The sequence below is a fragment of the Dermacentor variabilis genome, chromosome 2 (genome assembly GCF_050947875.1).
Source record: "Dermacentor variabilis isolate Ectoservices chromosome 2, ASM5094787v1, whole genome shotgun sequence".
NCBI classification, from domain to species: domain Eukaryota; kingdom Metazoa; phylum Arthropoda; class Arachnida; order Ixodida; family Ixodidae; genus Dermacentor; species Dermacentor variabilis.
The window spans coordinates 150,127,582-150,199,670 of NC_134569.1; positions in this window are offsets into that span (position 1 = coordinate 150,127,582).

Sequence of the window (72,089 nt, forward strand, 5' to 3'; positions counted from 1 at the left end):
CTCAGCCACAACACTACAACTTGGACTGCTGTGTAAGTGCCCCTAGCTATGCACACGAAAAGACAACTTGGGTGACTGGGTATTTAGATTTAGGCACGTGCAGTAGGGTACGCCAGCGGGCAAGGAAGTTGGCCACTCATCGTGCACAACTGAGGGAACAAATTGCGTTTACAGCCACCGTTTCTAGGTACTCTTTCACCAAAGAGCCATGGCACACGCCCTAGATTCTTCTATTTACTTGGCTTTGCGTGCCTGGCTGTGCCTGGGCGCGCACTCTGCTCGGCCCTACCCACATTCGCAGAGCTTAGGCGGTGTAAGTATAGCCTTAATTTTAAACGCGTAAGCATTTGAGACTCTTGAGTGCTTACCCAACGCGAAAACCGCTCTGGAGATCCTGCCCGCAGCAGCGAGCGAATTTGCCTTTGCGCTACTTCCCGCTTCAACGCCAACGAATCGGCGAGAGCACAGCTAGCGCGAGAAGCTATGACCATTCGGCACTCGTTGTGAGCATCGCAGATCGCTTTCAAGGTGTGGCCTGCGCGGCGGTGCCATATGAAGCCGCCGCCTTGAGTACGTTCACGATTCATAATGGTTCCACGGGCATCCACTGCCATGCCGCGTAGTAATCTGCAGTTTTCAGTAATTTTCACCAACATGCGCAGCTTTCTAGCAAAGCGTGAACACGTATCAAACCTTATGTCATCCTCTGCCCGTAAGTTACTGATGCTAACAGAAACGTGGCTTACAAAAGAAATCCGTAACGCAGAAGTCCTGGCCGATCTTCCCAACCTCGACGTTTATCGGCGCGATCGGAGAGACGTACGTGGCGGAGGTGTTCTAATTTCCGTGAACCAACAATTGCCATGCACACGAGTTAACGTGGACATCCACTTGGAAACACTGTGGTTAAAATGTCAATATTCCCCACAAACAATACCTTTGGTTGTTTGTTACAGACCCCCTTAGTATGAACCGGACTTTTCTAATCTCTTAAACAGGATATTAAATGAAATTACTTCAAAGCACCCCAATGCTATTATTCTCCTTTTGGGGACTTTAATTTTCCCGGCATTAACTGGTACAATGGCACTGCTTTACTAACAAATCGAACTGAGGCGAGCGCCTTTATAGCAGTGTGCTTAAATTACAATTTCACGCAGCTACTAATGGAGCCAACCCACGTGTCGGGGACCTCTGCCAATATCTTAGATCTTATACTAACAAGTCATCCTGAAAGCTTAACATGCCTTGCATATTTTTGTGAGATAACTGATCAGAACCTTATTCACGGTGCTTTCACTTTCCCTCCCCCACCACGCGACATGCACTAGAAGACAATTTGTTTATATGACAAAGGCAACTATGAGGCCATAAATACTGAATTAGACGCATTCTTTTCTGCCTTTGCAGATGAATTTTATAACCATTCGATTTATTAGTATTGGTTATTGTTTAAAAACAACCTACGTAAACTAAAGAAACAATTTATTCTCAGTATAACCATCCCCTCCAATCGACAAAACATATGGTTTACGACATGCTTAAAACGACTAGAAAATAGAAAAATGGCCTTCCTCATCGAATCGCTGCCATCACCTGCTCTTCACAATTTGTTCAACATGTAACAACTTTTTTTATTTATAGAATTGAACGCATTATAACACTGGTTTGTATATGTTGTATCCCCACCCCTTATGTAATACCCCTACTACGGGGGTCTTTAAAGAAATGTAATGAAATGGATAAGGCGCTAAAGAGCGATGAAGACTTATAGTGATGGGAACGTCATCAGCGCACCTGGCGCCTCCGCCTGCACAACATTCCTTGCGTCATCAATGATCCTTGCCCCGCCGTCAGCACCATTTCGTGTTGCCACTACGCTATTGTTAGTGCCGGCCTAATGCAGTTACATAACATTGGTAATGACACCGGGCTGCGTGGAGATGAGCAAGTGGCACAATGCTTACGCTGCTTACGCATACTTAGTCTAGCTCCCAGAGGAGTTTCAGTGTGATTTTTATTTTCTTGTTTGTTCCTGGACGTCGCGCGATAGTTTGTTTAGTGCGCGTCGTGTGTGGCTCCTGCGCCTTGCTACTGTTTCGGTTGAAAGAGAGACAGCGACGTAAAGAAGGAAAGTACTTTTCATTGCAGCGATGATACAGCTCGCGGCGCGAGAAAACATCCATGCCCTACGAATATCCCAACTTAAATTTGTAGATCGAAGCGCCTCGCATACCAAGACCAACTTCTTATCACGTCCAGACCTTATCTAGACTGAAGAAAAATCGTCCAGTGTTACTTCAGCTTCCGCACACAACTTTTATTTCGAAATAGCCTAGGCGGCGTGTTTTGAAAAACATATTTTCTCTTAGCACCAGCTGGCTGTGCACATCATGCGCCCAAGTATAACATCTCCCTAGTCCCAGCAAGGCCTAGGAGGATCTAGGCCGCTCACCGTGGCACTTCAGGAAAAACGTACCTAGAAACGTAGTACACGCGAGCGGCGCATGACAGCGCAACGGTCGAGCACTGGATAAAGCTTTAGCACTGGGTTGGTCGTAAATAGAAACGCGCGACCCGGCTAGTCTTGGCCGTGACGTCATGCGAGCGGCCTTCGCAGCGTCTCTAGCCGCGCTAGTGAGGAAGTTGCTGACGTGTGTTGGCCTTTTCCAGGATGTTTACATCCTTCTCCACCTAGTCCTTTTACTGAGTCCTGCATTGCATGTTGTTCTCTATTGCCCCGTTTTGTCCGTGCTTCCTTCAATACCTCTTTTCGAGTCGTCATGTGCACCCGCTAGTGACAGACAGACAGACAGAAAGACAGACAGACAGACATACAGACAGACAGACAGAGAGACAGACAGACAGACAGACAGACAGACAGACAGACAGACAGACAGATAGATAGATAGATAGATAGATAGATAGATAGATAGATAGATAGATAGATAGATAGATAGATAGATAGATAGATAGATAGATAGATAGATAGATAGATAGATAGATAGATAGATAGATATTAACGTGATAGTGTTAAAGGCCAACTGCAACGAAATTTTCGACCGCCTAAAAAGCCTAGTTGCAGATGATAACTTAGATGCAGTAGCCTCCGTGCAAAATCATACGCTTGAAATGCAGCTCAATCCGTCAAAAAGAGCTCGCAAAAATCGATGTTTTTCATACCGAAACTGAAAAAAAAAACGAAGCCATTATCGCCCCGGCGAAACTCACGTACAGTGAACAATGTGGAGAACCAGTCCCCGTGCTGTCAACAAGCACATCAAAATTGGATTTAACCACTCATTCTACGCACGCGTGAGGAGCAGTGGTTGCGAGAAGGAAATGTGGGGACTTTCGATCTTTGAGATTTGTTTTCACCTAGGTACCACGAGCGAGAATGTTGTTAGCTCCGTTCGTCCCCAGCCGAGCACAGAATGGACAGAATGCGTGCCTGGCGCGGCGAGGAGGCCGTGTCCGAGGCGAGTTCGTTCCATTTTGTTGCGAAGGTAGCATATTAATTTCTTAGAGTTGCAGCGGAATACGTTTGGAAGTGAGGTGTCTTCTCGGACAAATTTAATGGCACAGCATACAACGTGCCGGTGCGAGCGAGAGAGAGAGAGAGAGAGAGAGAGAGAGAGAGAGAGAGAGAGATGAATATAGGAAGGCAGGGATGTTAAGGAGTCAGAGCTCTGGTTGGCTACCCTACGCTGGTGGAAGGGAGATGGGGAATGGAGAGAAGGGGAAGAGAGAGAAGGAAGAGAGAAGGTGTAAATACGTGTACGGACAGTACTTAAGTTAAAGGTGCCCTCGCAAACCAGACGTTCTGAGAAGGCACAAAAGTGCATTGTTCATTGTGTCGTTCCGCTGACCGCATGCTTCAGAAGATTTACGCGAGAAAGGAAACAGCTTATGAGTTGAACTGTTTGTTTGTGACACTAAGGAAACTGAACGTCGCTAAGCACCTTAATAGCCGTAGATCATCGTGTCGACTGTGTAGCAGCACTGGCAAAGCATTAAGTACCGCCGACTATTCGTGGAATTGGAACACATTTCGTATCTGTATGTTTAAATGCAAAAAAAAATGTACTGCGCCATGCGACGTTTGATACCCGTATATAGAGCCTCGCCAAAGCTGTACAGACTACATGGCACAGATTCATAGTTAGGTTGAGGCGCGTGCTTGCTTGTATATCATTAAGGAGCACGTACCGAATTCCCGTTACTATATTGTGTACACAGTGCGCTACGCTGGCGAAACAAGCGCTCCTATCACCACAGCAACGTTCGAAATATCTGTGAAAGTCTGCCAGTATATTTGTTAGCCGCCTCTGTGTTTTTACTGTGACAGAGGACGTGACGGCGGGCGCCGCGTGTATCGCACTATCTAATGACAATGGCCCGTTTACACTATTCACCTTGACCTTACACATTACACACTTCACCGCAATACATGAGGTATGCTTGAGCGCGTAACGCCGATGCGCTGCGACGAAGGGAAACGGCATTATGCAGGGCTCGAGCCTTCTAAGTGTCTGCGGATAGAAAACACAAACACGTTTAATAGCTTTTCGTCGATCTTTACACCTCTTTATTAAATGAATGGCATAACGTGCGCCTCCTGTGTCCGTGAGTTAAAAGATTGATAAAAACTGGGCACTTGTAGTGTATAAAAAATGGGAAACATTATTTATGCAGACGTCGATGCCCCTGTAAGAAACTGCCGGAGCTCGCCCTAGGGAAACACATACGGCTCATGAGTCACGAATTAGGAGCCGAACAATACACTCTTATACAGATATATACACCTCTTTATTAGCTAGCCAGTGACAAAGGCATTGCACTAAGCATTGAGACTATGTCTTAGTACATAGCGTTTATGCGGCGAATAGGAGAGCAAAAGGTAAGACCGATATATTGAGATGAGGCGGCACTGCCTTCATCTGTGTAGTGCAATCGTGTTTATTACTCATGTATAACGTCAGAGCACGCAGTTTCTTAAGTCTAACGTTTATTGCAGCTTACAGCTTTTTTTCAGTGCAGGTGCCTCTTTACTGGGAGCAACCTTAGCTTCATCAAATAAAGTTGCTATTTGATAGGTTTACAAGCTTTCCTCTGGTTTTATAAATCTGGAATATCTGGCAGAATGCATATGTGTCAGAATTTCTCCTCCATCAGACCTAATGGTCAATTTCACCTAGAGCTAGCCAACACACTTCCAGAACCGCAAGATAATACACGTGGTCCAGTGCAGGGGAGGACTCCGAATTAAAACATTTTTATGAGACACTTAACTCCTCCTTCTGCTCACCCTTGCTGCACAGTGAAGTTGTATATATCGTGAAATACCCATCTGGCTGTCAATACATGGGTTTATATACGGAAGGGAAATGGAACACGCCCATGTTTGCATCTAGAATAAAACTCAAGTCGTTCCAAATTTCATTCAGCTTTACACCTTACAACCTATTTAACCACGCTATATTTCGTGAATGATTGCATGGACGTTACATCATTGTCTTTATATTAGCGCATGAAAACTCTTTGGTCTGCAAGATTTCCTGTGAGGATTTAGTTCGTTCATGTTGCCCTTTCTTTAGACATTATATACCAGCATCACAAATGTCAACGAGAGCCTCGATTCACACATATTGCCAGATACGAATGGTATCGGCAAATACATTTTCTTTATTTCCCAATGCACCGCACCGTCGAGCTTATTTATTGATCGCATTACTATGCCTTGCTTCCCGCTTCAGGCATCGTACCAACGTAAATTATATAAGGTAGCCGAAACCCTACACTTACACCCTTCGGGGTAGCGCAGTGGCTTGGGGGTTACGCGACTGTGCTGCAGTGGGACGGGTTCGAAGCCCGGCCCCGAAGGCTGCGTATAAATGGAGGATATACGCGAAAACCCTCTTGTACACACCCTGCAGACCTCCACTGTAGGGCTGTATATATTGTATATAGTGTTGATCCGTTGATAAAGTGTGTTGTTATTGTGTGTTGTTAAGTTTCTGTTTGAGGGTAGAGGTTGGGTCGGGACAGACAGACAGACAGACACAGACAACGAACTTTAATTAATCCTGAGGAGCTACTCTCAGGACCTCCTAACGGGAGGTCATTGTAGCTGCTGAATTTTTTTTTCTTTCTGAGCTTTTATCCTTCTTTTACGGACTTTCCCAATGCAGCTGTCCCTGGATGCTCTCTCGGACTCCACGTTACAACTTGCACTATACTGTGTAAGTGCCACTAGCTGTGTACACGAACAGACAACTTGGGTGACTGGGTATTCAGATTTAGGCACGTGCAGTAGAATACGCCGGCGGGCAAGGAAGTTGGGCCACTCATCGCGCACAGTTGTGGGAACAAATTGCGTCCACAGGCACCGTTTCGGGTACTTTTTCACCGAATTGCCACAGCACACGCCCTAAATTTTTCTAGGTGTTTGGCTTTGCGCGCCTGGCTGTACCTGGGCGCGCAAACTGCTCGGCCAGCCCACATTCGAAGAGTTTAGGCGCTGCAGATAATATTAATTTTAAATGGGCAGGCATTTGTATGCATATCTAACGCGAAAACCACTCTGCAGATCGAGCCCGCAGCAGCGAGCAAATTTGCCCTTGCGCTGCCTCTCGCTTCAACGCCAACGAAGCGGCGAGAACACAGTTAGCGCGCGAAGCTATCAGCAGGTGCGGCCTGCGCGACGGTGCCATACGAAGCCGCCGCCTGAGTACGTTCACGGTTTATATTTTTTTCCACACGGATGGATTAGGTGCAAAACAGCGATGAAGGCTTATAGTGATCCGAACGTCATCAGCGCACCTATGGCGCCTCGACTTGCACTACATTGCTTGCGTCATCTATGCCCCTCGCCCCACCGTCGGCAACAGTTCGTGTCGCCAGTGCGCTGTCTCTAGTGCTGGCCTAACATTGGTAATGACACCGGGCTGCGCGAAGATGAGCAAGTGGCACAATGCTTACGCATACTTAGTCTAACTTCCAGAGTAGTTTCTACGTGGTCTTTCCGTTTTTGTTGTTGTTCTCGGACGCAGCGCGAAAGTTTGTTTAATATGCGTCATGTGTGGCGCCTGTGGCTTGCTACTGCTTCGGCTGGAAGAGAGATAGTGATGTCAAGAAGGCAAGGATGCTTGATTGCAGCGATGATATGGCTCGCTGTGCGAGAAAACCTCCGTGCCCCACGAATATCCCAGCTTAAATTTGTAGATCGAAGCGCCTCGCACACCACGACAAACTTCTTATCACGTCCCTTTATATCCTTATCCAAACTAAAAAAAATCGTCCACTGTTATTTACAAGCACAGGGACGCAATGTTGCCCACCTAAAAACTAGAGCCGAAGCCATGTAAAATATGTACAGGATACAACAAGGATGAAGGCAAAAGCCTGCGCGCTCGCGACACATTCATTAAATTATTTGACACTTGCATTCGAATACGTCGTTACTTCCTGTTACGTGTGTGCGACTCTCCCACCAAAGGTAGCTACGGTTGCGTCTTGCGTGGCGCGAATAACAGCGTAATCTGCGCACGCGGCACATGTATGGTCGAGTAATCGCCTCTTTCCTCTCCACAACGATGCCAGATTAACGCGCTCATGTGGCATGATTGCAAATATATAAGCGCTAATTCTATAACATGTTTTCGTTACGTTGGTTTCAGCAAGCGACTCCCATTCAGACCTTTTCAAAGACGGTTCACCTGATAAAAAAAAGGCCTTATATTCCTGACACGAGACCGAATATAACGTCAGGCACGTTATGAGGACGCTAAGTTTAGAAAAAAACTGCGCGTTGTATTCGTGCAAATACGTTATTGCGCATTCTTCTCTTTGCGTTGCAGGGCTATCTGGCCTTTATAGGTTTGTGCAGCTATAACTGTTTCTTCGATTACGGGGCCCAGTAAATCCATAAAAATGATAGCATTGAATGCAACCGATACGCTTGTTATACGGGGTGTCCCAGCTAACTTTAGCCAGAGTTCAAAAATATGCGAATGCCACGTAGCTGGACAGAACCGAGACAATGTTGTTCTCGATTATGATAATGTTGTTGGGAGACGCTCAGATTATTTTACTTATTCTGCCAAGTTACATAATAAGTACTAACAAATTAATAAACTTCTCAAATATTATAAGTATAGAAAAGTGCCAATGAAAAAAATTGTAGAGCCACACGAAAAACTGCCGATATTCAGCTTGCTGTTGCTCAGTACGTTCTTCATAAAAGTGTTTTTCCGTGCATGAAAGAATCCCGCGAGTACACGCAAAGTCCCACGAACGGCCAGTCACGGGATATTTTACGTGCATTTGAATGCATTTGCATGCAATTTGCGTGCAATTTTCCCCTGCTGAGTGACCAAATGCAGAAAAAGTAAGCGATGAATTGAGCAATCGCAGGATGCGCAAATTGCTTGCGAAGTGCGTTAGATTTCAAATACTGGTTCAAAAGAAATTCTGCATGAAGCAAGTTCTCCCCCACCAGTCTGTCTCCCTTCCCCTCGGCCGCTATTACATTTTATATGACAGCAGATTAAAGAACCATCATCGCAGTACAAGTACTGTGATGTGAAAGTACTGCTCCGCGTGGTCTGACATTACCTTAAATCAGGGGAGAGTGAATTTCATTTTATTTCCAACAACAGCTTAAAGTGAGCCTTCCTTTGCGATCCCTCTCAGGATTGGCAGACCGCGGCTGCTGCTACTTTCTTGGCTACTAGCTTAAACATAGCAAATAAAAGAACTGCGGCTTCGATGGTAGGATCGAAGATAGTTGTCTAAGTAGAATTAATAATCCGATGCTCTGACCATTAGGCCAGAACTTTATTTATTTTTTTCTTTATTGCCGGGAAATTTACAACTCAATAGACATAACTATAGACGCAAGTAGAATCATCAAATGAAGTTCCACGAACTTCAAATACCAGCCCAACGCTGGGTCACTTTCTTTTATTTAAAAATCATGTATCACAGTGTGTGTACACGTGGCACAAGCTCTGGAAAACGCACTTCTTACGCATTTCCTGAAAGAATATTATAGCCCCGCTCGCAGACAGGGCTTTGCATCAACATCATTCTAGAAAATAGCCTTCCGAGATCTCCACATGCTGTATTTAACACCAGCAGGACTAACACGTCAAATGGTGCACCACCCTCATTTTTCTATTGCAAAGAAATGTGCAGGAACCATGGACGATGATTGTCAATGTGTGAGAATAGCTGAAAGCTTCTAGAGACCGCTTCGCATTTTTCAAGAAATGACGTGGCGCAACTTTTGAGTATTTAGGCGGGGAGAGGTTAGTATGTGTAGCACACACTAAAGCTTGCTTGCAAGGAACACTGATAGATAACAGCCCCTCCAATTTATTATATACATGGTGTCCCAACTATGCTGCACCTCTTAAACGGCGTCGTGACTTTGCGAAGCGATCATTTGTAAGAAATTACCGAGTTATAAATAATTAAAAGAGCATTATAAAAAAATGGCCAGGCTGCAGGATTCCAACGTACATCTCTAGCGCAGAATCCCGACATCGGAACCCTTACGCTATTGACACATTTTTTTTCTTTATTGCGTCGCTTGACACAGAGTTTATGAGCTCAAAGAACAGAATAACAAGATCATAGTACCGAGAACCGTTAGCTGTTTGCTGACTACAACTCATCAGTATTTCGGCCTGTGCAACAACATTTCCAATCTTGGATCCCACTCTGGTACATTGTCCGCACCGTCTGCACATTGACAAAATGGGACAGAGATTTGCACAACTGTTCGCGAACTGGTCCAGCGTCGATATACGCATTGTGTACAGCAGTCCAACTTCGCCATATTCTGTGCAGGCCCAGGAGCATAACCAGATCAATAGACAGACCATCATCGTTTTCGACCGTGAGATAGCGGATTCCATGCGGACTTAACGGCAGCTCTTTTTTGAAGGTTCTCTATAAGATGTCCCAGAAAAACATTCCACCCCAGCAATCTAAAAACACATGCTTAATTGTCTCTGGCTTTTTGCTTAACAAACAATGAGTATCCCACGGAACAAATAAACCCTTTTCTTCTAACCATGTTTTAACGGGTAAGGTTCCTGTGAGCAGCCTAAAAAAAGGTTTTAACCCATGGTGCAATGAGAATTCTTTAACGTGTTTCAAATCATCTTTTCCTTTGCCTGCGCAGTATATTTCACGGTACAATGGCACACGACATAACACATCCACAAGGTCTTTGTGCACTTTGTTACGTGACGCACGCATCAGGCAAATATTGCAAAGAAAAACGCACCGATAAAAAGCGGAAAGATGACACCATGGACTTCTTTTAGATATCGCCGTACTGGTCCTTGCTGACTCACCAAAAACACAACAAACTCCGGTAGCATTTCACCCAGCCTCAGTTGAATCATAGTTCTGAGAAAGGTATCATCTACTTATCTGAGAAAAACAAATCTACTGACGAGTTGTCTCACATACCGATGCACTAGACCAAGCCCTCCATCACTCCCTCCTTTAAACAGATTTGTTCGGCTCGTTTTTTCCCACAGAGAGGTCCAAATAAAGACCGCGAACACTCTGTGCATTTTTTCTACATTTAACCTGCTGCAATGCAAAACTTGCATTACATACCATAGCTTGCTTACGAGAAATAAGTTGCACGTCGGGGACCGTGCGAAAATCGACTTATACCAGCCTTTCCACTTTTGTTCATTTTCACGTAACACCTCTATTTGTTTTTTCCAATAAGGCTCGTTGTCAGAGTAGTACTGCAGGGGCACTCCTAAGTATTTTGTCGGTGTTTCTTGCCATTTATTGTTCAAAAACATCCTTGCTGCGACGTCCCATTCCCCATGCCAAAACCCATGGCACTTGTTCCGGTTTACTGCACTAGCACTTGCTTGACAAAAACTTTTTACAGCATTGAATGTATGCATTATACTTTCATAATCAACACAGAAAACTGCAACGTCATCAGCGTAAGCAAGAAGCCTTACCTCGGCTTGATGTTAGTGAAATCCCCTCCTATCGCGTTGTTCCTAATTACGCTTAGGGGTCATTCCATGCCAAACGTCCCGACCCCAAAAGTGACCATCGCTGAAGTTCCTGAAAAAATTTGGGCTAGATGACTGTTGTGTGAATAAGCATTCGCCAAAGCATTTTCGTCTAAAAAAATTTTTTGATCACGTGATCGCTCTTTGAAATTTCCGGGAAGAAGCAAAAGTTGGTTGAAGGTAATTTTTTTTATTCAAGCCTGAAAGTAGGTACAATAATAAAGTTTATTTTAGAACACTGTAATGGCATCCTTCTTTCATATTACGTTATAATTGAATGAATTTTAGAATTTTCCGAATTTATTTGGCTCAGTAAAAAAGCAAAAAAAGTTGCGTTTTCAGACGTTGCTTGCATAAAATGCGTTGACTTTTGAGCTGCAATAAGTTTTCTGACTTTTTGCCTGTTGCTATATTGTATGTTAAAAATAAGTCCCACTTATTAAGAAATATATTTTTTGAAAAAAATACCTCCAAAGTTGGAAAAAAATGACTTTTTGGCGAGATTCAGGCCACATTTAAGCATTAAGGCCCTCCAGATAAAAATATGTCAGATAGGTCAATATACGCACCGGCCTCTTAGCTTGTGATATAGAAAGTTTCATTCGAGTAAATTTTGTTTGAAGCGAAAAAAAAATTTTTAAAGTCAGCAATCCATGTCATTAGTAGACACTGCTGAGCTCGGTCTCACTGCACGATGCGTATGAGCCACGAGAGAGTTTTTGGGCTCACATATGCACTCCGGCTCTTTGGCGAGCGAACGTTGTCTGTGTCGGCTATGTCGCTTCACGTCAGTCTAAACACATCGTAAATGGCCTGTTTTTGTCAGTTCACCTCTTGTCATTTTTGTGGCTCGGGGAAGTCAGGTTGGCGAACACGGCATCGATGTGGATGTCTTGCAAGAATAGTTAATGGCTAACTTTGCCTCCTGCAGAGCGGGAGGCAACACGGCCGCTTCTTTTCTGCTGTTCCGCACCAGAATGAAGACGGCTGTTGACCGGGCCACCGACGCTCACAGCTGGAGATTAGAGCCTCATTCAACTTGTCGGTTGCTTTCAGTTTTTTCGTTCACTCATGTTCAACTCTTCACACATGAACCTTTACAGGCAAATGAAAGACTCCACAGTATTCATGCCCGCTTCTTTACTTCAACTTCTTCGGTATTTGAGTATGAGGTGATACCAACCCGAAGAGTTGAAACCGTCACTGGTTTGAAGTGGTGGAATAATCGCGTTCCTTTAACACCGGTTGCTGTGCTGAATCTCAAACCAAGCTCTGTTATTTTTCCTTGTATTTTGCAATTAGGTACCCACATTACTGTAATTCCCTTGATATTAGTTTTGGCCCAGTCAAACAGATCCTCTGGAGATTGAATCTGGCTGTGATATGGCCGCTGCAAGCTTGCTCTTGCTGCCAGACGTTTGAGTGTGCCGCCGACACCATCGCATGCACTTTTGCCATGTGAAGTGGCGAAGAAATTCCATTCTGCCGATAGATTAAAGTCCTGTTCATGGTAGCAAAGATTCAAAAAGTTCTTTTTGTTCTTATATTGTGATGAAGCTCCATCAGAGAAATAATGATTTTTTTTTACTTCAGGCAGATATTGTTTTACTACCTCGAGCACTGCACTCTGAAATGTGTGTACTGCGACTGTATCATGCTCTAGGCAGTCAGAAACAATAGCGAAACACAACGCAGAAACCTCTCCAGGGTCGCTTTGCGCCTTCCGAAAATAGACAACTACGGGATGTATTGTAGCTTGGGTGTTAACCCAGTGGTACGACTGTGGTGCGTCCTGAAGTATAAAACTGTAATTTTCCGCGAAATCCAACACCATTACGACCTCGTGTTGGCTTAGGTTAAACTTCAGTTCTCGAAAGTAGCGAGCTTGCTGCTTACTGATAAAATGGTGGATCTTAAGTTGGTTCAACATGTCTGTGAACTTTTCGGAAAACTCTTCCGATGTCAAAACCATGGTTTCGAGTCTACAGCGGACTCCACTTATCCATTGCCGGACAAGGATGTTGTCTCTGCTCTCTGCGACATGGGCAAGACTTTGTCGAAGCAGATTCTCAGCGTGCTTTATGCCAGGGCAGGATGCGCATTTGCCGAAAATGCAATCTTGGTTATCAAGTCGACATGCAAGTGTAGCCAGGAGCTCTTCAGTTGTCTCCTTGAGCCCACTAGAATGAAGCATTAGTTTAAAGTTCTGATGGCTCATGCAGACACACACTGTGTGTGTGCCACTTCCACCAGCCAAAACACAGTGGGGAGGACGCAAAGCGGCGAACGTTGAAAAGCCACACTTTAAATTGTAAGTCTTCTTCCATTCTTCATACATTTCCTTCAGGTTCATCAACAATAGTCGCTTTTGATGGCCTTTCAGAGTGTCCTTTTTTCCTGGTAGGCAATAAGATACAGAGTCATCCTCGTAGAAAGCTCTGACCGATGACTTCACTTCCTCACTAATTGGACGACCACGTCTTGTTTGCGGCCTGCCTAGAATCCCACTGTTAGACTTGACTTTCATTGCCTCGCGAACTTGTCGTTCCGATGCACCAAAGAACTCCATCATTTTTTCACGAGACCAAGATTGGGGGGCTAAAGTGAGGTACTGTATTTTTTTTTCTCGGCTATGTTCTTGGGAAAACTTGTTTTTCAAGTCTTGCATCAAGCAGAAATAATCATTCAGGAGGAGCTCACCTCCCTCGCGTTTGTCAAGGGCCAATGGTTGGCACATTTCCGTGGACGTAGCCGTTATTCCCTTCGCGTTTTCTCGCATTGTTTCCACTTTCTTTTTAGCGTGCGTCTGTCTTCCGCGCTGCAGTTTCCTTTTTACGCTGCTGCCAACATCTCTTTCTAAGGCCTCCTTTTCTGTTCCTGTACCACTTGATTCAGGCTCACTTTCACTACCTCCGACCAGAACGTCAAGTTCCTCTTCCGGCAACACCAAATTTGCCATTCTTTTAGTACTATACAAGTGCCGCTTGCAAGCTTCACAGATTCGATTACCTGGAACCAGGCCTAGAGAAGGGTGGGCATCAACGATGGCCAGTGTGATGACGGTCGACCCCCGGCAATGCTTCGCATGTCTGAAGAATGGGTCTGAGCACAACTTCGAAGCGACTTTAGAAGTGTATCGATGAAGGTAAAGTTGTTTGTGGTGCATACAAATGGTCGCATCGTCACCCAGGCTTCTTCTTGAGCGCAGCGCAAGAAGACGCCGATCTATGTCAGTCAAACTAACTACAGTTGTCAGCCGCTGCTCGCCGCAGTAACTTGTTTTGTGGCAGTTCTTTGGGCCGAAAGAGCATGGCGGAAGTTCGCTTCCTGAAAAATAGTGCCAAGCGTACCAGTAAGCCTCCAGAAATAAGCTCGTTTTAGCTGCACTGCATTCTGTTGGTCTCATTGTCTAAGATTTTGGCTTTTTTGACATACCTCAAAACATGCCGCACTGTAAATGGGCTGATTAGATAACCTCAGTCTGTTCACGAAAATATCGCGCAATTGATATAGCAAGCATCGTTTTAGATGATGCCTTGAATTATTATTCTCGTGGAAAAGTCTGATTTAGTTCAGGCGCTCTAGGTGAACTGCGCAAAGATTTCAAATCGCAAGTCAATGCTCGAGACATTTTCTTACCTTTTGCATTGCAAGAAATTGATGCTGGAAGGCATGATACTGAAGTTTGGATTTCGCATCCATTCTGAACGTGTTGGACCGAGTTATGTGCCATATTCTTCCCGATGTTCTTTTGTTGTGACAACGTTTGTACGCATTCCCTTAAGATTCGCTCACACGAAGCCTCGTCTGCCGCCTTGTGCGTCTGTTAGCTGATCACACCATTTTTATCGGAGAAACACATGAATACAGAGGTAAGGGTAAACAAACATCCCCAGAAGGATGTAAAGCCGTTTTCCTTGTGTTTTCTTAAGCACCGAAAGAGCAAAAACCAAAATAACGTCAAAAATTTTAATCTGCAGTAACTATATATACTAGCCGCCGTCTGCTGGGCGGCAGACAAGGAGGAGAAAGCAGACGACGATACGGAGACAAGGAGAGCGGCGGCACGTATGCAGTGTCTACTAATGACATGGATTGCTGACTTTAAAAATTTTTTTTTCGCTTCAAACAAAATTTACTCGAATGAAACTTTCTATATCACAAGCTAAGAGGCCGGTGCGTATATTGACCTATCTGACATATTTTTATCTGGAGGGCCTTAATGCTTAAATGTGGCCTGAATCTCGCCAAAAAGTCATTTTTTTCCAAATTTGGAGGTATTTTTTTCAAAAAATATATTTCTTAATAAGTGGGACTTATTTTTAACATGCAATATAGCAAAAGGCAAAAAGTCAGAAAAATTATTGCAGCTCAAAAGTCAACGCAGTTTATGCAAAAAACGTCTGAAAACGCAACTTTTTTTGCTTTTTTACTGAGCCAAATAAATTCGGAAAATTCTAAAATTCATTCAGTTATAACGTAATATGAAAGAAGGATGCCAGTACAGTGTTCTAAAGTAAACTTTATTATTGTACCTACTTTCAGGCTTGAATAAAAAAAAATTACCTTCAACCAACTTTTGCTTCTTCCCGGAAATTTCAAAGAGCGATCACGTGATCACAAATTTTTTTTCGACGAAAATATTTTGGCGAATGCTTATTCACACAAAAGTAATCTATCCCAAATTTTTTCAGGAACTTCAGCGATGGTCACTTTTGGGGTTGGGACGTTTGGCATGGAATGACCCTTAGACAAAATAGTTCAATATATATGCAAAAAAGAAGTGGTGATAACGGGCACCCTTCTGTGACTGAGCGCTGTACTGGTGTGTACTCACCAACTGATTTGTTTATTATCAACCTCGTCGTACATCAGGCGTAAGCCATCAGCACACCTTCGCTTATCACATTGCCTTCATTGACATGTTCAAGTATAAGTAGAAGCAGATCGTGCGGCACGCGGTCGAATGCCTTCTCAAAGTCAACCTGCAGCATGGCGACACTGGGTTGCATTGCGTGACAGCATTCAAGGAATGATCGTGTTATGTGTATATTTGTCATAATTGTCCTTCCTTTTATTCCGCACGTTTGATGTGGACCGACTAAATCTTTCATTACTGTCTGCTACCTGTAGGGCAATACTTTCACTAATACTTTATAGTCTATGTTTGTCAGACTAATCATTCTTTACGATGTGACAATACGTAATTTGATTGGGTCTTCAGTTTTTGTTATTAGGACCATGTGTGCTGACAAAAAGGACGGCGGTAGATATTTGTTCGCGTAAGCCTCGTTGTATAATTTGTGGGGTTCTTGCCCGTGCTCTTGGGACAAAGAAACGACAGCACAGTAGTGCAAACAATCACAAGGGCATTTATTGCACCTTTCATAGACTAATGCCTGCTGGCCGAGTTGCTATCCATAAAACATGCCGATGGGTGCGCGACAAATCGCGGAAGTCCGACTCACCGCGACCGGATAGCGAGCGAATATGTTCGACCCATGCTGGTCACCAACGCCTGGTCGTTCGAGCGTACGGTCACGTAAACGCTGGCGCGTTCAAACGAGGCTTCGTGAGACGGTCTCACAGAAGCATAGATCGGCGCACGCGCGGAACATCCGTGCAGCTTGCCGAAACCGAACTAAAGAGGAAGCTTGGCCTTCTCCCGCCCGCGCCCAAATAACCCCGCCGTTAGGTGGCGTTAGCAGCGCAACACTCGCGCCATCTCTCGCACTGCGCTTCAACCAGAGCGACTGCCGCGGGCATCATGCCACGCGGCAAAGCCGGATTACAGGAGACGGGAGCTATGCGGGAAAACAACATATTAGGGGACGCGTGGGAGTCGCGCATCCCTAAATCCCCCAACCTTAAATCACTACATATACGGGCGAAACATGTCACACGGTCTAACATCAACGTGTGCTTCGCGAACAAGGTAGTACATGCAACAGTGGCGGCGCCGAGGAAATGTCCACACGCTGTCCATAACATGCGAGCCGACATTGTCCCTGGGGTACACCGCTAACGTCCACTGGACACAGCAGCAGCTCTGCAGACTCGACGGCATGATTCCAGGCCAAGACTCCGGAAACGGCGACGCAGTAGTAGGTACGAGCAAGCGTCGCTCGCGCCGACGCACCCTGCTGGCGAGAGTCGCAGTAGCTGTTGGTTCCCGCCGGCTCTTTTCTCCGCCGCCGAGGGTTGCGAGCTGGATACAGACGGCCGCCGAAGTCGCCGCACCGAACTGGCCACAGTATCAGTATTGCCCGGGGTGGCTCGATCGTAGTCCGGGGCAGCAGCGCAGACGATGTGCAGGTGACAGCAAACCAGGGGCGACTCCACTCACGCTGCGTGCACTCAACGCACTCGGCAAACACTAAAGTAGTGCAAGGGAGAGGAATTCTGCATGCGCAGCATCGCCCACGTCGTACGATGTTCAACTCGGCTGACAAAAAATCGGGCGGCTACTCAGATGCTAAGTTCACGTGAAAGAAGCTCGCTTCCTTGAGTCGAACGAGTAACCTCAATTCGTGCGAGGCTAATTAGAATGAGGGAAGCAAAGTGCAACACCTCAACGCCACCGTCCACCAGGCTGTGTCCTTCCACGTGCGACAGGCAGGTTCGTAAAGCGTTAGGCCTAAAGCGTCGCTACCCGGACAACAATCGGCATCCATAAAGAGAACACTCAAAACAGGCGCAGAACAGGCAGCCGTGAGGAGACGTCAGCTCTGTTAGGTGGTCCTACCCCGCTCGGTGAACACAGCAACCGAGTTGACGGCGCCCACCATCCCAGACGGCGTCGGAGCACCTGGTGCCAGGCCGCAATATCAGTCAGCCCGTAGCGGCACCCGTGGCCCACGGCCACCCGGCTCTCAGAGCCACGACTTCATCAGAGTCAAAGAGATAGAACCTATTTACATAAGAAATTCGGACCACCCACTAGGTTTCCGTACTCACTCGCTTCAGGCTTGCCAATGCTCCGCGGGCGCTAAGCCTCACTCTCGCAGGATGTAGACCACGTGGCTCTCGTACCGACAAATGCGATCTAAAAAAAAGCACTTGCGAAAACGCTTAGCATGCTGACAAGTTCAAACGCACTACAGCCACCGTCGCCTCCCTCAAGAAAGGACGCCGCCAACGCTAGCGATCAAAATCCACGCTAGCCCTACGCTTCGGTTCAAACGTCTCGAACGAAGCAAAACTTTTAAAATATCGTCCTATGACCCAAGAGGTCCACGTTGGGCAGCCAGATGTGGGGTTCTTGCGCGTGCTCTTGGGACAAAGGTACGACAACACAGTAGTGCAAACAATCACAAGAGCATTTATTGCACCATTCATAGACTAATGCCTGCTAGCCGAGTTGCTATCTACAAAACATGCCGATGGGCTCGCGACAAATCGCGCAAGTCCGACTCACCGCGACCGGATAGCTAGCGAATATGTTCGCGCCATGCTGGACACCAACGCCTAGTCGTTCGCGCGTACGGTCACGCGAAGGCTGGCGCGTTCGAACGAGGCCTCGTCAGACGGTCTCACAGAAGCATGGATCGGCGCACGCGCGGAACGTCCGCGCAGCTACCCGAACCCGAACCAAAGAGGGAGCGCCTTCTTCCCACGCCCAAATAACCTCGCCGTTAGGTGGCGTTAGCAGCGAAACACTCGCGCCATCTCTCGCACTGCGCTTCAACCAGACCGACTGCCGCGGACATCCGGCCACGCGGCGAAGCCGGATTACAGGAAACGGCAGCTATGCGGGAAAACAACATATCAGGGGACGCGTGAGAGTCGCGCATCCTCACAACTTCAGTCAAAAGAGGCGCGATAACACCCTTAAACGCCTTGTACAATGCAGCGCCTAAGTCGTCCGGTCCCGGGGATTTGCCATTATTTAAATGATCGATGGTATCCTTAACTTTCTCCATTGTTATGGGCTGCTTGCTGCTGTCAAGCCTGAAGTGCCGGCTAATGTTACAGCGAAGCTGTCTATTGCTACACTCCGGAAAAAGTCTTGGTGGCCAACAGAAAACGCCTTGCGGCAAAGCCAACTTTCTCGCGATTGCTCTGTCGATCTCAATCTAATGCAGATACCTTGCAAGATAAGTCATACTGAAATTGGCCCCCATGACGACTACGTCATTACGCCGAGTTTCATTTACTTGTGATAATTGGTTAGTTCACAGTGAACTTTTAAGCGTTACAAAATTCCCGTCTGTTGTCAATACATGGGCATCTACGGAGGGTGTATGGCTACAGAAAACGGCTGTAACTGTTGTTTTATCGAAAGTGAACCAAAAGAAACTATATGTAATAATAGCCACTAAAATGACTCTAACATTACGTCGAACTTCGTTTCTTACTTCTAATTACGTAATTCACGTGAAGCTTTAAATGTTGTGAAATTTCCGTCTGCCGTCAATACATGGGCTTATCTATGGAAGGGAAATGGACACACCCATGTTTGTCCGGTAGAGTAAAACCCTAGTCCTTCCAAGTTTCATTCAGATTTATACCTTTCCAACTTATTTAACCACGCTAGTTTTCGTGAATGATTACAAGGACGTTGCATTTATTATCTTTATATTAGCGCATCCAAACTATTCGGTCTGCATGACTTCATGCTAAGATATCGCTAGTTCAGGTTGCGTTTCCTTTAGAAATTATATACCAGCATCACAAATGTCGCCCAGAGCCTCGATTAACACTTATTGCCACATACGAACGGTATCGGCAAATACCTTTTCTTCATTTACCAATGCACCGCACCGTCGAGCTTATTTATAGACCACACCACTCTGCCTTGCTTCCCGCTTCGGCCATCACACCAACGCAAATCATATAAGGTAGCTCAGACCCTACACTTACACCCTTCGGGGTAGCGCAGTGGCTTGGGGGTTGCGCGACTGTGCTGCAGTGGGACGGGTTCGAAGCCCGGCCCCGAAGGCTGCGTGTAAATGGAGGATATACGCGAAAACCCTCTTGTACACACCCGGCAGACCTCCACTGCAGGGCTGTATATATTGTATATAGTGTTGATCCGTTGATATAGTGTGTTGTTATTGTGTGTTGTTAAGTTTCTGTTTGAGGGAAGAGGTTGGGTCGGGATTTTTTTTTTCTGAGCATTTATCCTTCTTTTACGGACTATCCCAATGCAGCTGTCACTGGATGCTCTCTCAGCCACAACACTACAACTTGGACTGCTGTGTAAGTGCCCCTAGCTATGCACACGAAAAGACAACTTGGGTGACTGGGTATTTAGATTTAGGCACGTGCAGTAGGGTACGCCAGCGGGCAAGGAAGTTGGCCACTCATCGTGCACAACTGAGGGAACAAATTGCATTTACAGCCACCGTTTCTAGGTACTCTTTCACCAAAGAGCCATGGCACACGCCCTAGATTCTTCTATTTACTTGGCTTTGCGTGCCTGGCTGTGCCTGGGCGCGCACTCTGCTCGGCCCTACCCACATTCGCAGAGTTTAGGCGGTGTAAGTATAGCCTTAATTTTAAACGCGTAAGCATTTGAGACTCTTGAGTGCTTACCCAACGCGAAAACCGCTCTGGAGATCGTGCCCGCAGCAGCGAGCGAATTTGCCTTTGCGCTACTTCCCGCTTCAACGCCAACGAATCGGCGAGAGCACAGCTAGCGCGCGAAGCTATGACCATTCGGCACTCGTTGTGAGCATCGCAGATCGCTTTCAAGGTGTGGCCTGCGCGGCGGTGCCATATGAAGCCGCCGCCTTGAGTACGTTCACGATTCATAATGGTTCCACGGCCATCCACTGCCATGCCGCGTAGTAATCTGCAGTTTTCAGTAATTTTCACCAACATGCGCAGCTTTCTAGCAAAGCGTGAACACGTATCAAACCTTATGTCATCCTCTGCCCGTAAGTTACTGATGCTAACAGAAACGTGGCTTACAAAAGAAATCCGTAACGCAGAAGTCCTGGCCGATCTTCCCAACCTCGACGTTTATCGGCGCGATCGGAGAGACGTACGTGGCGGAGGTGTTCTAATTTCCGTGAACCAACAATTGCCATGCACACGAGTTAACGTGGACATCCACTTGGAAACACTGTGGTTAAAATGTCAATATTCCCCACAAACAATACCTTTGGTTGTTTGTTACAGACCCCCTTAGTATGAACCGGACTTTTCTAATCTCTTAAACGGGATATTAAATGAAATTACTTCTAAGCACCCCAATGCTATTATTCTTCTTTTGGGGACTTTAATTTTCCCCGCATTAACTGGTACAATGGCACTGCTTTACTAACAAATCGAACTGAGGCGAGCGCCTTTATAGCAGTGTGCTTAAATTACAATTTCACGCAGCTACTACTGGAGCCAACCCACGTGTCGGGGACCTCTGCCAATATCTTAGATCTTATACTAACAAGTCATCCTGAAAGCTTAACATGCCTTGCATATTTTTGTGAGATAACTGATCAGAACCTTATTCACGGTGCTTTCACTTTCCCTCCCCCACCACGCAACATGCACTAGAAGACAATTTGTTTATATGACAAAGGCAACTATGACGCCATAAATACTGAATTAGACGCATTCTTTTCTGCCTTTGCAGATGAATTTCATAACCATTCGATTTATTATAATTGGCTATTGTTTAAAAACAACCTACGTAAATTAAAGAAACAATTTATTCTCAGTATAACCATCCCCTCCAATCGACAAAACATATGGTTTACGACATGCTTAAAACGACTAGAAAATAGAAAATTGGCCTTCCTCATCGAATCGCTGCCATCACCTGCTCTTCACAATTTGTTCAACATGTAACAACTTTTTTTATTTATAGAATTGAACGCATTATAACACTGGTTTGTATGTGTTGTATCCCCACCCCTTATGTAATACCCCTACTACGGGGGTCTTTAAAGAAATGTAATGAAATGGATAAGGCGCTAAAGAGCGATGAAGACTTATAGTGATGGGAACGTCATCAGCGCACCTGGCGCCTCCGCCTGCACAACATTCCTTGCGTCATCAATGATCCTTGCCCCGCCGTCAGCACCATTTCGTGTTGCCACTACGCTATTGTTAGTGCCGGCCTAATGCAGTTACATAACATTGGTAATGACACCGGGCTGCGTGGAGATGAGCAAGTGGCACAATGCTTACGCTGCTTACGCATACTTAGTCTAGCTCCCAGAGGAGTTTCAGTGTGATTTTTATTTTCTTGTTTGTTCCTGGACGTCGCGCGATAGTTTGTTTAGTGCGCGTCGTGTGTGGCGCCTGCGCCTTGCTACTGTTTCGGTTGAAAGAGAGACAGCGACGTAAAGAAGGAAAGTACTTTTCATTGCAGCGATGATACAGCTCGCGGCGCGAGAAAACATCCATGCCCTACGAATATCCCAACTTAAATTTGTAGATCGAAGCGCCTCGCATACCAAGACCAACTTCTTATCACGTCCAGACCTTATCTAGACTGAAGAAAATTCGTCCAGTGTTACTTCAGCTTCCGCACACGACTTTTATTTCGAAATAGCCTAGGCGGCGTGTTTTGAAAAACATATTTTCTCTTAGCACCAGCTGGCTGTGCACATCATGCGCCCAAGTATAACATCTCCCTAGTCCCAGCAAGGCCTAGGAGGATCTAGGCCGCTCACCGTGGCACTTCAGGAAAAACGTACCTAGAAACGTAGTACACGCGAGCGGCGCCTGACAGCGCAACGGTCGAGCACTGGATAAAGCTTTAGCACTGGGTTGGTCGTAAATAGAAACGCGCGACCCGGCTAGTCTTGGCCGTGACGTCATGCGAGCGGCCTTCGCAGCGTCTCTAGCCGCGCTAGTGAGGAAGTTGCTGACGTGTGTTGGCCTTTTCCAGGATGTTTACATCCTTCCCCACCTAGTCCTTTTACTGAGTCCTGCATTGCATGTTGTTCTCTATTTCCCCGTTTTGTCCGTGCTTCCTTCAATACCTCTTTTCGAGTCGTCATGTGCACCCGCTAGTAACAGACAGACAGACAGACAGACAGACAGACAGACAGACAGACAGACAGACAGACAGACAGACAGACAGACAGACAGACAGACAGACAGACAGACAGACAGACAGACAGATAGATAGACAGACAGATAGATAGATAGATAGATAGATAGATAGATAGATAGATAGATAGATAGATAGATAGATAGATAGATAGATAGATAGATAGATAGATAGATAGATAGATAGATAGATAGATAGATAGATAGATAGATAGATATTAACGTGATAGTGTTAAAGGCCAACTGCAACGAAATTTTTGACCGCCTAAAAAGCCTAGTTGCAGATGATAACTTAGATGCAGTAGCCTCCGTGCAAAATCTTACGCTTGAAATGCAGCTCAATCCGTCAAAAAGAGCTCGCAAAAATCGATGTTTTTCATACCGAAACTGAAAAAAAAAAACGAAGCCATTATCGCCCGGCGAAAGTTCCACATTGTTCACTGTACGTGACAGTGAACAATGTGGAGAACCAGTCCCCGTGCTGTCAACAAGCACATCAAAATTGGATTTAACCACTCATTCTACACACGCGTGAGGAGCAGTGGTTGCGAGAAGGAAATGTGGGGACTTTCGATCTTTGAGATTTGTTTTCACCTAGGTACCACGAGCGAGAATGTTGTTAGCTCCGTTCGTCCCTAGCCGAGCACAGAATGGACAGAATGCGTGCCTGGCGCGGCGAGGAGGCCGTGTCCGAGGCGAGTTCGTTGCATTTTTTTGCGAAGGTAGCATATTAATTTCTTAGAGTTGCAGCGGAATACGTTAGGAAGTCAGGTGTCTTCTCGGACAAATTTAATGGCACAGCATACAACGTGCCGGTGCGAGCGAGCGAGAGAGAGAGAGAGATGAATATAGGAAGGCAGGGATGTTAAGGAGTCAGAGGTCTGGTTGGCTACCCTGCGCTGGTGGAAGGGAGATGGGGAATGGAGAGAAGGGTAAGAGAGAGAAGGAAGAGAGAAGGTGTAAATACGTGTACGGACAGTACTTAAGTTAAAGGCGCCCTCGCAAACCAGACGTTCTGAGAAGGCACAAAAGTGCATTGTTCATTGTGTAGTTGCGCGTACCGCATGCTTCAGAAGATTTACGCGAGAAAGGAAACAGCTTATGAGTTGAACTGTTTGTTTGTGAAAGTAAGGAAACTGAACGTCGCTAAGGACCTTAATAGCTGTAGATCATCGTGTCGACTGTGTAGCAGCACTGGCAAAGCATTAAGTACCGCCGACTATTCGTGGAATTGGAACACATTTCGAATCTGTATGTTTAAATGCAAAAAAAATGTACTGTGCCATGCGACGTTTGATACCCGTATATAGAGCCTCGCCAAAGCTGTACAGACTACATGGCACAGATTCATAGTTAGGTTGAGGCGCGTGCTTGCTTGTATATCATTACGGAGCGCGTACCGAATTCCCGTTACTATATTGTGTACACAGTGCGCTACGCTGGCGAAACAAGCGCTCCTATCACCACAGCAACGTTCGAAATATCTGTGAAAGTCTGCCAGTATATTTGTTAGCCGCCTCTGTGTTTTTACTGTGACAGAGGACGTGACGGCGGGCGCCGCGTGTATCGCACTATCTAATGACAATGGCCCGTTTACACTATTCACCTTGACCTTACACATTACACACTTCACCGCAATACATGAGGTATGCTTGAGCGCGTAACGCGGATGCGCTGCGACGAAGGGAAACGGCATTATGCAGGGCTCGAGCCTTCTAAGTGTCTGCGGATAGAAAACAAAAACTCGTTTAATAGCTTTTCGTCGATCTTTACACCTCTTTATTAAATGAATGGCATAACGTGCGCCTCCTGTGTCCGTGAGTTAAAAGATTGATAAAAACTGGGCACTTGCAGTGTATAAAAAATGGGAAACATTATTTATGCAGACGTCGATGCTCCTGTAAGAAACTGCCGGAGCTCGCCCTAGGGAAACACATACGGCTCATGAGTCACGAATTAGGAGCCGAACAATACACTCTTATGCAGATATATACACCTCTTCATTAGCTAGCCAGTGACAAAGGCATTGCACTAAGCATTGAGACTATGTCTTAATACATAGCGTTTATGCGGCGAATAGGAGAGCAAAAGGTAAGACCGATATATTGAGATGAGGTAGCACTGCCTTCATCTGTGTAGTGCAATCGTGTTTATTACACCTGTATAACGTCAGATCACGCAGTTTCTTAAGTCTAACGTTTATTGCAGCTTACAGCTTTTTTCATTGCAGGTGCCTCTTTACTGGGAGCAACCTTAGCTTCATCAAATAAAGTTGCTATTTGATAGGTTTACAAGCTTTCCTCTGGTTTTATAAATCTGGAATATCTGGCAGAATGCATATGTGTCAGAATTTCTCCTCCATCAGACCTAATGGTCAATTTCACCTAGAGCTAGCCAACACACTTCCAGAACCGCAAGATAATACACGTGGTCCAGTGCAGGGGAGGACTCCGAATTAAAACATTTTTATGAGACACTTAACTCCTCCTTCTGCTCACCCTTGCTGCACAGTGAAGTTGTATATATCGTGAAATACCCATCTGGCTGTCAATACATGGGTTTATATACGGAAGGGAAATGGAACACGCCCATGTTTGCATCTAGAATAAAACTCAAGTCGTTCCAAATTTCATTCAGCTTTACACCTTACAACCTATTTAACCACGCTATATTTCGTGAATGATTGCATGGACGTTACATCATTGTCTTTATATTAGCGCATGAAAACTCTTTGGTCTGCAAGATTTCCTGTGAGGATTTAGTTCGTTCATGTTGCCCTTTCTTTAGACATTATATACCAGCATCACAAATGTCAACGAGAGCCTCGATTCACACATATTGCCAGATACGAATGGTATCGGCAAATACATTTTCTTTATTTCCCAATGCACCGCACCGTCGAGCTTATTTATTGATCGCATTACTATGCCTTGCTTCCCGCTTCAGGCATCGTACCAACGTAAATTATATAAGGTAGCCGAAACCCTACACTTACACCCTTCGGGGTAGCGCAGTGGCTTGGGGGTTACGCGACTGTGCTGCAGTGGGACGGGTTCGAAGCCCGGCCCCGAAGGCTGCGTATAAATGGAGGATATACGCGAAAACCCTCTTGTACACACCCTGCAGACCTCCACTGTAGGGCTGTATATATTGTATATAGTGTTGATCCGTTGATAAAGTGTGTTGTTATTGTGTGTTGTTAAGTTTCTGTTTGAGGGTAGAGGTTGGGTCGGGACAGACAGACAGACAGACACAGACAACGAACTTTAATTAATCCTGAGGAGCTACTCTCAGGACCTCCTAACGGGAGGTCATTGTAGCTGCTGAATTTTTTTTTCTTTCTGAGCTTTTATCCTTCTTTTACGGACTTTCCCAATGCAGCTGTCCCTGGATGCTCTCTCGGACTCCACGTTACAACTTGCACTATACTGTGTAAGTGCCACTAGCTGTGTACACGAACAGACAACTTGGGTGACTGGGTATTCAGATTTAGGCACGTGCAGTAGAATACGCCGGCGGGCAAGGAAGTTGGGCCACTCATCGCGCACAGTTGTGGGAACAAATTGCGTCCACAGGCACCGTTTCGGGTACTTTTTCACCGAATTGCCACAGCACACGCCCTAAATTTTTCTAGGTGTTTGGCTTTGCGCGCCTGGCTGTACCTGGGCGCGCAAACTGCTCGGCCAGCCCACATTCGAAGAGTTTAGGCGCTGCAGATAATATTAATTTTAAATGGGCAGGCATTTGTATGCATATCTAACGCGAAAACCACTCTGCAGATCGAGCCCGCAGCAGCGAGCAAATTTGCCCTTGCGCTGCCTCTCGCTTCAACGCCAACGAAGCGGCGAGAACACAGTTAGCGCGCGAAGCTATCAGCAGGTGCGGCCTGCGCGACGGTGCCATACGAAGCCGCCGCCTGAGTACGTTCACGGTTTATATTTTTTTCCACACGGATGGATTAGGTGCAAAACAGCGATGAAGGCTTATAGTGATCCGAACGTCATCAGCGCACCTATGGCGCCTCGACTTGCACTACATTGCTTGCGTCATCTATGCCCCTCGCCCCACCGTCGGCAACAGTTCGTGTCGCCAGTGCGCTGTCTCTAGTGCTGGCCTAACATTGGTAATGACACCGGGCTGCGCGAAGATGAGCAAGTGGCACAATGCTTACGCATACTTAGTCTAACTTCCAGAGTAGTTTCTACGTGGTCTTTCCGTTTTTGTTGTTGTTCTCGGACGCAGCGCGAAAGTTTGTTTAATATGCGTCATGTGTGGCGCCTGTGGCTTGCTACTGCTTCGGCTGGAAGAGAGATAGTGATGTCAAGAAGGCAAGGATGCTTGATTGCAGCGATGATATGGCTCGCTGTGCGAGAAAACCTCCGTGCCCCACGAATATCCCAGCTTAAATTTGTAGATCGAAGCGCCTCGCACACCACGACAAACTTCTTATCACGTCCCTTTATATCCTTATCCAAACTAAAAAAAAATCGTCCACTGTTATTTACAAGCACAGGGACGCAATGTTGCCCACCTAAAAACTAGAGCCGAAGCCATGTAAAATATGTACAGGATACAACAAGGATGAAGGCAAAAGCCTGCGCGCTCGCGACACATTCATTAAATTATTTGACACTTGCATTCGAATACGTCGTTACTTCCTGTTACGTGTGTGCGACTCTCCCACCAAAGGTAGCTACGGTTGCGTCTTGCGTGGCGCGAATAACAGCGTAATCTGCGCACGCGGCACATGTATGGTCGAGTAATCGCCTCTTTCCTCTCCACAACGATGCCAGATTAACGCGCTCATGTGGCATGATTGCAAATATATAAGCGCTAATTCTATAACATGTTTTCGTTACGTTGGTTTCAGCAAGCGACTCCCATTCAGACCTTTTCAAAGACGGTTCACCTGATAAAAAAAAGGCCTTATATTCCTGACACGAGACCGAATATAACGTCAGGCACGTTATGAGGACGCTAAGTTTAGAAAAAAACTGCGCGTTGTATTCGTGCAAATACGTTATTGCGCATTCTTCTCTTTGCGTTGCAGGGCTATCTGGCCTTTATAGGTTTGTGCAGCTATAACTGTTTCTTCGATTACGGGGCCCAGTAAATCCATAAAAATGATAGCATTGAATGCAACCGATACGCTTGTTATACGGGGTGTCCCAGCTAACTTTAGCCAGAGTTCAAAAATATGCGAATGCCACGTAGCTGGACAGAACCGAGAAAATGTTGTTCTCGATTATGATAATGTTGTTGGGAGACGCTCAGATTATTTTATTTATTCTGCCAAGTTACATAATAAGTACTAACAAATTAATAAACTTCTCAAATATTATAAGTATAGAAAAGTGCCAATGAAAAAAATTGTAGAGCCACACGAAAAACTGCCGATATTCAGCTTGCTGTTGCTCAGTACGTTCTTCATAAAAGTGTTTTTCCGTGCATGAAAGAATCCCGCAAGTACACGCAAAGTCCCACGAACGGCCAGTCACGGGATATTTTACGTGCATTTGAATGCATTTGCATGCAATTTGCGTGCAATTTTCCCCTGCTGAGTGACCAAATGCAGAAAAAGTAAGCGATGAATTGAGCAATCGCAGGATGCGCAAATTGCTTGCGAAGTGCGTTAGATTTCAAATACTGGTTCAAAAGAAATTCTGCATGAAGCAAGTTCTCCCCCACCAGTCTGTCTCCCTTCCCCTCGGCCGCTATTACATTTTATATGACAGCAGATTAAAGAACCATCATCGCAGTACAAGTACTGTGATGTGAAAGTACTGCTCCGCGTGGTCTGACATTACCTTAAATCAGAGGAGAGTGAATTTCATTTTATTTCCAACAACAGCTTAAAGTGAGCCTTCCTTTGCGATCCCTCTCAGGATTGGCAGACCGCGGCTGCTGCTACTTTCTTGGCTACTAGCTTAAACATAGCAAATAAAAGAACTGCGGCTTCGATGGTAGGATCGAAGATAGTTGTCTAAGTAGAATTAATAATCCGATGCTCTGACCATTAGGCCAGAACTTTATTTATTTTTTTCTTTATTGCCGGGAAATTTACAACTCAATAGACATAACTATAGACGCAAGTAGAATCATCAAATGAAGTTCCACGAACTTCAAATACCAGCCCAACGCTGGGTCACTTTCTTTTATTTAAAAATCATGTATCACAGTGTATGTACACGTGGCACAAACTCTGGAAAACGCACTTCTTACGCATTTCCTGAAAGAATATTACAGCCCCGCTCGCAGACAGGGCTTTGCATCAACATCATTCTAGAAAATACCCTACCTAGACCTCCACATGCTGTATTTAACACCAGTAGGACTAACACGTCAAATGGTGCACCACCCTCATTTTTCTATTGCAAGGAAATGTGCAGGAACCAATGACGATGATTGTCAATGTGTGAGAATAGCTGAAAGCTTCTAGAGACCGCTTCGCATTTTTCAAGAAATGACGTGGCGCAACTTTTGAGTATTTAGGCGGGGAGAGGTTAGTATGTGTAGCACACACTAAAGCTTGCTTGCAAGGAACACTGATAGATAACAGCCCCTCCAATTTATTATATACATGGTGTCCCAACTATGCTGCACCTCTTAAACGGCGTCGTGACTTTGCGAAGCGATCATTTGTAAGAAATTACCGAGTTATAAATAATTAAAAGAGCATTATAAAAAAATGGCCAGGCTGCAGGATTCCAACGTACATCTCTAGCGCAGAATCCCGATATCGGAACCCTTACGCTATTGACACATTTTTTTTCTTTATTGCGTCGCTTGACACAGAGTTTATGAGCTCAAAGAACAGAATAACAAGATCATAGTACCGAGAACCGTTAGCTGTTTGCTGACTACAACTCATCAGTATTTCGGCCTGTGCAACAAGATTTCCAATCTTGGATCCCACTCTGGTACATTGTCCGCACCGTCTGCACATTGACAAAATGGGACAGAGATTTGCACAACTGTTCGCGAACTGGTCCAGCGTCGATATACGCATTGTGTACAGCAGTCCAACTTCGCCATATTCTGTGCAGGCCCAGGAGCATAACCAGATCAATAGACAGACCATCATCGTTTTCGACCGTGAGATAGCGGATTCCATGCGGACTTAACGGCAGCTCTTTTTTGAAGGTTCTCTATAAGATGTCCCAGAAAAACATTCCACCCCAGCAATCTAAAAACACATGCTTAATTGTCTCTGGCTTTTTGCTTAACAAACAATGAGTATCCCACGGAACAAATAAACCCTTTTCTTCTAACCATGTTTTAACGGGTAAGGTTCCTGTGAGCAGCCTAAAAAAAGGTTTTAACCCATGGTGCAATGAGAATTCTTTAACGTGTTTCAAATCATCTTTTCCTTTGCCTGCGCAGTATATTTCACGGTACAATGGCACACGACATAACACATCCACAAGGTCTTTGTGCACTTTGTTACGTGACGCACGCATCAGGCAAATATTGCAAAGAAAAACGCACCGATAAAAAGCGGAAAGATGACACCATGGACTTCTTTTAGATATCGCCGTACTGGTCCTTGCTGACTCACCAAAAACACAACAAACTCCGGTAGCATTTCACCCAGCATCAGTTGAATCATAGTTCTGAGAAAGGTATCATCTACTTATCTGAGAAAAACAAATCTACTGACGAGTTGTCTCACATACCGATGCACTAGACCAAGCCCTCCATCACTCCCTCCTTTAAACAGATTTGTTCGGCTCGTTTTTTCCCACAGAGAGGTCCAAATAAAGACCGCGAACACTCTGTGCATTTTTTCTACATTTAACCTGCTGCAATGCAAAACTTGCATTACATACCATAGCTTGCCTACGAGAAATAAGTTGCACGTCGGGGACCGTGCGAAAATCGACTTATACCAGCCTTTCCACTTTTGTTCATTTTCACGTAACACCTCTATTTGTTTTTTCCAATAAGGCTCGTTGTCAGAGTAGTACTGCAGGGGCACTCCTAAGTATTTTGTCGGTGTTTCTTGCCATTTATTGTTCAAAAACATCCTTGCTGCGACGTCCCATTCCCCATGCCAAAACCCATGGCACTTGTTCCGGTTTACTGCACTAGCACTTGCTTGACAAAAACTTTTTACAGCATTGAATGTATGCATTATACTTTCATAATCAACACAGAAAACTGCAACGTCATCAGCGTAAGCAAGAAGCCTTACCTCGGCTTGATGTTAGTGAAATCCCCTCCTATCGCGTTGTTCCTAATTACGCTTAGACAAAATAGTTCAATATATATGCAAAAAAGAAGTGGTGATAACGGGCACCCTTCTGTGACTGAGCGCTGTACTGGTGTGTACTCACCAACTGATTTGTTTATTATCAACCTCGTCGTACATCAGGCGTAAGCCATCAGCACACCTTCGCTTATCACATTGCCTTCATTGACATGTTCAAGTATAAGTAGAAGCAGATCGTGCGGCACAAGGTCGAATGCCTTCTCAAAGTCAACCTGCAGCATGGCGACACTGGGTTGCATTGCGTGACAGCATTCAAGGAATGATCGTGTTATGTGTATATTTGTCATAATTGTCCTTCCTTTTATTCCGCACGTTTGATGTGGACCGACTAAATCTTTCATTACTGTCTGCTACCTGTAGGGCAATACTTTCACTAATACTTTATAGTCTATGTTTGTCAGACTAATCATTCTTTACGATGTGACAATACGTAATTTGATTGGGTCTTCAGTTTTTGTTATTAGGACCATGTGTGCTGACAAAAAGGACGGCGGTAGATATTTGTTCGCGTAAGCCTCGTTGTATAATTTGTGGGGTTCTTGCCCGTGCTCTTGGGACAAAGGAACGACAGCACAGTAGTGCAAACAATCACAAGGGCATTTATTGCCCCTTTCATAGACTAATGCCTGCTGGCCGAGTTGCTATCCATAAAACATGCCGATGGGTGCGCGACAAATCGCGGAAGTCCGACTCACCGCGACCGGATAGCGAGCGAATATGTTCGACCCATGCTGGTCACCAACGCCTGGTCGTTCGAGCGTACGGTCACGTAAACGCTGGCGCGTTCAAACGAGGCTTCGTGAGACGGTCTCACAGAAGCATAGATCGGCGCACGCGCGGAACATCCGTGCAGCTTGCCGAAACCGAACTAAAGAGGAAGCTTGGCCTTCTCCCGCCCGCGCCCAAATAACCCCGCCGTTAGGTGGCGTTAGCAGCGCAACACTCGCGCCATCTCTCGCACTGCGCTTCAACCAGAGCGACTGCCGCGGGCATCATGCCACGCGGCAAAGCCGGATTACAGGAGACGGGAGCTATGCGGGAAAACAACATATTAGGGGACGCGTGGGAGTCGCGCATCCCTAAATCCCCCAACCTTAAATCACTACATATACGGGCGAAACATGTCACACGGTCTAACATCAACGTGTGCTTCGCGAACAAGGTAGTACATGCAACAGTGGCGGCGCCGAGGAAATGTCCACACGCTGTCCATAACATGCGAGCCGACATTGTCCCTGGGGTACACCGCTAACGTCCACTGGACACAGCAGCAGCTCTGCAGACTCGACGGCATGATTCCAGGCCAAGACTCCGGAAACGGCGACGCAGTAGTAGGTACGAGCAAGCGTCGCTCGCGCCGACGCACCCTGCTGGCGAGAGTCGCAGTAGCTGTTGGTTCCCGCCGGCTCTTTTCTCCGCCGCCGAGGGTTGCGAGCTGGATACAGACGGCCGCCGAAGTCGCCGCACCGAACTGGCCACAGTATCAGTATTGCCCGGGGTGGCTCGATCGTAGTCCGGGGCAGCAGCGCAGACGATGTGCAGGTGACAGCAAACCAGGGGCGACTCCACTCACGCTGCGTGCACTCAACGCACTCGGCAAACACTAAAGTAGTGCAAGGGAGAGGAATTCTGCATGCGCAGCATCGCCCACGTCGTACGATGTTCAACTCGGCTGACAAAAAATCGGGCGGCTACTCAGATGCTAAGTTCACGTGAAAGAAGCTCGCTTCCTTGAGTCGAACGAGTAACCTCAATTCGTGCGAGGCTAATTAGAATGAGGGAAGCAAAGTGCAACACCTCAACGCCACCGTCCACCAGGCTGTGTCCTTCCACGTGCGACAGGCAGGTTCGTAAAGCGTTAGGCCTAAAGCGTCGCTACCCGGACAACAATCGGCATCCATAAAGAGAACACTCAAAACAGGCGCAGAACAGGCAGCCGTGAGGAGACGTCAGCTCTGTTAGGTGGTCCTACCCCGCTCGGTGAACACAGCAACCGAGTTGACGGCGCCCACCATCCCAGACGGCGTCGGAGCACCTGGTGCCAGGCCGCAATATCAGTCAGCCCGTAGCGGCACCCGTGGCCCACGGCCACCCGGCTCTCAGAGCCACGACTTCATCAGAGTCAAAGAGATAGAACCTATTTACATAAGAAATTCGGACCACCCACTAGGTTTCCGTACTCACTCGCTTCAGGCTTGCCAATGCTCCGCGGGCGCTAAGCCTCACTCTCGCAGGATGTAGACCACGTGGCTCTCGTACCGACAAATGCGATCTAAAAAAAAGCACTTGCGAAAACGCTTAGCATGCTGACAAGTTCAAACGCACTACAGCCACCGTCGCCTCCCTCAAGAAAGGACGCCGCCAACGCTAGCGATCAAAATCCACGCTAGCCCTACGCTTCGGTTCAAACGTCTCGAACGAAGCAAAACTTTTAAAATATCGTCCTATGACACAAGAGGTCCACGTTGGGCAGCCAGATGTGGGGTTCTTGCGCGTGCTCTTGGGACAAAGGTACGACAACACAGTAGTGCAAACAATCACAAGAGCATTTATTGCACCATTCATAGACTAATGCCTGCTAGCCGAGTTGCTATCTACAAAACATGCCGATGGGCTCGCGACAAATCGCGCAAGTCCGACTCACCGCGACCGGATAGCTAGCGAATATTTTCGCGCCATGCTGGACACCAACGCCTAGTCGTTCGCGCGTACGGTCACGCGAAGGCTGGCGCGTTCGAACGAGGCCTCGTCAGACGGTCTCACAGAAGCATGGATCGGCGCACGCGCGGAACGTCCGCGCAGCTACCCGAACCCGAACCAAAGAGGGAGCGCCTTCTTCCCACGCCCAAATAACCTCGCCGTTAGGTGGCGTTAGCAGCGAAACACTCGCGCCATCTCTCGCACTGCGCTTCAACCAGACCGACTGCCGCGGACATCCGGCCACGCGGCGAAGCCGGATTACAGGAAACGGCAGCTATGCGGGAAAACAACATATCAGGGGACGCGTGAGAGTCGCGCATCCCCACAACTTCAGTCAAAAGAGGCGCGATAACACCCTTAAACGCCTTGTACAATGCAGCGCCTAAGTCATCCGGTCCCGGGGATTTGCCATTATTTAAATGATCGATGGTATCCTTAACTTTCTCCATTGTTATGGGCTGCTTGCTGCTGTCAAGCCTGAAGTGTCGGCTAATGTTACAGCGAAGCTGTCTATTGCTACACTCCGGAAAAAGTCTTGGTGGCCAACAGAAAACGCCTTGCGGCAAAGCCAACTTTCTCGCGATTGCTCTGTCGATCTCAATCTAATGCAGATACCTTGCAAGATAAGTCATACTGAAATTGGCCCCCATGACGACTATGTCATTACGCCGAGTTTCATTTACTTGTGATAATTGGTTAGTTCACAGTGAACTTTTAAGCGTTACAAAATTCCCGTCTGTTGTCAATACATGGGCATCTACGGAGGGTGTATGGCTACAGAAAACGGCTGTAACTGTTGTTTTATCGAAAGTGAACCAAAAGAAACTATATGTAATAATAGCCACTAAAATGACTCTAACATTACGTCGAACTTCGTTTCTTACTTCTAATTACGTAATTCACGCGAAGCTTTAAATGTTGTGAAATTTCCGTCTGCCGTCAATACATGGGCTTATCTATGGAAGGGAAATGGACACACCCATGTTTGTCCGGTAGAGTAAAACCCTAGTCCTTCCAAGTTTCATTCAGATTTATACCTTTCCAACTTATTTAACCACGCTAGTTTTCGTGAATGATTACAAGGACGTTGCATTTATTATCTTTATATTAGCGCATCCAAACTATTCGGTCTGCATGACTTCATGCTAAGATATCGCTAGTTCAGGTTGCGTTTCCTTTAGAAATTATATACCAGCATCACAAATGTCGCCCAGAGCCTCGATTAACACTTATTGCCACATACGAACGGTATCGGCAAATACCTTTTCTTCATTTACCAATGCACCGCACCGTCGAGCTTATTTATAGACCACACCACTCTGCCTTGCTTCCCGCTTCGGCCATCACACCAACGCAAATCATATAAGGTAGCTCAGACCCTACACTTACACCCTTCGGGGTAGCGCAGTGGCTTGGGGGTTACGCGACTGTGCTGCAGTGGGACGGGTTCGAAGCCCGGCCCCGAAGGCTGCGTGTAAATGGAGGATATACGCGAAAACCCTCTTGTACACACCCGGCAGACCTCCACTGCAGGGCTGTATATATTGTATATAGTGTTGATCCGTTGATATAGTGTGTTGTTATTGTGTGTTGTTAAGTTTCTGTTTGAGGGAAGAGGTTGGGTCGGGATTTTTTTTTTCTGAGCATTTATCCTTCTTTTACGGACTATCCCAATGCAGCTGTCACTGGATGCTCTCTCAGCCACAACACTACAACTTGGACTGCTGTGTAAGTGCCCCTAGCTATGCACACGAAAAGACAACTTGGGTGACTGGGTATTTAGATTTAGGCACGTGCAGTAGGGTACGCCAGCGGGCAAGGAAGTTGGCCACTCATCGTGCACAACTGAGGGAACAAATTGCGTTTACAGCCACCGTTTCTAGGTACTCTTTCACCAAAGAGCCATGGCACACGCCCTAGATTCTTCTATTTACTTGGCTTTGCGTGCCTGGCTGTGCCTGGGCGCGCACTCTGCTCGGCCCTACCCACATTCGCAGAGTTTAGGCGGTGTAAGTATAGCCTTAATTTTAAACGCGTAAGCATTTGAGACTCTTGAGTGCTTACCCAACGCGAAAACCGCTCTGGAGATCGTGCCCGCAGCAGCGAGCGAATTTGCCTTTGCGCTACTTCCCGCTTCAACGCCAACGAATCGGCGAGAGCACAGCTAGCGCGCGAAGCTATGACCATTCGGCACTCGTTGTGAGCATCGCAGATCGCTTTCAAGGTGTGGCCTGCGCGGCGGTGCCATATGAAGCCGCCGCCTTGAGTACGTTCACGATTCATAATGGTTCCACGGGCATCCACTGCCATGCCGCGTAGTAATCTGCAGTTTTCAGTAATTTTCACCAACATGCGCAGCTTTCTAGCAAAGCGTGAACACGTATCAAACCTTATGTCATCCTCTGCCCGTAAGTTACTGATGCTAACAGAAACGTGGCTTACAAAAGAAATCCGTAACGCAGAAGTCCTGGCCGATCTTGCCAACCTCGACGTTTATCGGCGCGATCGGAGAGACGCACGTGGCGGAGGTGTTCTAATTTCCGTGAACCAACAATTGCCATGCACACGAGTTAACGTGGACATCCTCTTGGAAACACTGTGGTTAAAATGTCAATATTCCCCACAAACAATACCTTTGGTTGTTTGTTACAGACCCCCTTAGTATGAACCGGACTTTTCTAATCTCTTAAACGGGATATTAAATGAAATTACTTCTAAGCACCCCAATGCTATTATTCTTCTTTTGGGGACTTTAATTTTCCCCGCATTAACTGGTACAATGGCACTGCTTTACTAACAAATCGAACTGAGGCGAGCGCCTTTATAGCAGTGTGCTTAAATTACAATTTCACGCAGCTACTACTGGAGCCAACCCACGTGTCGGGGACCTCTGCCAATATCTTAGATCTTATACTAACAAGTCATCCTGAAAGCTTAACATGCCTTGCATATTTTTGTGAGATAACTGATCAGAACCTTTTTCACGGTGCTTTCACTTTCCCTCCCCCACCACGCAACATGCACTAGAAGACAATTTGTTTATATGACAAAGGCAACTATGACGCCATAAATACTGAATTAGACGCATTCTTTTCTGCCTTTGCAGATGAATTTCATAACCATTCGATTTATTATAATTGGCTATTGTTTAAAAACAACCTACGTAAATTAAAGAAACAATTTATTCTCAGTATAACCATCCCCTCCAATCGACAAAACATATGGTTTACGACATGCTTAAAACGACTAGAAAATAGAAAATTGGCCTTCCTCATCGAATCGCTGCCATCACCTGCTCTTCACAATTTGTTCAACATGTAACAACTTTTTTTATTTATAGAATTGAACGCATTATAACACTGGTTTGTATGTGTTGTATCCCCACCCCTTATGTAATACCCCTACTACGGGGGTCTTTAAAGAAATGTAATGAAATGGATAAGGCGCTAAAGAGCGATGAAGACTTATAGTGATGGGAACGTCATCAGCGCACCTGGCGCCTCCGCCTGCACAACATTCCTTGCGTCATCAATGATCCTTGCCCCGCCGTCAGCACCATTTCGTGTTGCCACTACGCTATTGTTAGTGCCGGCCTAATGCAGTTACATAACATTGGTAATGACACCGGGCTGCGTGGAGATGAGCAAGTGGCACAATGCTTACGCTGCTTACGCATACTTAGTCTAGCTCCCAGAGGAGTTTCAGTGTGATTTTTATTTTCTTGTTTGTTCCTGGACGTCGCGCGATAGTTTGTTTAGTGCGCGTCGTGTGTGGCGCCTGCGCCTTGCTACTGTTTCGGTTGAAAGAGAGACAGCGACGTAAAGAAGGAAAGTACTTTTCATTGCAGCGATGATACAGCTCGCGGCGCGAGAAAACATCCATGCCCTACGAATATCCCAACTTAAATTTGTAGATCGAAGCGCCTCGCATACCAAGACCAACTTCTTATCACGTCCAGACCTTATCTAGACTGAAGAAAATTCGTCCAGTGTTACTTCAGCTTCCGCACACGACTTTTATTTCGAAATAGCCTAGGCGGCGTGTTTTGAAAAACATATTTTCTCTTAGCACCAGCTGGCTGTGCACATCATGCGCCCAAGTATAACATCTCCCTAGTCCCAGCAAGGCCTAGGAGGATCTAGGCCGCTCACCGTGGCACTTCAGGAAAAACGTACCTAGAAACGTAGTACACGCGAGCGGCGCCTGACAGCGCAACGGTCGAGCACTGGATAAAGCTTTAGCACTGGGTTGGTCGTAAATAGAAACGCGCGACCCGGCTAGTCTTGGCCGTGACGTCATGCGAGCGGCCTTCGCAGCGTCTCTAGCCGCGCTAGTGAGGAAGTTGCTGACGTGTGTTGGCCTTTTCCAGGATGTTTACATCCTTCCCCACCTAGTCCTTTTACTGAGTCCTGCATTGCATGTTGTTCTCTATTTCCCCGTTTTGTCCGTGCTTCCTTCAATACCTCTTTTCGAGTCGTCATGTGCACCCGCTAGTGACAGACAGACAGACAGACAGACAGACAGACAGACAGACAGACAGACAGACAGACAGACAGACAGACAGACAGACAGACAGACAGACAGACAGACAGACAGACAGACAGACAGACAGACAGACAGACAGACAGACAGACAGACAGACAGACAGACAGACAGACAGATAGATAGATAGATAGATAGATAGATAGATAGATAGATAGATAGATAGATAGATAGATAGATAGATAGATAGATAGATAGATAGATAGATAGATATTAACGTGATAGTGTTAAAGGCCAACTGCAACGAAATTTTTGACCGCCTAAAAAGCCTAGTTGCAGATGATAACTTAGATGCAGTAGCCTCCGTGCAAAATCTTACGCTTGAAATGCCGCTCAATCCGTCAAAAAGAGCTCGCAAAAATCGATGTTTTTCATACCGAAACTGAAAAAAAAAACGAAGCCATTATCGCCCGGCGAAAGTTCCACATTGTTCACTGTACGTGACAGTGAACAATGTGGAGAACCAGTCCCCGTGCTGTCAACAAGCACATCAAAATTGGATTTAACCACTCATTCTACACACGCGTGAGGAGCAGTGGTTGCGAGAAGGAAATGTGGGGACTTTCGATCTTTGAGATTTGTTTTCACCTAGGTACCACGAGCGAGAATGTTGTTAGCTCCGTTCGTCCCTAGCCGAGCACAGAATGGACAGAATGCGTGCCTGGTGCGGCGAGGAGGCCGTGTCCGAGGCGAGTTCGTTGCATTTTGTTGCGAAGGTAGCATATTAATTTCTTAGAGTTGCAGCGGAATACGTTAGGAAGTCAGGTGTCTTCTCGGACAAATTTAATGGCACAGCATACAACGTGCCGGTGCGAGCGAGCGAGAGAGAGAGAGAGATGAATATAGGAAGGCAGGGATGTTAAGGAGTCAGAGGTCTGGTTGGCTACCCTGCGCTGGTGGAAGGGAGATGGGGAATGGAGAGAAGGGTAAGAGAGAGAAGGAAGAGAGAAGGTGTAAATACGTGTACGGACAGTACTTAAGTTAAAGGCGCCCTCGCAAACCAGACGTTCTGAGAAGGCACAAAAGTGCATTGTTCATTGTGTCGTTGCGCGTACCGCATGCTTCAGAAGATTTACGCGAGAAAGGAAACAGCTTATGAGTTGAACTGTTTGTTTGTGAAAGTAAGGAAACTGAACGTCGCTAAGGACCTTAATAGCTGTAGATCATCGTGTCGACTGTGTAGCAGCACTGGCAAAGCATTAAGTACCGCCGACTATTCGTGGAATTGGAACACATTTCGAATCTGTATGTTTAAATGCAAAAAAAATGTACTGTGCCATGCGACGTTTGATACCCGTATATAGAGCCTCGCCAAAGCTGTACAGACTACATGGCACAGATTCATAGTTAGGTTGAGGCGCGTGCTTGCTTGTATATCATTACGGAGCGCGTACCGAATTCCCGTTACTATATTGTGTACACAGTGCGCTACGCTGGCGAAACAAGCGCTCCTATCACCACAGCAACGTTCGAAATATCTGTGAAAGTCTGCCAGTATATTTGTTAGCCGCCTCTGTGTTTTTACTGTGACAGAGGACGTGACGGCGGGCGCCGCGTGTATCGCACTATCTAATGACAATGGCCCGTTTACACTATTCACCTTGACCTTACACATTACACACTTCACCGCAATACATGAGGCATGCTTGAGCGCGTAACGCGGATGCGCTGCGACGAAGGGAAACGGCATTATGCAGGGCTCGAGCCTTCTAAGTGTCTGCGGATAGAAAACAAAAACTCGTTTAATAGCTTTTCGTCGATCTTTACACCTCTTTATTAAATGAATGGCATAACGTGCGCCTCCTGTGTCCGTGAGTTAAAAGATTGATAAAAACTGGGCACTTGCAGTGTATAAAAAATGGGAAACATTATTTATGCAGACGTCGATGCTCCTGTAAGAAACTGCCGGAGCTCGCCCTAGGGAAACACATACGGCTCATGAGTCACGAATTAGGAGCCGAACAATACACTCTTATGCAGATATATACACCTCTTCATTAGCTAGCCAGTGACAAAGGCATTGCACTAAGCATTGAGACTATGTCTTAATACATAGCGTTTATGCGGCGAATAGGAGAGCAAAAGGTAAGACCGATATATTGAGATGAGGTAGCACTGCCTTCATCTGTGTAGTGCAATCGTGTTTATTACTCCTGTATAACGTCAGATCACGCAGTTTCTTAAGTCTAACGTTTATTGCAGCTTACAGCTTTTTTCATTGCAGGTGCCTCTTTACTGGGAGCAACCTTAGCTTCATCAAATAAAGTTGCTATTTGATAGGTTTACAAGCTTTCCTCTGGTTTTATAAATCTGGAATATCTGGCAGAATGCATATGTGTCAGAATTTCTCCTCCATCAGACCTAATGGTCAATTTCACCTAGAGCTAGCCAACACACTTCCAGAACCGCAAGATAATACACGTGGTCCAGTGCAGGGGAGGACTCCGAATTAAAACATTTTTATGAGACACTTAACTCCTCCTTCTGCTCACCCTTGCTGCACAGTGAAGTTGTATATATCGTGAAATACCCATCTGGCTGTCAATACATGGGTTTATATACGGAAGGGAAATGGAACACGCCCATGTTTGCATCTAGAATAAAACTCAAGTCGTTCCAAATTTCATTCAGCTTTACACCTTACAACCTATTTAACCACGCTATATTTCGTGAATGATTGCATGGACGTTACATCATTGTCTTTATATTAGCGCATGAAAACTCTTTGGTCTGCAAGATTTCCTGTGAGGATTTAGTTCGTTCATGTTGCCCTTTCTTTAGACATTATATACCAGCATCACAAATGTCAACGAGAGCCTCGATTCACACATATTGCCAGATACGAATGGTATCGGCAAATACATTTTCTTTATTTCCCAATGCACCGCACCGTCGAGCTTATTTATTGATCGCATTACTATGCCTTGCTTCCCGCTTCAGGCATCGTACCAACGTAAATTATATAAGGTAGCCGAAACCCTACACTTACACCCTTCGGGGTAGCGCAGTGGCTTGGGGGTTACGCGACTGTGCTGCAGTGGGACGGGTTCGAAGCCCGGCCCCGAAGGCTGCGTATAAATGGAGGATATACGCGAAAACCCTCTTGTACACACCCTGCAGACCTCCACTGTAGGGCTGTATATATTGTATATAGTGTTGATCCGTTGATAAAGTGTGTTGTTATTGTGTGTTGTTAAGTTTCTGTTTGAGGGTAGAGGTTGGGTCGGGACAGACAGACAGACAGACACAGACAACGAACTTTAATTAATCCTGAGGAGCTACTCTCAGGACCTCCTAACGGGAGGTCATTGTAGCTGCTGAATTTTTTTTTCTTTCTGAGCTTTTATCCTTCTTTTACGGACTTTCCCAATGCAGCTGTCCCTGGATGCTCTCTCGGACTCCACGTTACAACTTGCACTATACTGTGTAAGTGCCACTAGCTGTGTACACGAACAGACAACTTGGGTGACTGGGTATTCAGATTTAGGCACGTGCAGTAGAATACGCCGGCGGGCAAGGAAGTTGGGCCACTCATCGCGCACAGTTGTGGGAACAAATTGCGTCCACAGGCACCGTTTCGGGTACTTTTTCACCGAATTGCCACAGCACACGCCCTAAATTTTTCTAGGTGTTTGGCTTTGCGCGCCTGGCTGTACCTGGGCGCGCAAACTGCTCGGCCAGCCCACATTCGAAGAGTTTAGGCGCTGCAGATAATATTAATTTTAAATGGGCAGGCATTTGTATGCATATCTAACGCGAAAACCACTCTGCAGATCGAGCCCGCAGCAGCGAGCAAATTTGCCCTTGCGCTGCCTCTCGCTTCAACGCCAACGAAGCGGCGAGAACACAGTTAGCGCGCGAAGCTATCAGCAGGTGCGGCCTGCGCGACGGTGCCATACGAAGCCGCCGCCTGAGTACGTTCACGGTTTATATTTTTTTCCACACGGATGGATTAGGTGCAAAACAGCGATGAAGGCTTATAGTGATCCGAACGTCATCAGCGCACCTATGGCGCCTCGACTTGCACTACATTGCTTGCGTCATCTATGCCCCTCGCCCCACCGTCGGCAACAGTTCGTGTCGCCAGTGCGCTGTCTCTAGTGCTGGCCTAACATTGGTAATGACACCGGGCTGCGCGAAGATGAGCAAGTGGCACAATGCTTACGCATACTTAGTCTAACTTCCAGAGTAGTTTCTACGTGGTCTTTCCGTTTTTGTTGTTGTTCTCGGACGCAGCGCGAAAGTTTGTTTAATATGCGTCATGTGTGGCGCCTGTGGCTTGCTACTGCTTCGGCTGGAAGAGAGATAGTGATGTCAAGAAGGCAAGGATGCTTGATTGCAGCGATGATATGGCTCGCTGTGCGAGAAAACCTCCGTGCCCCACGAATATCCCAGCTTAAATTTGTAGATCGAAGCGCCTCGCACACCACGACAAACTTCTTATCACGTCCCTTTATATCCTTATCCAAACTAAAAAAAATCGTCCACTGTTATTTACAAGCACAGGGACGCAATGTTGCCCACCTAAAAACTAGAGCCGAAGCCATGTAAAATATGTACAGGATACAACAAGGATGAAGGCAAAAGCCTGCGCGCTCGCGACACATTCATTAAATTATTTGACACTTGCATTCGAATACGTCGTTACTTCCTGTTACGTGTGTGCGACTCTCCCACCAAAGGTAGCTACGGTTGCGTCTTGCGTGGCGCGAATAACAGCGTAATCTGCGCACGCGGCACATGTATGGTCGAGTAATCGCCTCTTTCCTCTCCACAACGATGCCAGATTAACGCGCTCATGTGGCATGATTGCAAATATATAAGCGCTAATTCTATAACATGTTTTCGTTACGTTGGTTTCAGCAAGCGACTCCCATTCAGACCTTTTCAAAGACGGTTCACCTGATAAAAAAAAGGCCTTATATTCCTGACACGAGACCGAATATAACGTCAGGCACGTTATGAGGACGCTAAGTTTAGAAAAAAACTGCGCGTTGTATTCGTGCAAATACGTTATTGCGCATTCTTCTCTTTGCGTTGCAGGGCTATCTGGCCTTTATAGGTTTGTGCAGCTATAACTGTTTCTTCGATTACGGGGCCCAGTAAATCCATAAAAATGATAGCATTGAATGCAACCGATACGCTTGTTATACGGGGTGTCCCAGCTAACTTTAGCCAGAGTTCAAAAATATGCGAATGCCACGTAGCTGGACAGAACCGAGACAATGTTGTTCTCGATTATGATAATGTTGTTGGGAGACGCTCAGATTATTTTATTTATTCTGCCAAGTTACATAATAAGTACTAACAAATTAATAAACTTCTCAAATATTATAAGTATAGAAAAGTGCCAATGAAAAAAATTGTAGAGCCACACGAAAAACTGCCGATATTCAGCTTGCTGTTGCTCAGTACGTTCTTCATAAAAGTGTTTTTCCGTGCATGAAAGAATCCCGCGAGTACACGCAAAGTCCCACGAACGGCCAGTCACGGGATATTTTACGTGCATTTGAATGCATTTGCATGCAATTTGCGTGCAATTTTCCCCTGCTGAGTGACCAAATGCAGAAAAAGTAAGCGATGAATTGAGCAATCGCAGGATGCGCAAATTGCTTGCGAAGTGCGTTAGATTTCAAATACTGGTTCAAAAGAAATTCTGCATGAAGCAAGTTCTCCCCCACCAGTCTGTCTCCCTTCCCCTCGGCCGCTATTACATTTTATATGACAGCAGATTAAAGAACCATCATCGCAGTACAAGTACTGTGATGTGAAAGTACTGCTCCGCGTGGTCTGACATTACCTTAAATCAGGGTAGAGTGAATTTCATTTTATTTCCAACAACAGCTTAAAGTGAGCCATCCTTTGCGATCCCTCTCAGGATTGGCAGACCGCGGCTGCTGCTACTTTCTTGGCTACTAGCTTAAACATAGCAAATAAAAGAACTGCGGCTTCGATGGTAGGATCGAAGATAGTTGTCTAAGTAGAATTAATAATCCGATGCTCTGACCATTAGGCCAGAACTTTATTTATTTTTTTCTTTATTGCCGGGAAATTTACAACTCAATAGACATAACTATAGACGCAAGTAGAATCATCAAATGAAGTTCCACGAACTTCAAATACCAGCCCAACGCTGGGTCACTTTCTTTTATTTAAAAATCATGTATCACAGTGTATGTACACGTGGCACAAACTCTGGAAAACGCACTTCTTACGCATTTCCTGAAAGAATATTATAGCCCCGCTCGCAGACAGGGCTTTGCATCAACATCATTCTAGAAAATACCCTACCTAGACCTCCATATGCTGTATTTAACACCAGCAGGACTAACACGTCAAATTGTGCACCACCCTCATTTTTCTATTGCAAAGAAATGTGCAGGAACCATGGACGATGATTGTCAATGTGTGAGAATAGCTGAAAGCTTCTAGAGACCGCTTCGCATTTTTCAAGAAATGACGTGGCGCAACTTTTGAGTATTTAGGCGGGGAGAGGTTAGTATGTGTAGCACACACTAAAGCTTGCTTGCAAGGAACACTGATAGATAACAGCCCCTCCAATTTATTATATACATGGTGTCCCAACTATGCTGCACCTCTTAAACGGCGTCGTGACTTTGCGAAGCGATCATTTGTAAGAAATTACCGAGTTATAAATAATTAAAAGAGCATTATAAAAAAATGGCCAGGCTGCAGGATTCCAACGTACATCTCTAGCGCAGAATCCCGATATCGGAACCCTTACGCTATTGACACATTTTTTTTCTTTATTGCGTCGCTTGACACAGAGTTTATGAGCTCAAAGAACAGAATAACAAGATCATAGTACCGAGAACCGTTAGCTGTTTGCTGACTACAACTCATCAGTATTTCGGCCTGTGCAACAAGATTTCCAATCTTGGATCCCACTCTGGTACATTGTCCGCACCGTCTGCACATTGACAAAATGGGACAGAGATTTGCACAACTGTTCGCGAACTGGTCCAGCGTCGATATACGCATTGTGTACAGCAGTCCAACTTCGCCATATTCTGTGCAGGCCCAGGAGCATAACCAGATCAATAGACAGACCATCATCGTTTTCGACCGTGAGATAGCGGATTCCATGCGGACTTAACGGCAGCTCTTTTTTGAAGGTTCTCTATAAGATGTCCCAGAAAAACATTCCACCCCAGCAATCTAAAAACACATGCTTAATTGTCTCTGGCTTTTTGCTTAACAAACAATGAGTATCCCACGGAACAAATAAACCCTTTTCTTCTAACCATGTTTTAACGGGTAAGGTTCCTGTGAGCAGCCTAAAAAAAGGTTTTAACCCATGGTGCAATGAGAATTCTTTAACGTGTTTCAAATCATCTTTTCCTTTGCCTGCGCAGTATATTTCACGGTACAATGGCACACGACATAACACATCCACAAGGTCTTTGTGCACTTTGTTACGTGACGCACGCATCAGGCAAATATTGCAAAGAAAAACGCACCGATAAAAAGCGGAAAGATGACACCATGGACTTCTTTTAGATATCGCCGTACTGGTCCTTGCTGACTCACCAAAAACACAACAAACTCCGGTAGCATTTCACCCAGCCTCAGTTGAATCATAGTTCTGAGAAAGGTATCATCTACTTATCTGAGAAAAACAAATCTACTGACGAGTTGTCTCACATACCGATGCACTAGACCAAGCCCTCCATCACTCCCTCCTTTAAACAGATTTGTTCGGCTCGTTTTTTCCCACAGAGAGGTCCAAATAAAGACCGCGAACACTCTGTGCATTTTTTCTACATTTAACCTGCTGCAATGCAAAACTTGCCTTACATACCATAGATTGCTTACGAGAAATAAGTTGCACGTCGGGGACCGTGCGAAAATCGACTTATACCAGCCTTTCCACTTTTGTTCATTTTCACGTAACACCTCTATTTGTTTTTTCCAATAAGGCTCGTTGTCAGAGTAGTACTGCAGGGGCACTCCTAAGTATTTTGTCGGTGTTTCTTGCCATTTATTGTTCAAAAACATCCTTGCTGCGATGTCCCATTCCCCATGCCAAAACCCATGGCACTTGTTCCGGTTTACTGCACTAGCACTTGCTTGACAAAAACTTTTTACAGCATTGAATGTATGCATTATACTTTCATAATCAACACAGAAAACTGCAACGTCATCAGCGTAAGCAAGAAGCCTTACCTCGGCTTGATGTTAGTGAAATCCCCTCCTATCGCGTTGTTCCTAATTACGCTTAGACAAAATAGTTCAATATATATGCAAAAAAGAAGTGGTGATAACGGGCACCCTTCTGTGACTGAGCGCTGTACTGGTGTGTACTCACCAACTGATTTGTTTATTATCAACCTCGTCGTACATCAGGCGTAAGCCATCAGCACACCTTCGCTTATCACATTGCCTTCATTGACATGTTCAAGTATAAGTAGAAGCAGATCGTGCGGCACGCGGTCGAATGCCTTCTCAAAGTCAACCTGCAGCATGGCGACACTGGGTTGCATTGCGTGACAGCATTCAAGGAATGATCGTGTTATGTGTATATTTGTCATAATTGTCCTTCCTTTTATTCCGCACGTTTGATGTGGACCGACTAAATCTTTCATTACTGTCTGCTACCTGTAGGGCAATACTTTCACTAATACTTTATAGTCTATGTTTGTCAGACTAATCATTCTTTACGATGTGACAATACGTAATTTGATTGGGTCTTCAGTTTTTGTTATTAGGACCATGTGTGCTGACAAAAAGGACGGCGGTAGATATTTGTTCGCGTAAGCCTCGTTGTATAATTTGTGGGGTTCTTGCCCGTGCTCTTGGGACAAAGGAACGACAGCACAGTAGTGCAAACAATCACAAGGGCATTTATTGCACCTTTCATAGACTAATGCCTGCTGGCCGAGTTGCTATCCATAAAACATGCCGATGGGTGCGCGACAAATCGCGGAAGTCCGACTCACCGCGACCGGATAGCGAGCGAATATGTTCGACCCATGCTGGTCACCAACGCCTGGTCGTTCGAGCGTACGGTCACGTAAACGCTGGCGCGTTCAAACGAGGCTTCGTGAGACGGTCTCACAGAAGCATAGATCGGCGCACGCGCGGAACATCCGTGCAGCTTGCCGAAACCGAGCTAAAGAGGAAGCTTGGCCTTCTCCCGCCCGCGCCCAAATAACCCCGCCGTTAGGTGGCGTTAGCAGCGCAATACTCGCGCCATCTCTCGCACTGCGCTTCAACCAGAGCGACTGCCGCGGGCATCATGCCACGCGGCAAAGCCGGATTACAGGAGACGGGAGCTATGCGGGAAAACAACATATTAGGGGACGCGTGGGAGTCGCGCATCCCTAAATCCCCCAACCTTAAATCACTACATATACGGGCGAAACATGTCACACGGTCTAACATCAACGTGTGCGTCGCGAACAAGGTAGTACATGCAACAGTGGCGGCGCCGAGGAAATGTCCACACGCTGTCCATAACATGCGAGCCGACATTGTCCCTGGGGTACACCGCTAACGTCCACTGGACACAGCAGCAGCTCTGCAGACTCGACGGCATGATTCCAGGCCAAGACTCCGGAAACGGCGACGCAGTAGTAGGTACGAGCAAGCGTCGCTCGCGCCGACGCACCCTGCTGGCGAGAGTCGCAGTAGCTGTTGGTTCCCGCCGGCTCTTTTCTCCGCCGCCGAGGGTTGCGAGCTGGATACAGACGGCCGCCGAAGTCGCCGCACCGAACTGGCCACAGTATCAGTATTGCCCGGGGTGGCTCGATCGTAGTCCGGGGCAGCAGCGCAGACGATGTGCAGGTGACAGCAAACCAGGGGCGACTCCACTCACGCTGCGTGCACTCAACGCACTCGGCAAACACTAAAGTAGTGCAAGGGAGAGGAATTCTGCATGCGCAGCATCGCCCACGTCGTACGATGTTCAACTCGGCTGACAAAAAATCGGGCGGCTACTCAGATGCTAAGTTCACGTGAAAGAAGCTCGCTTCCTTGAGTCGAACGAGTAACCTCAATTCGTGCGAGGCTAATTAGAATGAGGGAAGCAAAGTGCAACACCTCAACGCCACCGTCCACCAGGCTGTGTCCTTCCACGTGCGACAGGCAGGTTCGTAAAGCGTTAGGCCTAAAGCGTCGCTACCCGGACAACAATCGGCATCCATAAAGAGAACACTCAAAACAGGCGCAGAACAGGCAGCCGTGAGGAGACGTCAGCTCTGTTAGGTGGTCCTACCCCGCTCGGTGAACACAGCAACCGAGTTGACGGCGCCCACCATCCCAGACGGCGTCGGAGCACCTGGTGCCAGGCCGCAATATCAGTCAGCCCGTAGCGGCACCCGTGGCCCACGGCCACCCGGCTCTCAGAGCCACGACTTCATCAGAGTCAAAGAGATAGAACCTATTTACATAAGAAATTCGGACCACCCACTAGGTTTCCGTACTCACTCGCTTCAGGCTTGCCAATGCTCCGCGGGCGCTAAGCCTCACTCTCGCAGGATGTAGACCACGTGGCTCTCGTACCGACAAATGCGATCTAAAAAAAAGCACTTGCGAAAACGCTTAGCATGCTGACAAGTTCAAACGCACTACAGCCACCGTCGCCTCCCTCAAGAAAGGACGCCGCCAACGCTAGCGATCAAAATCCACGCTAGCCCTACGCTTCGGTTCAAACGTCTCGAACGAAGCAAAACTTTTAAAATATCGTCCTATGACCCAAGAGGTCCACGTTGGGCAGCCAGATGTGGGGTTCTTGCGCGTGCTCTTGGGACAAAGGTACGACAACACAGTAGTGCAAACAATCACAAGAGCATTTATTGCACCATTCATAGACTAATGCCTGCTAGCCGAGTTGCTATCTACAAAACATGCCGATGGGCTCGCGACAAATCGCGGAAGTCCGACTCACCGCGACCGGATAGCTAGCGAATATTTTCGCGCCATGCTGGACACCAACGCCTAGTCGTTCGCGCGTACGGTCACGCGAAGGCTGGCGCGTTCGAACGAGGCCTCGTCAGACGGTCTCACAGAAGCATGGATCGGCGCACGCGCGGAACGTCCGCGCAGCTACCCGAACCCGAACCAAAGAGGGAGCGCCTTCTTCCCACGCCCAAATAACCTCGCCGTTAGGTGGCGTTAGCAGCGAAACACTCGCGCCATCTCTCGCACTGCGCTTCAACCAGACCGACTGCCGCGGACATCCGGCCACGCGGCGAAGCCGGATTACAGGAAACGGCAGCTATGCGGGAAAACAACATATCAGGGGACGCGTGAGAGTCGCGCATCCCCACAACTTCAGTCAAAAGAGGCGCGATAACACCCTTAAACGCCTTGTACAATGCAGCGCCTAAGTCGTCCGGTCCCGGGGATTTGCCATTATTTAAATGATCGATGGTATCCTTAACTTTCTCCATTGTTATGGGCTGCTTGCTGCTGTCAAGCCTGAAGTGCCGGCTAATGTTACAGCGAAGCTGTCTATTGCTACACTCCGGAAAAAGTCTTGGTGGCCAACAGAAAACGCCTTGCGGCAAAGCCAACTTTCTCGCGATTGCTCTGTCGATCTCAATCTAATGCAGATACCTTGCAAGATAAGTCATACTGAAATTGGCCCCCATGACGACTATGTCATTACGCCGAGTTTCATTTACTTGTGATAATTGGTTAGTTCACAGTGAACTTTTAAGCGTTACAAAATTCCCGTCTGTTGTCAATACATGGGCACCTACGGAGGGTGTATGGCTACAGAAAACGGCTGTAACTGTTGTTTTATCGAAAGTGAGCCAAAAGAAATTATATGTGACAATAGCCGCAAAAATTACTCTAACATTACGTTGAGCCTCATTTATTACTCCTAATTACGTAATTCACTTGATGTTTTAAATGTTGTGAAATTGCCGTCTGCCGTCGATACATGGGCTTATATACGGGAATGGAATGGACACACCCATATCTTTCCGGTAGAGTAAAAGCCTAGACCTTCCAAGTTTCATTCAGCTTTATACCTTTCCAACCTATTTAACCACACTAGTTTTCGTGAATGATTGCATGGACGTTGCATCATTGTCTTCGTATTAGCGCATCCAAACTATTCGGTCTGCATGACTTCATGCGAGGATATCGCTCGTTCATGTTGCGTTTTCTTTAAAAATTATATACCAGCATCACAAACGTCGCCGAGAGCCTCGATTCACGCTTAGTGCCAGATAAGAATGGTATCGGCAAATACATTTTCTTCATTTACCAATGCACCGCACCGTCGAGCTTACTTATAGATCACATTGCTCAGCCTTGCTTCCCGCTTCGGCCATCACACCAACGCAAATCATATAAAGTAGCTCAGACACTACACTAACACCCTTCGGGGTAGAGCAGTGGCTTAGGGGTTACGCGACTGTGTTGCAGTGGGACGGGTTCGAAGCCCGGCCCCGAAGGCTGAGTGTAAATGGAGGATATACGCGAAAACCCTCTTGTACACACCCTGCAGACCTCCATTGCAGGGCTGCATATATTGTATATAGTGTTGATCCGTTGATAAAGTGTGTTGTTATTGTGTGTTGTTAAGTTTCTGTTGGAGGGAAGAGGTTGGGTCGGGACAGACAGACAAGACACACAGACAGACAACGAACTTTATTTAATCCTGAGGAGCTACTGTCAGGACCTCCTAACGGGAGGCCATTGTAGCTGCTGGATTTTTTTTTCTTTATGAGATTTTATCCTTCTTTTACGGACTTTCCCAATGCAGCTGTCCCTGGATGCTCTCTCGGCCTCCACGTTACAACTTGCACTATACTGTGTAAGTGCCACTAGCTGTGGGTACGAACAGACAACTTGGGTGACTGGGTATTCAGATTTAGGCACGTGCAGTAGAATACGCCGGCGGGCAAGGAAGTTGGGCCACTCATCGCGAACAATTATGGGAACAAATTGCGTCCACCGACACCGTTTCGGGTACTTTTTCACCGAATTGCCACAGCACACGCCCTAAATTTTTCTAGGTGTTTGGCTTTGCGCGCCTGGCTGTACCTGGGCGCGCAAAGTGCTCGGCCAGCCCGCATTCGAAGAGTTTAGGCGCTGCAGATAATCTTAATTTTAAATGGGTAGGCATTTGTATGCATATCCAACGCGAAAACCGCTCTGGAGATCGAGCCCGCAGCAGCGAGCAAATTTGCCCTTGCGCTGACTCTCGCTTCAACGCCAACGAAGCGGCGAGAACACAGTTAGCGCGCGAAGCTATCGGCAGGTGCGGCCTGCGCGACGGTGCCATACGAAGCCGCCGCCTGAGTACGTTCACGGTTTATATTTTTTTCCGCACGGATGGATTAGGTGCTAAACAGCGATGAAGGCTTATAGTGATCCGAACGTCACCAGCGCACCTATGGCGCCCCCACTTGCCGTACTTTGCTTGCGTCATCTAGTGCCCCTCGCCCCACCGTCGGCACCGGTTCGTGTCGCCAGTGCGCTGTCTCTAGTGCTGGCCTAATCAGGTTACATAACATTGGTAATGACACCGGGCTGCGCGCAGATGAGCAAGTGGCACAATGCTTACGCATACTTTGTCTAACTTCCAGTGTAGTTTCTACGTGGTCTTTCCGTTTTTGTTGTTGTTCTCGAACGTAGCGCGATAGTTTGTTTAATACGCGTCATGTGTGGCGCCTGTGACTTGCTACTGCTTCGGCTGGAAGAGAGATAGTGATGTCAAGAAGGCAAGGATGCTTGATTGCAGCGATGATATGGCTACCGGTGAGAGAAAACCTCCGTGCCCCACGAATATCCCAGCTTAAATTTGTAGATCGAAGCGTCTCGCACCACACGACCAACTTCTTATCGCATCCCTTTATATCCTTATCCAAACTAAAAAAAAATCGTCCACTGTTACTTACAAGCACAGGGACGCAGTGTTGCCCACCTAAACACTAGAGCCGAAGCCATGTAAAAGATGTACAGGACACAACAAGGACGAAGCCGCGGTAGGCCTTCTTGCTTGCGCTGATGACATTGCAGTTTTCTGTGTTGATCATGAAAGTAGAATGCATTCATTCAATGCTGTAAAAAGTTTTTGTCAAGCAAGTGCTAGTGCAGTAAACCGGAACAAGTGCCTTGGGTTTTGGCATGGGGAATGGGACGTCGCAGCAAGGATGTTTTTGAACAATAAATGCCAAGAAACACCGACAAAATACTTAGGAGTGCCCCTGCAGTACTACTCTGACAACGAGCCTTATTGGAAAAAACAAATAGAGGTGTTACGTGAAAATGCACAAAAGTGGAAAGGCTGGTATAAGTCGATTTTCGCACGGTCCCCGACGCGCAATTTATTTCTCGTAAGCAGGCTATGGTATGTAATGCAAGTTTTGCATTGCTGCAGGTTAAGTGTACAAAAAAATGCACAGAGTGTTCGCGGTCTTTATTTGGACCTCTCTGTGGGAAAAAACGAGCCGAACAAATCTGTTTAAAGGAGGGAGTGATGGAGGGCTTGGTCTCGTGCATCGGTATGTGAGACAACTCGTCAGTAGATTTGTTTTTCTCAGAGATGTAGATGATACCTTTCTCAGAACTATGATTCAACTGAGGCTGGGTGAAATGCTACCGGAGTTTGTTGTGTTTTTGGTGATTCAGCAAGGACCAGTCCGGCGATATCTAAAAGAAGTCCATGGTGTAATCTTTCCGCTTCTTATCGGTGCGTTTTTCTTTCCAATATTTGCCTGATGCGTGCGTCACGTAACAAAGTGCACAAAGACCTTGTGGATGTGTTATGTCGTGTGCCATTGTACCGTGAAATATACTGCGCAGGCAAAGGAAAAGATGTTTTGAAACACGTTAAAGAATTCTCATTGCACCATGGGTTAAAACCTTTTTTTAGGCTGCTCACAGGAACCTTACCCGTTAAAACATGGTTAGAAGAAAAGGGTTTATTTGTTCCGTGGGATACTCATTGTTTGTTAAGCAAAAAGCCAGAGACAATTAAGCATGTGTTTTTAGATTGCTGGGGTGGAATGTTTTTCTGGGACATCTTATAGAGAACCTTCAAAATAAGAGCTGCCGTTAAGTCCGCATGGATTACGTTATCTCACGGTCGAAAACGATGATGGTGTGCCTATTGATCTGGTTATGCTCCTGGGCCTGCACAGAATATGGCGAAGTCGGACTGCTGTACACAATGCGTATATCGACGCTGGACCAGTTCGCGAACAGTTGTGCAAATCTCTGTCCCATTTTGTCAATGTGCAGACGGTGCGGACAATGTACCAGAGTGGGATCCAAGATTGGAAATGTTGTTGCACAGGCCGAAATACTGATGAGTTGTAGTCAGCAAACAGCTGACGGTTCTCGGTACTATGATCTTGTTATTCTGTTCTTTGAGCTCATAAACTCTGTGTCAAGCGACGCAATAAAGAAAAAAATGTGTCAATAGCGTAATGGTTTCGATATCGGGATTCTGCGCTAGAGATGTACGTTGGAATGCTGCAGCCTGGCCATTTTTTTTATAATGCTCTTTTAATTATTTATAACTCGGTAATTTCTCACAAATGATCGCTTCGCAAAGTCACGACGCCGTTTAAGAGGTGCAGCATAGTTGGGACACCATGTATATAATAAATTGGAGGGACTGTTATCGATCAGTGTTCCTTGCAAGCAAGCTTTAGTGTGTGCTACACGTACTAACCTCTCCACGCCTAAATACTCAAAAGTTGCGCCACGTCATTTCTTGAAAAATGCGAAGCGGTCTCTAGAAGCTTTCAGCTATTCTCAAACATTGACAATCATCGTCCATGGTTCCTGCACATTTCTTTGCAATAGAAAAATGAGGGTGGTGCACCATTTGACGTGTTAGAACTGCTGGTGTTAAATACAGCATGTGGAGGTCTAGGTAGGGTATTTTCCAGAATGATGTTGATGCAAAGCCCTGTCTGCGAGCGGGGCTATAATATTCTTTCAGGAAATGCGTAAGAAGTGCGTTTTCCAGAGCTTGTGCCACGTGTACACACACTGTGATACATGATTTTTAAATAAAAGAAAGTGACCCAGCGTTGGGCTGGTATTTGAAGTTCGTGGAACTTCATTTGATGATTCTACTTGCGTCTATAGTTATGTCTATTGAGTTGTAAATTTCCCGGCAATAAAGGAAGAATAAATAAATTTCCGGCCTAATGGTCAGAGCATCGGATTATTAATTATACTGAGACAACTATCTTCGATCCTACCATTGAAGCCGCAGTTCTTTTATTTTCTATGTGTAAGCTAGTAGCCAAGAAAGTAGCAGCAGCCGCGGTCTGCCAATCCTGAGAGGGATCGCAAAGGAAGGCTCACTTTAAGCTGTTGTTGGAAATAAAATGAAATTCACTCTCCTCTGATTTAAGGTAAAGTCAGACCACGCTGAGCAGTACTTTCACATCACAGTACTTGTACTGCGATGATGGTTCTTTAATCTGCTGTCATATAAAATGTAATAGCGGCCGAGGGGAAGGGTGACAGACTGGTGGGGGAGAACTTGCTTCATGCAGAATTTGTTTTGAACTAGTATTTGAAATCTAACGCACTTCGCAAGCAATGTGCGCATCCTGCGATTGCTCAATTCATCGCTTACTTTTTCTGCATTTGGTCACTCAGCAGGGGAAAATTGCACGCAAATTGCATGCAAATGCATTCAAATGCACGTAAAATATCCCGTGACTGGCCGTTCGTGGGACTTTGCTTGTACTCGCGGGATTCTTTCATGCACGGAAAAACACTTTTATGAAGAACGTACTGAGCAACAGCAAGCTGTATATCGGCAGTTTTTCGTGTTGCTCTACAATTTTTTTCATTGGCACTTTTCTATACTTATAATATTTGAGAAGTTGATTAATTTGTTAGTACTTATTATGTAACTTGGCAGAATAAATAAAATAATCTGAGCGTCTCCCAACAACATTATCATAATCGAGAACAACATTGTCTCGGTTCTGTCCAGCTACGTGGCATTCGCATATTTTTGAACTCTGGCTAAAGTTAGCTGGGACACCCCGTATAACAAGCGTATCGGTTGCATTCAATGCTATCATTTTTATGGATTTACTGGGCCCCGTAATCCAAGAAACAGCTATAGCTGCACAAAACCATAAAGGCCAGATAGCCCTGCAACGCAAATAATAATATTTGGGGTTTTACGTGCCAAAACCACTTTCTGATTATGAGGCACGCCGTAGTGGAGGACTCCGGAAATTTTGACCACCTGGGGTTCTTTAACGTGCACCTAAATCTAAGCACACGGGTGTTTCCCATTTCGCCCCCATCGAAATGCGGCCGCCGTGGCCGGGATTCGATCCCGCGACCTCGTGCTCAGCAGTCCAACACCATAGCCACTGAGCAACCACGGCGGGTTACGCAACGCAAAGAGAAGAATGCGCAATAGCGTATTTGCACGAATACAACGCGCAGTTTTTTTCTAAACTTAGCATCCTCATAACGTGCCTGACGTTATATTCGGTCTCGTGTCAGGAATATAAGGCCTTTTTTTATCAGGTGAACCGTCTTTGAAAAGGTCTGAATGGGAGTCGCTTGCTGAAACCAACGTAACGAAAACATGTTATAGAATTAGCGCTTATATATTTGCAATCATGCCACATGAGCGCGTTAATCTGGCATTGTTGTGGAGAGGAAAGAGGCGATTACTCGACCATACATGTGCCGCGTGCGCAGATTACGCTGTTATTCGCGCCACGCAAGACGCAACCGTAGCTACCTTTGTGGGAGAGTCGCACACACGTAACAGGAAGTAACGACGTATCCGAAGGCAAGTGTCAAATAATTTAATGAATGTGTCGCGAGCGCGCAGGCTTTTGCCTTCATCCTTGTTGTATCCTGTACATATTTTACATGGCTTCGGCTCTAGTTTTTAGGTGGGCAACATTGCGTCCCTGTGCTTGTAAATAACAGTGGACGATTTTTTTTTAGTTTGGATAAGGATATAAAGGGACGTGATAAGAAGTTTGTCGTGGTGTGCGAGGCGCTTCGATCTACAAATTTAAGCTGGGATATTCGTGGGGCACGGAGGTTTTCTCGCACAGCGAGCCATATCATCGCTGCAATCAAGCATCCTTGCCTTCTTGACATCACTATCTCTCTTCCAGCCGAAGCAGTAGCAAGCCACAGGCGCCACACATGACGCGTATTAAACAAACTTTCGCGCTGCGTCCGAGAACAACAACAAAAACGGAAAGACCACGTAGAAACTACTCTGGAAGTTAGACTAAGTATGCGTAAGCATTGTGCCACTTGCTCATCTTCGCGCAGGCCGGTGTCATTACCAATGTTAGGCCAGCACTAGAGACAGCGCACTGGCGACACGAACTGTTGCCGACGGTGGGGCGAGGGGCATAGATGACGCAAGCAATGTAGTGCAAGTCGAGGCGCCATAGGTGCGCTGATGACGTTCGGATCACTATAAGCCTTCATCGCTGTTTAGCACCTAATCCATCCGTGTGGAAAAAAATATAAACCGTGAACGTACTCAGGCGGCGGCTTCGTATGGCACCGTCGCGCAGGCCGCACCTGCTGATAGCTTCGCGCGCTAACTGTGTTCTCGCCGCTTCGTTGGCGTTGAAGCGAGAGGCAGCGCAAGGGCAAATTTGCTCGCTGCTGCGGGCTCGATCTGCAGAGTGGTTTTCGCGTTAGATATGCATACAAATGCCTGCCCATTTAAAATTAATATTATCTGCAGCGCCTAAACTCTTCGAATGTGGGCTGGCCGAGCAGTTTGCGCGCCCAGGTACAGCCAGGCGCGCAAAGCCAAACACCTAGAAAAATTTAGGGCGTCTGCTGTGGCAATTCGGTGAAAAAGTACCCGAAACGGTGCCTGTGGACGCAATTTGTTCCCACAACTGTGCGCGATGAGTGGCCCAACTTCCTTGCCCGCCGGCGTATTCTACTGCAGGTGCCTAAATCTGAATACCCAGTCACCCAAGTTGTCTGTTCGTGTACACAGCTAGTGGCACTTACACAGTATTGTGCAAGTTGTAACGTGGAGGCCGAGAGAGCATCCAGCGACAGCTGCATCGGGAAAGTCCGTAAAAGAAGGATAAAGGCTCAGAAAGAAAAAAAAACTCAGCAGCTACAATGACCTCCCGTTAGGAGGTCCTGAGAGTAGCTCCTCAGGATTAAATAAAGTTCGTTGTCTGTGTCTGTCTGTCTGTCTGTCCCGACCCAACCTCTACCCTCAAACAGAAACTTAACAACACACAATAACAACACACTTTATCAACGGATCAACACTATATACAATATATACAGCCCTACAGTGGAGGTCTGCAGGGTGTGTACAAGAGGGTTTTCGCGTATATCCTCCATTTATACGCAGCCTTCGGGGCCGGGCTTCGAACCCGTCCCACTGCAGCACAGTCGCGTAACCCCCAAGCCACTGCGCTACCCCGAAGGGTGTAAGTGTAGGGTTTCGGCTACCTTATATAATTTACGTTGGTACGATGGCCGAAGCGGGAAGCAAGGCATAGTAATGCGATCAATAAATAAGCTCGACGGTGCGGTGCATTGGGAAATAAAGAAAATGTATTTGCCGATACCATTCGTATCTGGCAATATGTGTGAATCGAGGCTCTCGTTGACATTTGTGATGCTGGTAAATAATGTTTAAAGAAAACGCCACATGAACGAGCGAAATCCTCACAGGAAATCAGGCAGACCAAAGAGTTTTCATGCTCTAATAGAAAGACAATGATGCAACGTCCATGCAATCATTCACGAAATATAGCGTGGTTAAATAGGTTGTAAAGGTGTAAAGCTGAATGAAATTTGGAAGGACTTGAGTTTTATTCTAGATGCAAACATGGGCGTGTTCTATTTCCCTTCCGTATACAAACCCATGTATTGACAGCCAGATGGGTATTTCACAATATATACAACTTCACTGTGCAGCAAGGGTGAGCAGAAGGAGGAGTTAAGTGTCTCATAAAAATGTTTTAATTCGCAGTGCTCCCCTGCACTGGACCACGTGTATAAAAACTTATAAAAACTTCTGTAACACTGTTAACTGTAAAATAAAAACAGCTAAACGTTTGTATTTCGAGCAAAGAATTTTACAGGCAGCTAATAACACTAAAAAGAAATGGGAGGTTGTCAACTCCTTCTTAAATAACACACGACTAAACCAGGTAGCCAGAATTTTAAAGGATGGAGTAGAGCTCGATTCCCCTGCTGAAATTGCTGAGGCTTTTAGTAGTTTTTTCTTTCCTAACAATCCACCTAATCCTGCAGAAAACATTAACATGAACCGTCTACCTCATTCATTCTTTTTATTTCCTACAACGCCAGAAGAAATAACTGCCGTTATAAATAACCTAAAAGTGACAAGCGCTGGAATTGATGAGGTCCACCCTGCTAACATTAAACTTATCTCGCACCTAATTTCAGACATACTTTCATTTATTGTTAATTTATTATTCAGGACTGGTTTATTTCCCTCTGAACTGAAGCGTGGCAAAGTTATCCCAGTTTATAAAAAAGGCGACAACTCACTACTGCACAATTACAGACCTATTTCCATTCTGCCGTTCTTTGGGAAAGTTATTGAGAAACTAATTGAAGTACGGCTAACAAAATATCTCTCTAATTTTAATATCATCTCTCCATTTCAGTTCGGTTTTCGCCCTGGGTATTCCACAGAGCTGGCACTTATTCATCTTACGGACCAACAAAAAAAATTTATTGACGATGGATTTCTCGCCGCCTCAGTTTTCATTGATCTAACGCAAGCATTTGATAGCATTAATCATAATATCCTATTTTCTAAGCTCGAAGCAATTGGCATTTGCGGTCCCGCCCTTTGGCTACTAAAAAGCTACTTATATAACCGGGTTCAAGTTGTTTCAGTTTCCAGTGCTTATTCTCGACAGCGAACTACTAACATCGGTGTACCTCAGGGCTCCATCCTGGGGCCACTCCTATTTTTAGTTTATATTGATGATTTGCCTAATTGTCTTTCTTCGACAAAATGCATTCTGTACGCTGATGATACCACTATATTTACTTTTCATAAAGATATCTCATCTCTCGTTAACAAACTAAATGCTGACTTAGAAAATATTCGGTGGTGTTGTAACGTTAACATGTTATCTATTAATGAAACTAAGACTAAATTTGTTGTATTCTCTTCACATCAACGAAACATAGCGTCCATTCCATCTATCAGTCTTGGTCCCCACTGCCTTCATCCAAGTTCATGTTCATCTTTCCTTGGCGTTCTACTTGACTGTAATCTGAAATATCACAATCATATTGCTCACATAAAAAAGAAAATAGCTTATGGTATACGCATCTTAATTAAAGCACGCCCTTACTTCACACGTACCACGTTGCTCTCACTTTACCACTCTTTCGTCCACTCTCACATTACTTATGGGATCATATGTTGGGGAAACACCTATAATACTCATATTAAGTCTTTACAAAAAATTCAGAACCGAGCCATCAGAATAATTACATATAGTTCATGGTTTTCTAATGCCACTTCCCTACTACACGAGAATAACATCCTTACTTTTTCCGGGCTCACTACATACAACCTAGGTATTTTTTTCTACAGACTTCTACATAATGAGCTACCGTCGATCACATTTTCACCATCTAACCTGACAACTAATAGTACCACCAGATTCGCGTTAAATAACAATTCTCTTTTACCACGAATCCGCACTAACTACGGCAAACAAACCGTGGAATTCACTTCCATATCTGTATGGAACACTCTTCCTCTCATTATGAAAAATAGAAGATCTTTACACCAAGTCAAAAGGGAACTCAAAATGCATTTATTATTGACAAACTAATCAGAAAATTTACTGTAACCGTTTTTTTTTTCGTTCTTTCTCGCTTTCTTGCCTTTTTTGATTGTTTTTGTTCTTGTAAATAAACTACTGGTATATTTTTCACATGCAATTTTTTATATTCCTGTGAGATAAGCTAAACCTTGTTATTATTTGTAATGAATTCTGTATTTTGCTCTGTTAACGCCCATTTCCTGTTGCTTGTATAATCCCTTATTACCTATTGCTTTGCGATGTCAATTATCATAACTATTCTTGTACAGGAGGTCCCGATACAGTCTTTGACTATGAGACCTCCTCCTGCATACTAAATACATGTAATTTGACCCAAATTCTAACAATAAATTCTGATTCTGATTCTGATTCTGATTATCTTGAGGTTCTGGAAGTGTGTTGGCTAGCTCGAGGTGAAATTGACCATTAGGTCTGATGGAGGAGAAATTCTGACACATATGCATTCTGCCAGATATTCCAGATTTATAAAACCAGAGGAAAGCTTGTAAACCTATCAAATAGCAACTTTATTTGATGAAGCTAAGGTTGCTCCCAGTAAAGAGGCACCTGCACTGAAAAAAGCTGTAAGCTGCAGTAAACGCTAGACTTAAGAAAGTGCGTGCTCTGACGTTATACATGAGTAATAAACACTATTGCACTACACAGATGAAGGCAGTGCTGCCTCATCTCAATATATCGGTCTTACCTTCTGCTCTCCTATTCGCCGCATAAACGCTATGTATTAAGACATAGTCCCAATGCTTAGTGCAATGCCTTTGTCACTGGCTAGCTAATAAAGAGGTGTATATATCTGCATTAGAGTGTATTGTTCGGCTCCTAATTCGTGACTCATGAGCCGTATGTGTTTCCGTAGGGCCAGCTCCGGCAGTTTCTTACAGGGGCATCGACGTCTGCATAAATAATGTTTCCCATTTTTTATACACTGCAAGTGCCCAGTCTTTATCAATCTTTTAACTCACGGACACAGGAGGCGCACGTTATGCTATTCATTTATTAAAGAGGTGTAAAGATCGACGAAAAACTATTTACGTGTTTGTGTTTTCTATCCGCAGACACTAATAATGCTCAAACCTTACATAATGCCGTTTCACTTCGTCGCAGTGCACTGGTGTTATGCGCTCAAGCAGACGCATATACTGCGCTGAAGCATGCCAACATAGTGTGAAGGGGCCACTGTCACTGGATAGTGTGATACACGCGGCGATCGCCGTCACGTCACCTCTCTCAGTAAAAACACAGAGGCACCTAATAAATATACTGGCAGACTTTCACAGATATTTCCAGCGTAGCTGTGTTGATAGGAGTGGTTGTTTCGCCAGCCTAGCGCACTGTGTGCACAATATAGCAACGGGAATTCGGTACGCGCTCCTTAATGATATACAAGCAAGCACGCGCCTCAACGTAACTATGAATCTGTGCCATGTAGTCGATCATTGTTGCTGTACAGCTTTGACGAGGGTCTATATACGGCTATGAAACCTCGCATGGCACCGTCCATTTTTTCCATTTAAACATACAGATACGAAATGGGTTCCAATTCCACGAATAGTCGGCGCGGTTTAATGCTTTGCCAGTGCTGCTACACAGTCGACACAATGATCTACGGCTATTAAGGTGCTTAGCGACGTTCAGTTTCCTTACTTTCACATACAAACAGTTCAACTCATAAGCTGTTTCCTTTCTCGCGTAAATCTTCTGAAGCATGCGGTACGCGCAACTACACATTGAACAATGCACTTTTGTGCCTTCTCAGAACGTCTGGTTTGCGAGGGCGCCTCTAAGTTAAGTACTGTCCGTACACGTATTTACACCTTCTCTCTCTTCCCCTTCTCCCTTCCCCCAGCGTAGGGTAGCCAACCAGACCTTTGACTGGTTAACATCCCTGCCTTCCTATATTCATCTCTCTCTCTCTCTCTCTCGCTCGCACCGGCATGATGTATGCTGTGCCATTAAATTTGTCCGAGAAGACACCTCACTTCCAAACGCATCCCGCTGCAACTCTAAGAATTTAATATGCTACCTTCGCAACAAAATGCAACGAACTCGCCTCGGACACGGCTTCCTCGCCGCGCCAGGCACGCATTCTGTCCATTCTGTGCTCGGCTAGGGACGAATGGAGCTAACAACATTCTCGCTCGTGGCTCCTAGGTGAAAACAAATCTCAAAGATCGAAAGTCCCCACATTTCCTTCTCGCAACCACTGCTCCTCACGCGTGCGTAGAATGAGTGGTTAAATCCAATTTTGATGTGCTTGTTGACAGCACGGGGACTGGTTCTCCACATTGTTCACTGTACGTGAGTTTCGCCGGGCGATAATGGCTTCGTTTTTTTTTTCAGTTTCGGTATGAAAAACATCGATTTTTGCGCGCTCTTTTTGACGGATTGAGCTGCATTTCAAGCGTAAGATTTTGCACGGAGGCTACTGCATGTCTAAGTTATCATCTGCAACTAGGCTTTTTAGGCGGTCGAAAATTTCGTTGCAGTTGGCCTTTAACACTGTCACGTCAATATCTATCTATCTATCTATCTATCTATCTATCTATCTATCTATCTATCTATCTATCTATCTATCTATCTATCTATCTATCTATCTATCTATCTATCTATCTATCTATCTATCTATCTATCTATCTATCTATCTGTCTGTCTGTCTGTCTGTCTGTCTGTCTGTCTGTCTGTCTGTCTGTCTGTCACTAGCGGGTGCACATGACGACTCGAAAAGAGGTATTGAAGGAAGCACGGACAAAACGGGGCAAAAGAGAACAACATGCAATGCAGGACTCCGTAAAAGGACGATGTGGGGAAGGACGTAAACATCCTGGAAAAGGCCATCACACGTCAGCAACTTCCTCACTAGCGCGGCTAGAGACGCTGCGAAGGCCGCTCGCATGACGTCAGGGCCAAGACTAGCCGGGTCGCGCGTTTCTACTCACGCCCAACCCAGTGCTAAAGCTTTACCGAGTGGCAAAGGGACTTTACCCAGTGCTCGACCGTTGCGCCGTCAAGCGCCGCTCGCGTGTACTACGTTTCTAGGTACATTTTTCCTGAAGTGCCACGGTGAGCGCCCTAGATCCTCCTAGGCCATTGCTGGGACTAGGGAGGTGTTATACTTGGGCGCAAGATCTGCACAGCCAGCTGTCGCTAAGAGAAAATATGTTTTTCAAAACACGCCGCCTAGGCTATTTCGGAATAAATGTTGTGTGCGGAAGCTGAAGTAACACTGGACGAATTTTCTTCACTCTAGATAAGGTCTGGACGTGATAAGAAGTTGGTCTTGGTTTGCGAGGCGCTTCGACCTACATACTTAAGTTGGGATATTCGTAGGGCATGGACGTTTTCTCGCGCCGCGAGCTGTATCATCGCTGTAGTGAAGAGTGCTTTCCTTCTTTACGTCACTGAAACAGTAGCACCGCACAACCGAAACAGTAGCACCGCACAGGCGCGACACACGACGCGCGCTAAACAAACTATCGCGCGACGTCCAGGAACAAAGAAGAAAATAAAAATCACGCTGAAACTCCTCTGGGAGTTAGACTAAGTATGCGTAAGCAGCGTAAGCATTGTGCCACTTGCTCATCTCCACGCAGCCCGGTGTCATTACCAATGTTATGTAACTGCATTAGGCCAGCACTAACAATAGCGTAGTGGCGACACGAACTGGTGCCGACGGCGGGGCAAGGATCATTGATGACGCAAGCAATGTTGTGCAGGCGGAGGCGCCAGGTGCGCTGATGACGTTCCCATCACTATAAGTCTTCATCGCTCTTTAGCGCCTTATCCATTTCATTTCATTTCTTTAAAGACCCCCGTAGTAGGGGTATTACATAAGGGGTGGGGATACAACATATACAAACCAGTGTTATAATGCATTCAATTCTGTAAATAAAGAAAGTTGTTACATGTTGAACAAATTGTGAAGAGCAGGTGATAGCAGCGATTTGATGAGGAAATCCATTCCAGTCTTTAGATGCTCGGTAGAAAAATGAGGCTGAAGATGTATTTGTGGTTGTGCTATCTGCTGGGGATGGCCAATGCGTTGTGACAAGCGCGTTGGGGGAACAAAGTATGGTGGTCGATTAAGCGATGAATAGTAGAACTTGTGGAGGAGGGATAGGGCGGCAATGCGGCGACGAATGGATAGAAGCGATAAGGAAGATTGTTTTTTTAAAGGTGATATGCTGGTTTTGTAGAGTATGTGGAATGAATGTACCTGGTGGCGCGATTCTGAACTGCCTCGAGGGCACTGGCTAGATATGCGTGATGCGGATCCCAGATGGCAGATGCGTATACGACTTTCGATCTTACCAATCATCTATAGGGTAACAGTTTTACATGCAATGCAGGAAGACGATGGTGACGTCTTAGAAATCCCAATGTTTTGTTAGCCGATGAAATAACATTAGTACCATGCGCATTCCAGGTTAGGTCCTTAGCCAAGGTGATACCGAAGTACTTGTGGGATTCTACTAATTTCATGGTGACGTCACCAACCTGCTAAGGAAAGCGAAACGGGTGATGACGACGGGTAAATGGGACAAGTTTGCATTTATTAGAGTTGAGTGTCATCAACCAAAGATCACACCATTATTGTATCCGGTTAAGGTCGGATTGAAGAGATGTTTGGTCAGTGATGGTACTGACTGCGCGGTAAGCAGTCTTTGGCGAACATACGGATATGGAAGGACACATGCAAGGGTAAGTCGTTAATGTAAATTAAGAAAAGAAGGGGACCAAGGACGGACCCCTGTGGTACGCCTGATGTTACCAGTGCAATGTTTGAATCGTGGTTATTAAATGAGACATACTGGGAGCGGTTAGGGAAAAATTGCTCAATCTATTTTAGAATATCATGATGCAAATGCAAACGAGAAACTTTTAGTAATAGGCATTGGATAGCTATTTTATCAAACGCATTCGCGTAATCCAAAAATATGGCGTCTGTGTGCATGTAACGGTCAAGGTTAGCATGAACGTCATGAAGAAATAGTGCAAGCTGGGTTTCGCTAGACCGGTTCCTGCGGAACCCGTGCTGCGAAGGATGAAAGAAGTTCTTAGCGTCTAGGAAGTTCATACTATGAGAGTAGATAACATGCTCCATGATATAGCAGGGAACACTTGTCAATGAGATGGGGCGGTTTTTTAGGGAGAACTTTTTTGCGCGATTTGTAGACTGGAATTACCTACCCCATCTTCCAGTCGTCTGGCATGGTGCCTGTGGAAAGCGACTGTGAGCGCAGGTTAAATCTGTCACTGATTCACCCAGCTCGTTAGCAAGAGGATTGATAGGAGCTTCTTTGTGGTTTATCACCTGCCAAAATTTCCTTGGATTAGTAAGTAAAACGTTTGGCAGGTCATAGTGAAAAAAGGTTCGCTTGGCATCGCGAATTCCAATAAGGTACGCAGTTTCCGCAGCTTAACATTTCTCCCACGCAACTAAGCTTGCCTTAACGCTAGCGTTGCGATAGAGTTTTTTTTTTCTTTCTAGTCGTTTTAAGGATGTCGTAAACCATGGTTTTTTGTTGATTGAACGGGAAGGTTATTCTGGCAGTAAATTGGTTCTTTAGTTCACATCGGTTGTTTTTAAACAACAGCCAGTTATCATGAATCGAATGGTTATGCAATTCATCTCCAAAGGTAGAAAAGAATGCGTTTAATTCAGTATTTATGGCCTCATCGCTTCCTTTCTCATATAAAAAACTTGTCTTCTTGTGCATGTCGCGTGGTGGGGGAGCGAAAGTGAAAGCACCATGAATAAAGTTGTGATCACTTATCTCACGGAGATATGTAAGGGATGTCAAGCTTTCAGGATGACTGGTTGGTACAAGATCTGAAATATTGGCAGAGGTCCCCGACACACGGGTTGGCTCCAGTAGTAGCTGCGTTGAATTGTAATTTAAACACACTTCTATAATGTCGCTCGCCTCAGTTCGGTTTGTTAGTAAAGCATGTGCCATCGTACCTGTTAATGCCGGTAAAATTAAAGTCCCCAAAAAGGAGAATAATAGCATTAGGGTGCTTTTAAGTGATTTCATTTATATATTGTTTAAGAGATGAGAAAAGTCCGGTTGATGGTGAGGTGGTGAGGGTACTGTGTGTGGGGAACATTGACATTTTAACCCCAGTGTTTCAAAGTGGCTGTCAACGTTAATTCGTGTGCACGGCAATTGTTGGTTCACGCCAATTAGAACACCTCCGCCACGTGCGTCTCTCAGATCGCATCGATAAACGTCGAAGTTGGGAAGATCGGCAAGGACTTCTGCCTCACTGATTTCTTTTGTAAGCCACGTTTCTGTTAGCATCAGTAAGTTACTGGCGGATGATGACATGAGGTTTGATACGTGTTCACACTTTGCTAGAAAGCTGCGTATATTGGTGAAAATTAGTGAGAAATGCAGATTACTAGGCGGGATGGCACTGGATGCCCGTGGAACCATTGTGAACCACGAACGTGCTCAGGCGTCGGCGTCATATGGCACCGCCGCGCGGGCTGCACCTTGAAAGCGATCTGCGATGCCCACAACGAGTGCCGACTGGCCATAGCTTCGCGCGCTACCTGTGTTCTCGCCGCTTCGTTGGCGTTGACGCGAGAGGCAACGCAAAGGAAATTCGCTCGCTGCTGCGGGCACGATCTCCAGAGCGGTTTTCGCGTTGAGTAAGCACTCAAGAGTCTCAAATGCTTACGCGTTTAAAATTAAGACTATACTTACACCGCCTAAACTCTGCGAATGTGGGTAGGGCCGAGCAGAGTGCGCGCCCAGGCACAGCCAGGCACGCAAAGCCAAGTAAATAGAAGAATCTAGGGCGTGTGCCATGGCTCTTTGGTGAAAGAGTACCTAGAAACGGTGGCTGTAAACGCAATTTGTTCCCTCAGTTATGCACGATGAGTGGCCAACTTCCTTGCCCGCTGGCGTACCCTACTGCACGTGCCTAAGTCTAAATACCCAGTCACCCAAGTTGTCTTTTCGTGTGCATAGCTAGGGGCACTTACACAGCAGTCCAAGTTGTAGTGTTGTGGCTGAGAGAGCATCCAGTGACAGCTGCATTGGGATAGTCCGTAAAAGAAGGATAAATGCTCAGAAAAAAAAAATCCCGACCCAACCTCTTGCCTCAAACAGAAACTTAACAACACACAATAACAACACACTATATCAACGGATCAACACTATATACAATATATACAGCCCTGCAGTGGAGGTCTGCCGGGTGTGTACAAGAGGGTTTTCGCGTATATCCTCCATTTACACGCAGCCTTCGGGGCCGGGCTTCGAACCCGTCCCACTGCAGCACAGTCGCGTAACCCCCAAGCCACTGCGCTACCCCGAAGGGTGTAAGTGTAGGGTCTGAGCTACCTTATATGATTTGCGTTGGTGTGATGGCCGAAGCGGGAAGCAAGGCAGAGTAGTGTGGTCTATAAATAAGCTCGACGGTGCGGTGCATTGGTAAATAAAGAAAAGGTATTTGCCGATACCATTCGTATCTGGCAATAAGTGTTAATCGAGGCTCTGGGCGACATTTGTGATGCTGGTATATAATTTCTAAAGGAAGCGCAACATAAACTAGCGATATCTTAGCATGAAGTCATGCAGACCGAATAGTTTGGATGCGCTAATATAAAGATAATAAATGCAACGTCCTTGTAATCATTCACGAAAACTAGTGTAGTTAAATAGGCTGGAAAGGTATAAATGTGAATGAAACATGGAAGGACTAGGGTTTTACTCTACCGGACAAACATGGGTGTGTCCATTTCCCTTCCATAGATAAGCCCATGTATTGACGGCAGACGGGAATTTCACAATATTTAAAGCTTCACGCGAATTACGTAATTAGAAGTAAGAAATGAAGCTCGACGTAATGTTAGAGTCATTTTAGCGGCTATTCTCACATATAATTTCTTTTGGCTTATTTTCGATAAAACAACGCTTACAGCTGTTTTCTGTAGCCATACACCCTCCGTAGATGCCCATCTATTGAGAACAGACGGCAATTTTGCAACGCTTACAACTTCACTGTGAACTAACCAATTAAGGCAAGTAAATGAAACTCGGCGTAATGATATAGCCGTCATGGGGGCCAATTTCAGTATGACTTATTTTGCAAGGTACGTGCATTAGATTGAAATCGACAGAGCAATCGCGAGAAAGTTGGCTTTGCCGCAAGGCGTTTTCTGTTGGCCACCACGGCTTTTTTAGACAGCCTCGCTGTAACATGAGACTGCACTTCAGGCTTGACAGCGGCAAGCAGCACGTGACTCGCCCGTATTTAGTTCACTGCACGAAGCGCGCGCACACGGCAGTCGAGCGAAAGGAAGGAAGGAAGGAAATCAACTTTGATCAGGTCCTGCAAGCCACGAGAGCTTCGGGCTCTCGTGGAGTGGGCGTCTACCACGACGGAACCGGGAGGTTGAGTTTCCTGGCGGCGTCGTGGACCTGCTGGACGGCCCAGAGTTGTGGAGCGAGTCCTTCGCTCCGGATTGCTTTTTCGAACAGGCGCTTGTTCGGTTCGGAGTTTATGTGAGCTTGCGAGCACGGCCAGAGTAAATGATATACGTTAAGGGATGTATTGCAATAGGTGCAGTAAGGCTTGTCGTAGAGCTCAGGCATGTAATAGTGTAATCTGTTTTGCGTGGGGTATGTGTCGAGCGAAAGCTGTCCTCGCCGTGACGTCACTCGCGAGAGGGCGCCACTTCAATTTCTCGCCGCTATATCATCGCGCATATAAGATCCCCGATCAGCGATTCCTCCGCCAGCTATACATGAATAACGCTAGTGATAATCGCTTAAATGTCGGAACTCGATCTTGATCAAGTAGTAGGCCGTGCTCAGCGCAACTGCGCTGACACGTGACCCTCTTCGAAAGTGGTACTAATAATTTTTCACGGTGAGATAAGCCGAAGTTCTTTTTTCTTTCTTTTTTGATCCCTTTTCCTTTCTTTTTTTTTTTTGAGGGGGGATGGGCGTTTTTTTTTTCTGTCAATAAGATGTCTTCATCCCCATTTTGATTCCGCGCAAAGAGGGTCGTTTGCAATGGCTTGAAAAGGAGAGGCAGTATTCAGTGGCCAGTGACCAAAATGGGCACAATGACACCTGTTCCACAGATTATGGACGGCATAGAGTTTCTTACTATTGCTCTAGAGAACTCTGGCGCTGCGATCGTTCAGCCACCATGAGAATGATGGGCAGTACATGGATTTGTCTGACCTTCGAGCTTGGGACCTCAGACGTTTTTGTGGCTTCGTTTATTAAGCTTTAGCTGCGCCTAAATTGTGCTAAATTTCAAACCAGTTTATGCTTCTTTAATGCAGAAGGTGGCAACACTCTGCAAACGTGCATATTCGCTGCTACTTGCAGTGGTTCGCCTGGACCGTGCGTCCTTGGCGTAATGGTTTCGATATCCGGATTCTGTGCTTAAGTTACTGTGTTCGTATCCTGGAGTCCGGCTTTTTTTATATAATACAAACTTAATTTTTTATAACTCGGTAATTTATTACAAATTATCGCTTCGCAAGGTCACGACGCCGTTTAAAAGGTGCATGATGGTTGGGACACCCTGTATATATAAAATTGGAGGCGGCTGGTATCTATCAGTGTTCCTTGCAAGGAAGCTTTAGTTCGAGCTACACGTATTACAGTCTCAATACTCAAACGTTGCACCACGTCATTCATTTAAGAATCCGAAACGCTCTCGAGAAGCTATCAGCTATTCTCATACATTGACAATCGTCGTCCATGGTTCATGCACAATACTTTAGCACTAGAAAAATGATGGTGCTACACCATTTGACGTGTTAGTGCTACTGGGCATGCATACAGCATATGGAGATCTCGGAAGGCTATTTTCCAGAATGATGTTGATGCAAAGCCATGTCCGTGAGTAGTTTCGCGAGGCTGTAATAATATTTCAGAAAATGCGTAGAAATCTGCATTTTCCAGAGTTTGTGCATGCCAAGTGTGTACACACTGTGATACATGATTTTTAATTAAAATAAGGGGATCGTGCGTTGGGCTGGCATTTGAAGTTCGTGGAACTTCATTTGACGATTCTACTTGCGTCTATAGTTATGCGTATTGAGTTGTAAATTTCCCGGCAATAAAGAAAAAGAAGTCAAGTTCTCGCCTAATGTTCAGAGTATCGGACTGTTAATTCTACTGGGAGAACTATCTTCGATCCTACCATCGGAGTTGTAGTTATATTATTTTCTATGTGTAAGCTATTACTCAAGAAAATAGCAGTAGCCACGGTCTGTCAATCCTGGGAGGGATCGCAAAGAAAGGTTCACATTAAGCAATTGTTAGAAATAAATGGAACTTCACTCTCCCTTGATTTAGGTTATAGTCAGACGACGCTGAGACTACGAACTTGTACTGCGATGATGGTTCTTTAATCTGCTGTCCTATAAAATCTAATAGTGGCCGAGGGGAAGGGGGTCAGACTGGTTGGGTAGAACTTGCTTCATGCTGAATTTTTTTACAACCAGTATTTGAAATGTAACCCATGTCGCAAGTAATTTGCGCATCCTGCGATTGCTCAATTGATCGCTTACTTTTTCTGCATGATGTCACAAATACGTAGTGGTCGCAGGGAAAAATTGCACGCAAATGCACGCAAATGCACGTAATATTGCCTGCGACTGGTCGCTCGAGGAACTTTGCGTGCGACTGGTCGTTCGTGGGACTTTGCGTGTATTCACGGGTTTCGTTCACGCTCGGAAAAAACACTTTTATGTAGCACGTACTGAGCAACAGCAAGCTGTGTATCGCGTGTTTTTCCATTTGCTCTACAGTTTTCTCATTGACACTTTTCAACTATTTAAAAAATTTAAAAGTTTATTCATTTGTCAGGACTAGTATAGGCAGAATAAAAATATAATATTGGTATCTGCAAGCGACGACAAACGACATTATCTTGGTTCTATCCAGCCACGTGACATTCACATATTCTTAAGCTCTTGCTAAAGTTAGCTGGGACATCCCATATAGCAAGCGTATTGGTTGCATTGAATGCTATTATGTTTATGGATTCACTGCGCAGCGCAATCGAAGAAACAGCTATAGCTGCAATAAATTATAAACGCGAGATAGCTCTGCAATGCAAAGAGAAAAATACGCTATACCATATTTGCACGAATACAACAAGCAGTTTCTTTCCCCAAACTCTACGTCCTCGTAACGCGCCTCACGTTATATTCGGTCTCGTGTCAGGAAAAAAAAGGCGTTTTTTTTTTCATGTGACACGTCTTTGAAAAGATCTGAAAGGGAGTGGCTTGCTGAAACCGACGTAACGAAAACATGTTATAGCATTATCGCTTATATCTTTGCAACCATGCCACACAGGCGCGTCAATCTGGTATCGTTGTGGAGAGGAAAGAGGCCATTACTCGACCATACAGACGTCACGCGCGCAGATTGCGCTGTCATTCGCGCCACGCATGACGCAATCGTCGCTACATTTGGTGGGAGAGTCGAACACACGTAATAGGAAGTAACAACAAGATAATTTAATGAATGTCTCGTGAGCGCTCAGACTTTTGCCTCCATCCTTCTTTTTTGCCGTACGTATTGTTACGGTGAAGGAAAAGAAGCAGGTGATATTATTACGATATCATTGAGCGATGCTCAAGAGACGAGCGTTCCAGAGAGCGTTCCAGGCCTGGTGCCTGACCTCCCGAACACTGGTTCTGGT